The 65954-nt window shown below is 35.6% G+C and overlaps 1 protein-coding gene across 5 annotated transcripts; it reads left to right on the top strand.

The window, feature by feature from the left end:
- The first annotated feature begins 10680 nt into the window (after positions 1 to 10680).
- Positions 10681 to 60639, top strand: LOC129954105 (extended synaptotagmin-2). Of its 5 annotated transcripts, none has more exons than XM_056067784.1 (11): positions 10681 to 10852; positions 29844 to 30249; positions 34893 to 34934; positions 34999 to 35550; positions 42006 to 42176; positions 51828 to 51925; positions 58649 to 58697; positions 58765 to 58941; positions 59003 to 59458; positions 59527 to 60012; positions 60074 to 60639. In XM_056067784.1, exons 2-11 carry the CDS (start codon positions 29944 to 29946, stop codon positions 60158 to 60160), a joined length of 2424 nt encoding a protein of 807 aa, XP_055923759.1. In that variant the 5' UTR covers positions 10681 to 10852; positions 29844 to 29943; the 3' UTR covers positions 60161 to 60639. The 5 variants fall into 5 exon arrangements, with proteins under 5 accessions (XP_055923759.1, XP_055923757.1, XP_055923755.1 ...); XM_056067782.1 differs by lacking the exons at positions 10681 to 10852; positions 51828 to 51925 and adding exons at positions 17068 to 17540; positions 51335 to 51420; XM_056067780.1 differs by lacking the exon at positions 10681 to 10852 and adding an exon at positions 17068 to 17540.
- Positions 60640 to 65954: the final 5315 nt, after the last annotated feature.

The raw sequence follows: 65954 nt of genomic DNA on the forward strand, positions 1-65954 counted from the left end.
TCCCTCTGGTCAAGCAAATACAAATGGACACAAGTGTAAGATCTAAATTACAAATGTTACTCAACAATCAACAAGTTAATGGTAATATTTATTGCAAAGGTCTGGGTAATGTATCACCGTGCCATACTCTCTCGAATAATAAGTAAAAGCTTTCCTTTTTCACCTGCGCATTATAAAAGAGTAGTTTTTGTGTAAGTTGGATGCACTCAGCTCTCGACTGGAGTCCAGAGTTGCCATGTCTCAAACTGCCTCTTTAGACGACTTAATACAAATCGCAGGAAAATAAGTAGCCCAATACATAGATTTAGATTAGATAGATTTTTATTGATCGTCTTAAATAATTTACATTGTTCACAAAAAATAAATTGGAAACTTATTTTTTTATGAAATATATTTGTTCCAAGAACATTTCTCCTGATGTCTTTAAGTAAAAAAAAACGTGATTGAGCTGACTGTAAATTGCTCTGTGCAGAGACCCAGTTGCTTCATTAGGGCATTTTTCCCATGACATATCATCCACTTTTGCAATTAGGTGGTACAGTTATTCTTTCCATTGATTGAAATCAAAGTTATCTATGTTGACGTCCCTGTCACTCTCCCTAGCAAGTTTCATCCATTCTGCATACCATCCTGACCTCTCTCGAATAGTTTGAAGTGCCACTTCCATTTGCAACCGGTAGTTATCCATATTCATGATTTTGAACACATAATCAATCTGCATTCGAAGTGTTCGTACAAAGAGTAGCTGCAGTCCCGTTTCCGGTGGTAACCGGACGACCCTTTTAACGTAAAAGCGTTACAATATTCCACATCTTCATATTGCTTTGCCTCCCATACTTGAGCTGCAAGATTGATTCTGCTACTGCCTTAAAACTTTGTACTTACTGCTGTGTGTGATATATTTGTTTAAGAAACACCTAATCCAAGATGCGCTGATGGCGGCTTTTGCACTTGTAAGCTTATCTCTCAGATGCGTTTCCATATTAAAAGTTTTTGTCAAAATCACTCCTAAGTATTTGAACAAAATTGTAGTTCCATTTTTCATTAAGATAGTTTCTACCTCCTCCGTTCTTGAAAATCATGATCTTGGACTTCTCCATGTTTACTATAAGATTCCATATTTTACAGAACTCAAAAATCCGGTTTATCATAAGCTGAAGTGATTCTGGAGATGACGCGAGAACCACAATATCATCCGCAAACAAGAGTGATTTTTTTATTTCTCCCGCGTGTTCGATACCAGCAGGTAAGAAATCGACTAACTCTTCGATAAACAGAGCAAATAGGCTTGAACTCATCGTACAACCTTATCTAACGCCTGATTTAGTTCTGAACCAATCCGACCTTTTTGTACCAATTTAAACATCTGCATTAGTATCTACATACAGGCTTTGCAGGACTCTTCCAAATTTTAACGACATTCCCTTGCCACGAAAAACGCGTATAACTTCTTTCATCTTCTTATAAATGATTCCACAATGCTTTTCAGAACAAAGATTTGATCAATTGTTGAGTAACCGGATGTAAAGCCTGCCTGACATTCTTTCAACAGCTTATTTTCTTCAATCCATTTACTGAGCCGTGTTTGCAGAACAGCTGTAAATATTTTGTAAAACGAATTTAAAAATATATTCTTCGATATTTCGACATCTCATACCAGCTTCCTTTTTTGAGGATCGGAAAAATGATTGACTCCTTAAATTCTTGAGGGATCATACCTGTTCCCATAACCTCGTTATAAACTGCAGTAAGCTTGCTTATTAACTCAACGGTTCCATACTTAAAAATTCCGCTGGTATCCCATTGGAGACTGCCGCTTTTCCATCCTTCATTTTGTTCATTGCCGTATCTACTTCTTCCAAAATTAAAGTTGTTCCCTTCATGAATTGTGTTGAGCAAATTTTTAAAATGGTCTGCCAAAATTAAGGTGCTCAACTTGGGATGGATTTTAAAGTTTTACCATTCAAATTGTTCACCAACTTCCAAAAATTCTTCGAGTCCATACAGTTCGATGACCGTCTGGCTTCTGTTTCAAAGTATTTTTTTTTTTGAATAAACATATGGAGGTTATAAAAGTCTATCAGGTCAGGGGACAAAACGAAGATTTTTTTTTGTTAATACTTTTTTCTATTCTATCAATGTGACCGGAATAGTAGGGCGACCATACAACAAGAACCGGCATATGGATCACGGAACTATCGGGAAAATCTTTTCACGAAGCCAAGTGTTTTGTTAGCTGTCTTTATAATATACTTAAAGTAGTCAAACACTAAGTTCAAACGAGACTAAATTAACTCATAGTCATAATTACTCATAGTCATAATTTATTATATCACTATGCGTTTGCGTGTAAAACATATTGTCTTCCATTTGTCAATATTTAAAATCAACCGGTTTTTATTACACCATACTGAAAATGAATTTAGATCTTCTAGTAGCTCTTTGCAATCCTTTGTACATAATTCTATAGATTGTATAGATCAGCGGTAAATTATTATATAAAACAACGCAAATCATTAAAAAACAAAATTAAAAGCAATGGACGAAGGTGACTTCCTTGAGGTACACGAGAATTAACTTTAAATTGGTTTCAAACTTTAAATTGCATTCAAACAAAAAGTAGAGAATTGTAATAAATCAGTTATTGTAGATTTTTTTTCACAAACACATTTTCATTTTCACATATAACAGAAGAACAAATAATCGAAATTATGTCACAGAGAAGATATTTAAACAATTTAGGATTAGCAGATCCCTGGCCTATATCATCTAGAGTTTTTGTCATGGGAACTGCATCTTGCGAGGAATGCTTTCTCACATTAGCCGTTCGGACTTGGCTTAAAACTGAAGTCCCCTCCATCCCTGACAACAGTACTCCCACACAGGAATGGTTGATAGTTGTCAGTCACTAGGCCCTAGTTCTCAACGGGCTGTTGCACCACCCAAAAAAAGACAATTTCGACGATAGTTCGTAACTAATTTTGTAGAAACTTTTCTTTAAATTGGCATTTCCAAAAATATACCAATATGTCAAGCCTATCGGCATGGACATTTTACGAAAATGGGACCACGAAAAAAGTCACCAAAGAATAGATTTGGGCTACTAACAAATCTAATACCATCAAACGTTATGCTTAATTTCTACGAAAAAATAAAAAAGAAGTCTGGCAAGCCTCCTGGAGCTGAAGTCAATACAATTTTCATGCAAATAAAAAGTTCATTAGAACATGAACTAACTTGACATTGTCCTACAAAGAGCTTTAAATCAGTCACTCAACTTTTTGAAATTATTATAAATATAATAATAATAATAATAAATCTTATCATAAAGCACTCTTAGCACATTAAACTTTAAAACACTCACTAATAAACCTTTCCGTTTATAATTTATTTACGATTTTACGATACATTATCTATTAGTTCCGATCTGATTTACATTATGTAGTTGATAAGTGAAAAGACCTTTTGAAGGAAAACTCTTCTGTGGGCTTACTTTGCTTTCAATTGGTATTAATTAATCTTTCTATTATATTTGCGTTCTTAGAGGCGTTGAACTTGTCTTGCAAGTTAGTTCCAAGCTTATTTAATACTTATCACTTATCAGTATCAAATCCAAGATGACTGGAAAACTTATATGATAGAATTTCCACTCCTCGAGCGCAAGAACTCAATGCATTTTCAAGTTCAAAGATAAACAATTTGAGTTCACAGAATTATTTTTGATTGTTGTATTGAATATCTTTGTAGATTCAAAAACCAAAACGTATTTATTTTTATTAATATTTAATTAAGTTCCGAAAATGAGTAAGTTAGCAGTGAATGGCAATGGGTAGCATCAGTTTGACTAAATGGTGAATCCAGGGGAACACGACTCCCCAAACAAATATTTGTAATAATCCTAAATGGTATTTTAAAACTTTTTAAATTTGAAAAACTTTAGTAATGCTATACAGATGGTTCGTTTAAGGATCCAAACTCCTCTTATGCAGTAGTGAAATTAGAATCAAATGAAAATTCAAAAATAATCTGCCAAGGACTTCTTTCCGATTTTTCTGAAAGTTATATTTCAGAACGTACTGCAATTATGAAATGGTTATCTTTTGCCAAGGATCTACCTGGAAACTTTAGTATTGCCTAAATTTATTTTAAGACGACCTTTTGATTTTCTGCCTTTCTGTATTTTTGTTTTTGACGCGTTCTTCGCATTTAAAGAAATAGTAACTAAAACAGAACATATTGATTTTGAAAAAGCTATTTTTTAACAAAATTTCTGCATGCAAATGTCAAATGCACCTAAAACCGCTCTAAACTATTGTATGTTTTATATTGTATTTATTTATTATTAGCGCTTATTTATATTTTCTTACAAAATGTAAATTGCACAATTTTCATAGATATGGTTTTGGTACCTTACTGATGCCAATGATCTATTTTTTTTATAAATTGAAAGAACATGATCAAATATAACTGAAACGAAAAGCTAATGGTAAAAACCTTTATCAATGTTTATATTGTAAATATGGTAAAATTAAGGTGGGAATGAGAGTAGAGATGGTAGTTTTTCTAAACTATTTTTTTCCAAATAACATTGGCGAACAATGTTGAACAACCCATTGTTAAGGGTTATGTGTAGTAATTTACTAAGGAAGTGCAAAATTTTAAAACTTTGCTAACAAGTAAATTGCTAATTGCATTTTATTAAAAAATAAGCATTTAAACTTATCTAAAAAGTAACAGTTCGTGAGTATAAATAAAAACAAATACGCTTAAAAGAGCCTATTTATTGGAATTCCCAACTATTGACTGGATCAAGTTAAAGTAGAGATTCCGTGGTTTTACCTTTTGTAAAATGTTAAGAGATAGCAATATTTTAAAATCGTTTAAAATTAAACTGAACTGATACGAAAATCATAAAATGTTTTATTAATAGTTAAATAGGTCTTTTTTTTATTTCGATAAAAGTAAATATATAAATATCCAAAAGTACGAAACCGTTACTTTTTCCACAGCTAAAATAATTTTTCACATATTGTGTTGTTTTCTGTTAATTTGTTGAGCAATACTGTACTGCAAAGATGCAATTAGAGAAGCCGCCTCTGATGTGCTGGGTTTCAAAAAACCACCAACAAGAAACCCCTGGTTTGATGAGGAATGTCGGCAGGCAAATGAAGCCAAGCAACAGGCACGCAAATCGGAGCTGCATAAGAGGTGCGGTCGAAGATGTTGAGAGGCTTAAAAGCAGGAATGAAGCTTGAAAGTTTTATGAGCAATTGAAAATAAATTTACAGGTACATAAACCTAGAACCGAAGGGTGCAAAGACGAAAGTGGAAACATCATAGTGAACCGCAGTCAATGATGAGGATATGGAAGGACCAGTTCTGCAGAATGAATAACGGCGACAACGAACCGAATTCCGCGGACAGGCAGGAAGATCCATTCAACATAGACGACGAAAGCCAACAATCCCGTCCTCCCGACTTAGACGAAGTAAAGATTGCATTATCTAAGCTGAAGTCTAATAAAGCCGCTGGAGAAGATGGATTGAATGCCGAGCTCTTTAAAGCAGCTGGAGATAAGTTGGTTAGGAGCATGCACCAACTTATCTGTAAGATATGGTCGGAAGAATGCATGCCCGATGAATGGAACCTTAGTATTGTTTGCCCGATCCAGAAAAAAGGAGACCCTCTAAACTGCACCAACTAAAGAAAAATTACTCTACTTATTATCGCTTACAAAATCTTCTCTGTCGTAATATGTGAACTTCAAAAGCCCATTCGTCAACAACCTGATAGGTCCTTTTCAGTGTGGTTTTAGACCAGAAAAGTCCACAGTCGATCAAATGTTCACATTACGGCAGATCCTGGAAAAAACTAAGAACACCAAATCGACACCCACTATCTTTTCATCGATTTCAAGGCCATATATGACAGCATCTACAGAGACGAGCTGACATCCCTGCCAAACTGTCCGTTTGTTTAGGATGACCATGGAGAATTCACGCTGCTCCGTAAAGGTTGAAAGCAACTTAAGAGAACCTTTCGATGTCAAAAAAGGTTTTAGACAATGTGATGCGCTGTCATGTGATTTTTTTAACATCGTACTTGAAAGAATAGTGCAGAGCTCATACATCAACACTAGAGGGACTATCTTTCAAAAGCCTGTCAAATTACTAGCATATGCTGATGACATTGACATAATCGGAAGAACTCAGCGTGATGTCAATGGGGCTTTTGTGAGTATTGAGGCAGAGGCGGCAAAAATGGGTTTAACGGTTAATGAGACAAAACAAAGTACATGCTGTCGTCAAGAAAAGACATACAACACCGATGTCTTGGTCAAAACGTCACCATCGACTGACGTAACTTTGAGGTAGTCAAGGACTTCGTCTACCTAGGCACCGCTGTAAAAGAAAACAACACTAGCGCTGAAATCAAACGCAGAATAACTCTTGCTAACCGCTATTTCTTTGGACTCATAAAACAATTGAGTGGAAAAGTTCTCTCCCGAAGGACCAAAGTGACCCTTACTATCCCCGTCCTGCTATATGGTGCAGAAGCATTGACTATGACAACAAGGGGTTAAAGCACCTTGTGTCGTTTCGAGAGAAAAGTTCTTCGTGTGATCTATGGTCCCGTATGCATCGAAGGGGAGTGGAAGAGAAGATGGAACGACGAGCTTTACGGGCTGTACAGCGACTTAGCCAGAAGGGTAAAAGTCCAACGACTAACATGGCTGGGTCACGCAAAGAAGAAGAGTTTGTTTTATTTGAGAGCGCCAAATAAAACGACTTTATTATTTTTTCGTACAAAATTGTTTGTTATGTTCTTAAAGGTATGTTTTTAGAAAAAATTGTTGATTTTATTTGCAATGAACTGAACGGAAAAGTTGCTGCTAGGGTCAAAGAATTGCTTGAAAAATATGACTACACGTCTTTTACTTCTGATATTTGAACAGATCCCAGCTCAAGTGTTTCCTTGCTAAGCTTAACTTGCCACGAAGTAACAGAAAACTTTGAACGAACATCAATCGAATTAAAATGCGAAACGTTTGAGGATCGCCATAAAGGTGCCATTTTTAACACAATGCTTACCGAATGGAATATTTTGAAGGAAAAAGTGCACTGTATTATACTAGATGAGGGCTCCAATATGAAAAGAGGTATGCGACTAGCATCATTGACTGATTTAGATTGCACTGTTCACAAGATGCAAATTGTAATTCAAAATGGTTTGGTTTTAACCCATTTCAACCATTCAACTATTGCTCAAAAACAGCTAGACAAAATTCAGGACAGACTTAATCAACCACATGTTAAAGTACTCCAGAATTGTGTGACACGCTGGAATAGCACATTCTTCATGTTTGAGCGTTTTTCCAAGATAAAAGATGAATATTGAACCAATTTTGCCAGAAGAGTGGAAAATAATTAAAAGTTGCCTTGAACTACTCAAACATTTTGAAGAAATTACTCGTGAAATGAGCAGCTCTCAGGCACTTATATCATCTGTGATTCGATCGGACACTGATGCCATTCGGCTGGCAGCGATTTGTATGCGATTTCAACATACTTAGACCCTCGCTATCAGTATACATTTTTCAAACCCATCACCAAGGAAAGAATAAAACATGTAATTCTAAAGATGATAAATCATCCATTAAGCACCAGTTCTCCTACGTTGTCACCAAATGCAAACAACACAAAAAAGAAGAAAATGGATGAGACTTTACATTCAGAACCAGGAACGTCCGGTTTAAGTTACAAGGCTTGCTTCAGAAGCGATATGGCAATGATGCTAGATTCATCAACTGAAGAAATGGTGAAGGAGAATTTGGTAACGCTAGTCTCGAAGCACTTCTCCGAAGGGAGTAAGAATGTTACCAAAATAAAAAAAGACTAGAGTTGGATAACAATCCAATCCAATTACGTGGATGATTTGGTGCTATAGGTGTCAGGAAAGTACACCTCTGTGATTAGTGAAATCACGGAGTCAGCTTCGAAGAAAGTTAGCAACTGGGCCACGAGTTGTGGAATAGGAGTTAACCAAAGTAAAACTGAACTGTTGCTCTTTACCACCAAAACTAAAGTACCGCCCTTCATGCTACCTCGACTCAACGGTCAAATCCTATCATTGTCTTCCAGTGCAAAATATTTGGGAGTTATACTCGACCCTAAACTAAACTGGAAACTAAATATTGAAGTACGGGTTAAGAAGGCCTGTGTTGCCTTCTACGCCTGCAGCAAAACTTTCGGCAAAAAGTTTGGACTTCAGTCGAAGATGATTTTATGGACGTCCAATCTTAACATATGGTTCGATGGCCTGCTCTTAGCAAAGCCTATAATATTGATAAGCTGAAGATGTTCAGAGAACAGCTTGCGTGGGCACCACAGGGGACATGCGTACTTGCCCAACGGACATCTTAAACGTTATTTTGGATCTTCTACCAATCGACCTTTTTATTAAATACATAGTTTCCTGCAGCGCTATTAGGCTGAAGGAATCAAATAGCTGGTTGCCAAAACCTTATGGTCACAGCAACACTACGAAATTGATTCCCAGATATTATCTCGGTAGACACTGACTACTGCACTCCTACTTTGAATCTTAGTAAGGGTTTTAAGTTTATTTTCCCATCGAGAGAAGATTGGGAGGATGACATCGTGTCGATTGGTTTCGACACAACCATCTTTACTGACGGTTCTGGGATCTTTTCTGAGTCCCTAAATGTAGCCAAATCGTTTAGGCTTACTGACTTTGCTAGCGTTTTTCATACTGAACTGCTGGCAATAAGAGAGGCATGTAAGATACTTAAACAAAACCCAAACCTAAACCGAAATGCGGCTATATTTACAGACAGTCAGGCAGCTGTCAAAGCCATTAACTCGGCTATATCCTCTAAATTGGTCCAGCAATGTCGCGATGAGCTTGTGAGCCTGAATATTAACCTCGGTGTCACCCTGATCTGGGTTCCGGGCCATAGTGGTATCGTGGGAAATGAACGGGCTGACGAGCTAGCCAGGCAAGGATCGGCCCTTCAAAGCTCACTTGCGGAAATGGTTAACATTCCTCTTGGTGCTATGAAGGGTAAAATCTTTTCTATCTACCAAACTGAATCAAACCGAAGGTGGAGCAATTTACCCAACTGCATTATATCTAGGAAGATATGGCCCACAAAACCGGTACAAACGATCTTCTATGCAGGCCAAGGCAAGACATAGCCAGGATTGTTGCGGTTTGTACCGGACATTGGCCTATAGCAGTTCATGCAGTTGCCGTAGCTGTAGTGACCAAAGAAAAAGTGAAACCATAATCCATTTCCTCTGCAAATTCCAGAATGAAATGCTTTGGAAAAGCATTCTTTCAAGAACTCGATGAGCTATCTGAGACAAAGATTAGAGACCTAATCTTTTTTCTCAATGCGACAAAATGGCTCTAACATAATCGCTATGAAGCTTCTCTATCAATCTATCCCTTTCAATCAAAGGTCAAACGAGTATCAAAACGGCGCACTACAGCGCTAATTGGATCTCAGGCTAGGTTGCCTTGAGATCGCCATTTCTACCTACCTACCTTGAATAACAATCCACTTGATTGGTGGAAAGTCCATCAAACAAACTTTAAAAGGCTCTCCAAAGTTGCACTGAGGTATTAATCACCTCCACCACCCAGTGTTTCAAGCGAACAACTATTTAGTGGAGCTGGATTAATATACGATCCTCTAAGAAACAGATTGCAGTCTGAGAAGGCTGCAATCTTGCTTTTTATTAAATATAGCTCACCTTTTTTTAAATTTAATTATTAAACGCAAAGATAATCAATAAAATTTTCCTTTATTTACTGACTTAAAATTCTTTTTATTTAATAAATTCTAAAATCCGCATCCGCGGATGTAAGTCTCAAAAAAATCCGCATCCGGTTCCGGATGTCAAAATTTGTACATCAGCAACAACCCAGGTCTATAGTAAGTGGGCCCGCAAGCGCTTTTGACGTGTTTTAATAAGGGAACAATATTTTCTTCATAAAATCTCAAATATTTTCTTGCGTTTGAATTCGTCAAAATATCACGAATATATTTTGTTGAAAATGAAATCATTCCTATGTAATATAACACAATTTCTAACATTTCTCCATAAATGACACTCAAAACCGCTCTAAATTATTGTATTTTAACTCCTTAATCTTGGAATTCTCTTATATGTTGCAAGTCACCCCAATTAAATAGTTAGACCATACCTTGCTGGACAACAGTATGTATTCTTAAAAAAATCTAATAACTAAAATGTTCCACATAACCCCTACAAAAAAAGGAAGAGTTAAGATACACATTATTTTATTTTAATTTTATCAGTCTCCTTTACAGAGTTTCAAAGAACATTTTTAAGCTTTTCCTAAAACTCGTCTTTATGTAAAGTGTGTGATACCCCCCCGCCCTGATAAAAAGTTTGGATACGCTCCTGGTTTGAGTTATCAATTGAGCTGGTTATATTCCTTACCCTCTAGTTCTATTTTTGTATGTAATGAAGAAAATTCATACAACTTTTCCAGCTTTCTGCTGAGTTTTGGGTTTCACAACAGCTGGTTCGGTCTCTTGTACTCATTTTTTGGCTATACAGATACGAATATTAGGTCAACTAAAGCAGTCTCATTTTCACCGACGGTCTAGGTTGTGGGTTGTAAAAAGTGCGTCGCGTCGTCGGTCTTCGTCGGCCAAATAAATCAATTGAATAATTAAAAACTTTCCTATGTTATTTCCTATATAAATGTACATAGGTATATAAAAGATTGAAGTATTTCTTTGTATTTTACAATATCAACTTTCGAGAAAGGATTTATCTGTAAAATTACCTTGGAAGTAAGTTGTACTGGAGTACGTTCGTCTACCTACAAATTTTTGGTTTTGAAGAATGGATTTTTCTTCTTCTATTTATGTTTATCTAACATGAAATTCCTTGGCAATAAAAATGTCCAGCCTTCTTTTGTTTATCCAAATGTCTAGCATATCGAAAAATAAATCGAAAACTTAATAAAAATAGATTGAAAGCAATAAAAGCTATTCTGCTTCTTAATCATTTTCATCGCTATCGTTTTAACAAATATAACACAACAGCTCTGTCTTGTTCTTGGAATAAATTATGTTTATATACAAATGTATGTATGTAGGTATGTGCGAGTATGTTTATAAATTGTTTATATTTAATTTTGAAATAGTCTCATCCTCAAGGTCAGTGTGTTTTGTGTCGTGAGTTCGTGTTGATTTAGTGCGCCAAAAGGAAGTTTTGAAGTGTGAGCTTTTATAAGGTGTCATGGTGTTGCCTTTGAATAGTTCTATGCTTGATTTATGTTAGAAGTTTTTATTTTATTATATTTCGATATATGAAGAATGAAGATGTTATCCAATTAGTGTAATTGCACATGGGTAAGTTTCATTTAAATTTAATTTAAGTACTCGTACACAATGGTTTATTTGAATTTGTTAAACTGATTAAAAGTGGATACCTTGAGGCTATGTCATACTGAGCCATGGTGTGTTTATGAATTTGACACGAAAGACTAAAGCAGTATTCACATGAGCGCGATGAAAGAACGACGAATGAAGTACAAAATGTGAGTTTTTATACGTTTGAAGACATATTTCCAGAAAAAATTCTTAACAAAACGATAGCAATATAGTTTCTATTTAATTTTAATTCATACTTGTACTTTTCAATATCATATATTTAAGAAAACAAATTTATTCGTCGCGAAAAAAGTGTAGTTGATACGAACTGTCAAACTTTAGTCGCGTTCCACATTATCCAGACTTGCAACGAATAAAAAAAGAGGCTGAGATGCGACCCATACTGACAACTTCCCATCCCGTTTGTCGATTTGTCTTGCTTAAAAGTTCAATTTTTACCAAATGTGCGTACTATTTTTTGTAGACTTCATTTTTTATGAACAAACGGACTGTTGGATTTTTATATAAAAATTACTAAATATCCAAAACAATATTTTCTGTGAAATAAAATAAGTTTGAAGCCAATATTTTTAATTTTTGAAAAGCTATTTGAGTCGAAAGTAAATTTTTACCAAGTTTTAGTATTGTTTTTTTTTAGAGTTTTATTTTTTGTAAAAAAACAGTCAATTCGATTTTTCTCAAAATTTGTCCTAATGTTAAAAACAATATTTCTTATAAGTAAAAATTAGTTAAAAGCTATTATCTTAAATTTTTGAAAAGATATTTGAGTCGAAAACCAATTTTTACCAACTTTTATTAATTTTTTTTTTAGGTTTTTATTTTTTGTAAGAAAACTGTCAATTTGAATTTTTTTTAGATTTTTATTTTTTATAAAAAAACTGTCATTTAGATTTTTCTCAAAATCTTATCAGATGTCAAAAACATTATTCTTCGTTGCACAAAATTGTTTAAGAGATGAAATCATATTTCAGTCGTAAAATTTTGGAGGTGACAATTTTTTTTTCAGTTTTATTGATTTATAAAAAAAGCCGTTATATTGATTTTTTTCAAAAAATATACCTGTTTGGTATCACGTTACAATATATTATATGAAATTTAAATCAAGTCTCTAACGTTTTTGGTTCGTAAGATATTTATGGTTAACCAAAATGTTCAGCGTTTTTCAAACTGCTATGGTAAAAAAACCATCCACGAAATTTTCTTGAGAGCCCTTTCTGCATCTTTCTGCCTAATTATCTGTATAACAAAATTTGAAGTTGATATCTCTTCTGGTTCTTGAGCTATGGAGGACAAAAAAACGTCGCGAACGTACGGACGTACGAACGTAGTACGTACACACGCATGCACATACATCTTTCTAAAAATCTTTTATTTCGACTCTAGGGACCTTGAAACTTCGAGAAGTGTCAAAATTTTCAATTTGACAAATCTAACTTCCTATGGGAAGTTAATAATAAATATAAAATTAAAATTTAAAATTCGTTTTTATTTTCGTTTTTTTTATATAATCGCACCACAACCGGACACAGCCACACCATGTAATTAACATTTTACTAGCTCTCACGGAATGGCTACTTTAAATTTTAGCAATTTGCTAATATAACTTCGTGGCAATTAATCTTATAAGAGCAGTGGATGGAGTGGTTCAGTCAACAGTTGGGAATTCCATGAATAGGTCCGTTCAAGCGTATTTGCTTTGTTCCTTTTCAGGAGCTGTCACTTTTTAGACATGTTTGGATGCACGTTTTTTAATAATATAAGCAATTTCTTAGTAAGCAAAATGAAAAGAAAGGCTTGAAATGTTGGACTACCTTATAGCCTTTTCACCCCAAACCCAAAACCGAAAATCGTTTACACCGACCATTTACACGTTTACATTTGACATTTAAATTCGTTTAACACCATCTGTCAAATTTTGTATTGATGAACAAATTTGTGAGTAAAAAGTATTTTTCTTCTCAAATTATTTGTGAAAATGAATGCTAACCAATTCAAATTCAAAGTAACATTAGCTTGTCTCGAAGAAGAGTTTCAACTGAAGTTCTTGAGACGGGTTGAATGGGCTCACGACATGAACTAACAAGAACTACAAGCTCGCTTGGCTGCAGCTATCCTCTTTGTTAACTTCAACCGGTCCGAACCATTCACTAAGGAGAAGCTAATTGTCTAGAAAACATATCATACAATCAAGAACAAACAAAACTGATGGAATAAAAATTCATTTTATTTAAAACAAATTCTTCATCTTTCAGAACAAATTCAATCCAAAATACTGAACTTATGACTATTGCTTCTGCTGGCCAAATGTGCCTTTAGAATCGCCATATATTGTGGCCGTATGAGCAACTTATAAGAAGGATTGAAAAGATTCTGAACGATTTCGTGGAGGTCCTTATGGCTGGAGCAGAAAAGGTCAATGCCTAGTTCCAGATTCGTACCAAAATCTCACTCATCCAGAGCGATCACTGAAGCTGTTAAGATGGGCTGCAATTTCTCCGTGACTATCTCTTTGGTTTCTTCCTTTGAGGACGCGCTTGGCTTGTTCAAAAGACTGAGGATCTTATTGATGTTGGCATCGCTGTCCAACAAGGGGCGATAGACCACTGGTGTGGTTTTATTTACTGGAACAACGATTCCCACATTGTGGAATGTTTTGGCGCAAATTTTCCTAGCCCGCTGCGTCAAAGCCTCCACCAGAGATTTTCTTTCATACTTATTCTCCTCCACAAATGAACTTATCGCCTTTTTCTTACTTCCCAAATCCTTGTGATTGAACGGAGTTACCGGAAAGTTCTAACGAGTTCGAAGACGCATCCCTTGGAAACGTTATTACGAATCATGAGCAAGTATTTCTCGTCCTTGGGGTCGCGAGTACCCATGGTGAATTCCGGATCCTCGCTTAACAAAGAGCGTTTGAAACTCTGGAGGATCATAAAAGAACCGGCAGTGCCCCAAGTAGTCACGGGGCCTTTTATATTTTTGGCAAAATTTTCCGAAATTTTTTCTGTTGCCACGCAGCTCCCCCAAAGTTTCCTTTCTTTGTTTTTTTTCTCTTACATTTTCTGTAAATAAAAAACAAAAAGCAATAATTCTTATTTTGTAAGAAAATTTTATAAATAATATTTCATACCACGACCAAATTTATTTCAAAATAAATATTCGTTTTGACAGCATCCATCAGCTGTTTTGTATCCATTAATTTGAGCGCTGAATGTTTCGAAAGGTTTGTTTGTTTAGTTCAACTATGACTTACTACTGGTTTTCGAGAAGTTTTATATAGAACTTTTGGTTTACGAAAACTTGTGGTTTACTAAGAAGGTTTTTAACAAACTTGAGTTTTCGATGTAGGTTTTCGGCGAAAACCGGGTTTTAAACTTGGTGTGAAAAGCCTATTATGTTCAACTTTTGGGCATCGGTCGATTGTCGTTTATTTGCATGGACCTGCGACTTCAAGAAATCTCACAGGAAAAAGACCTTGGTGGCCAATTCACATCACCCCTGCTAGAGATGACCTTACGCTCAAATCGTTCATGCTCTGTCAATCGTAGCGTTTGCTGTGTGGTACGTAGCACCAATAACATCGTTATGTAGCATTTGCTGTTGACGGTGATCGCCTCACTTACGTCCTTTTCAAGAAAATACGAACCAATTACGCCGCCGGCCCAAAATCCATTACAAACGCTAAATTTTTGATGATGCATTATCACCTGGTGAACCTCGCGTGGGTTGGTATCGTCCCATAAACGCAATTTTGCTTATTAACACAGCCATTAATCCAAAAAGAAGGGTCGACTATGAAGAGCCACCACGTCTACCGTAAAATAGGCGCTATGCGCGCAACGTTTGCGTTATCAAACACTCATTTTGATAATAAAGTTTAATCATTTGAAGGTGCTGTTCAATCGTGTAACTTGCCATTATGATTTGGCATTAACAACTGAATAATACTTTTGGAAATGAGTATACAATCTGCGCAAGTGGATGAACCGAAAAAGATTTATAATACCAAACCCATTTTATTATTAAATACAAATATAACTTTATTAATATAGAAAAGGAAACGTAGTGAAAGCTTATAATACTGAAATGAACTTCGTGTGATATGACGCGTCGAAATCAGAATAATGAAAATGAAATATTAACGACAGTATCTGTCAGATGTCAAAATGAGCTTAGGCTTGTTCAGCTTGCTGTCGTTGATTATGTCAGAGTGACAAGGAATGGTAAAGTAGAACTCCAATACTCCCCCTCATTACGTGACTGTAGACTGCAGACCAAGGATCTCAAGGCACTTCCAATGCTTAGGTCCAGCTAAGTTCTTATTTAAAACTCCAGCTCTCATGTCCTCAGTCCTCAAGTAATGAAGATGAATGTTGTTGTTAGGTAATGCTTCCCGCACAAAGTGATGCCGAACATAAATATGTTTGGTACGGAAATGAAACACTGGATTTAAAGCGAGTTTCTGAGCTCCTATGTTGTCACAGAGGATCGGCACATCCTTCACAAGGGACTCTAATTAATCCCTGCAAATAAATACCTTCTTTAACAGACTCTGCGAGACTTCTGTATTCCGCTTCGGTGGAAGATAGTGCAACGGTCCTCTGTTGACGTGACTCCCAATTAATAGCTCCACCGGCGAGGATGAAAGCATACCCAGGGCACGAGCGTCTATCCTTCGGGCAATTGCCCCAATCTGCATCCACCATACCTGTCAATGCGGTTTCCGACGGTGCGTGCATACATCAAACCTTTCTTCTTGGTTTGACAGATGTCACCAAAAAAAAAATGGCCGCCAAGGGTGCCAAAACCTAATCGTGCCGATTGAAAAACCCTCTACATTCGAAACTTCACAATCAATGACGGCTACCGGGACGTATACTTGTCTATGTAATATCATTTATACAAACATTTCCTACAATATAATTTGTTCTTGATTGAGGGTGTTCAGATTGACATCATTTTATTATTAATTGTATTTGAAAAGCGTTCGAAATCTCCATTGCGGCAACTCATACAATTTCTCATTCAAAAGAAACCAATATTGTTTAAACAAAATGCCAGTTTGCCATAAAGCAGCTCTTCGATACAACAAGACGTGTATGTAAAATAAAATTTGTATTATCAAAACTTCTATAAAAGTTCTCTTGCACGTTTCCATAAAAACGTAAAGCTTTTTGAGTGAAACAAGTTTAAATATATGTACAACGAAACAAGAAACAAATTCACTGCCACTCTGATTTACATTAAATCTCACTCATATGCCAGCTGTGCCTTGAGCTTACATAAATATTTAAACCGGCAGGCATAATATTTATATTTTATGATGCTCTGACATAGGTAAAATCTTAAAGATCGACTACCTGAGGGAACAACATTGATACATCACAAGAATGTTCAACAAGAATTCGTATAATGTTCTAGGCTAGGAGGGGGGCCTTTGCTCTCATACCTTTTGCGCGTCTTCGTCTTCGTCATCGTCATAGTCAAGCTCTCCTCGTCCTCATAATTATATCTGTTTTGGTTGGATTACTATTTTATATGATATTATGCTGACTTGAATTCATTGAAGCAACTCAAATAAATGAGTCTTTCAGTTTCTTCAGTTTCAGTAAGCTTTCAACTCGCATCGACGTTAGTCAGACTTCTTGGTCTTGTTCATCTCGAATAACTTTTTGTTTTTGTAGTTTGTTTCGATTCTTAACGCCGCCACTGCCGGTATAACTTATTACGTAGCTGGGCTGCGGGTAACCTTCACTTTCCGCTATATACGGTATAACTATCACATACCTCAGTAGCTCAGTATTTTTATATTTAATTGTTTTGTTCTCAACTACAAAATGTGTTAATTTTGTTTTATAAAAATATTTTTTGAAAATTGTGTGTTTTCATTTTCATCAAATGCATGCGGGGAAATTCTTGAAAACAAAATCGTGAAAATTAAAATTTAAAGTGCTAAACGAAATTATTTATACATACTTACCCTATTCAATAATTATAAATAGAAGAGTGAAATCAGTGAATAATTTAGTTTTGTTTTGATCGTAATTAAATTTGCAAACCAGCTAAAAAGACTTAAAATGAGGTAAGGCTTGGAGTTTAAATTTAAATATATTTTAATGTTCAGCAAATTACTTATTTGGACAAGATAATTCTTTATTTTTTCATAAGTTCATATGTAAATACAGTATTGTGCAAAAAATTTGCAACTAGAACCTCCAACATTTTTCTTTAAAAAAAATTGTGAAGCAAATAAAACAGCGAAATTCTTTCTTTAGTTTTCTAAACCCTTAATAATTGTTGGAAACAAAATAAAACTCTTCACTTAAACAAAAAAATAAATAACTAAATACATCATAGTTGGTAAAATTGGTGTGCAAAACGTTTGCAACTTAGACCCCACAACTAAATTTCGAACTATTTTCTTACTTCAAGAATTCAATTGCATTTATTTTGTATGAAGGTTGTATCTTCTGGAAGCTATACAGCCCTATTCTGCTATTCACGTGGATCGTATATTCTATTCACCCGTTCGATTCCTTTTCACACTGCCTTTCAATTCTGCTATTCATCGGGTGAACTACATTCTCCCAAACCAATTTGACATTAAAATAAACAGCTGTTAATGTAAAAATCTTGGGAATGTTGGATAAATTGTTTTGATTCATAAACAAATTAAGTTTAATCAATCCACCTAAACAGAATATTTTGTGTAGTTTTTGGAAATGGGCAGTATTTGACTTTTTATACCAATAATAGAGGAATAAGAGAATCCTCAAACAGAGAGCTTCGGAGAAATGTTAAAAAGTGTCTTCCTTCACATAAAAATGCTAATATTCTTTTATTTATAAAACAAATTTTCTAAATTAAGCAATAAATTACTTTTCACTTACATTTTTCTTACAAAAATTAAAAAACCAGACATTTTATAGCGGATTTGAATTGTATAGAATGAATGCTTTCACGTGAATAGAAGAATACCGCGCATTATTACCGACGTTACCGACATACACAAATTCACTTGGATTGAATAGCAGAATAATGAGAAGTGAAAATTCAAGTAAAATTCCCCCCGATGAAAAGCAGAATAGGCCTGATAGGGTTATTAATAACCCTTTTTGGAATATCATTCCAATGCTTCTGAATTCTAGCGAATAGGTCACTTTAGTGCTTGAGAATGTTGCTACCAATTCTTCTATTCACAGTTTCCCACAGGTTCTTGGGTCTAGGTCTGGGGATTGGGCTGGACATGGTAAAACCTACATCTTTTTTTCTGCAATGCACTTTGTGGCCAACTTTGACTTGTGTTTGGGTTTTGGGATCATTGTCGTGTTGGAACGTCAATTTCCCAATGGGCATAAAGCAGCCTTCATTATGCCCTCCACTTGCCGAATTGGCCCGGATCCTTGGTCAAAGAAGCAGCCCAAGACTAAAATTGAACCAGCTCTATGTTTGACTGGCCCTTTAGGGTATTTTGAACTTAGCCTCTCACCTCTTGGCCTCTGACATGTTGCTTTTCCACCCCATCCGTGCATATTGGTGAGAAAATAAGACCGTTTCCTATTTTTGGGGACTCCAATTGAGATGAGTTTTTGGAAAAAACAAACGAGCTTTCACTTTTTTTTTATATAAATGGCTCTTTTACTATTTGAAAACAACGTAATCCGGCTTGCAATTTGCGGTCAATGGGTAACCTGGATGATTGCGTGGCTTTTCTTCGGAAGAAATTTGTTATTTTTCAATCATCTTTTGCTGTGGTGCTTCGAGGCCTTCCTTCTCTATGATGGTATAACACCTTTCCACTTTTGATGATTCTACAAATAGTTGATTTTTGAATGGAATTGTTCCTTGAAATTTCTTGCTCCTTTTTTGAAAGCACTAAAATTTCTGGATTTCATTTTTTATAATATTACTCCCCATTTTTAAAAAGTAATATTTTTTCTCTCAATTTTAGAATTTATCTTAACCTCCCGACCACAACAGGGGTGCTATAACACCCCAGGCATTTTTTTTAATTGTAATTTTGATTTTGCTTCATTCTTTTTTCTACCGTTTTTCGTAAAAATGTTTGTTTTTTTATGAATTAAGTTTTTATATGTTTTCAACAAAGTATTATTAATTGCATTGTTTGAATAAAAAATTTATGTTTTACTTTAAAGTATTTTGTTATATATATTTTCTTGGCTGGGGTGTTATGTCACCCCTGCTGTGGAGTATGTATATTTTAAAAGTGTTGTCGTCGGAAGGTTAAAAAACCGTTTTATCGATCAAAGTCTCAGCTAAAACTAAATAAAAAAATCAAGCCGCGCACGTATAAACTTACTAACCTCAAAATAAATCGGATTAACCATTATTAAAATGAGACGAAAAGAGAATTGGCCACTAGTTGCAAATGTTTTATACAGCTGACATCATTCTTGGTTTTAAAAAAGCAGTGCATTTGTAGAATTTGCCTGTGGATCAGTGTTTTAAGATTATAAACAATAAGGTGAGACATAAAAAGTCTAATATACACGAATTTTTGATTTTTTAATTGGCGGTGATAGTTGCAAAAGTTTTGCACAGTACTGTATATAAGTGGGTTGAAGTTTGAAGATTTTCTTTTTAAATAAATAAAGTAGGTAGGTACAAACAGTTAATCTCAGAATTGAGCGTACACCAACAAAAAAAAAACTGTTTTGATATTTTAAATTATAAAAATATTATGTTTTTGGAATTTTATTTTCAATTTTCTTTTATTTAATATTTTATGTTAAACAAACAATAAAAACAAGTAACAGAAAATTCATCAAATAGCTGCCACAAAATTAAGCGTAGTACACTTGGAATTCAAAGCATACAAAAATGTTAATGAGTGGTCAAATTAAAATTTGAATGTTTTGTAGGGACACTTTTAGCCATAATCACGGGGGTTTGTTTGTTGGGTTGCAATTCTGCAACCTTCGCTTTATCGTTTCCCACGAATGATCGATGGGATTGAGGTCCGATGACTGATGTGGGGTCTTGTGCTGGTTTCTGGCATTATACAGCAACCATTCTTTTACAAAAAATATGTGTGTTTTGGATCGTTATCTTGTTGGAAGTAAAAGGTTGCTGATAGATTCAGTTTTTCTGCAGACTGACTCATATTTCTGTTAAGAACGTCCAAAAATGTCCCCTTGTCCATGATTGTGGTAATAAATTCAAAATTCCCTGTCCCATTTGCCACCATTGACCCCCATAATATAACATTTCCTCTCTCATGCTTAACAGTGGCAAGCAAATTCTCTGCCTTGAACTGAGTATTGGGCTTTCTCTAAACAATTTACTTTCCGTCATACTCAAATAAGTTAATTTTGGTATCGTCCGAGAACAAAACATAGTTCCAGAAACTTTGGGATTTGTTGAGGTGTTTTTTAGCGAACTGAAGACGTTTTAGCTTATTAATTTTGGAAATAAGAGGTTTTTTCCGAGCAACTCTGTTGTTAAACCATTCTTCCGAAAAACGCTACGAACAGTTTCGGTTAAAACTGGTCTTTCAATAAGTATCGCCATTGCGGCCTCTAAGTTTGGTACACTCGTTTTGAGGTTTACCACGAATTTTCTTAAAATTATTCGTTTGTCTGGCTGAGAAAAGATTTTTGTCGTCCTCTCCCAGGTTTATTTAGGGTCGTACTTTAACACCGATATGATATGAAATATCGAGATAATGAAGTTTTTTTTAATATTCCCTTTTGTTTATTGTTTAAGTTATGTCTTTTTATATATTCGTAAGAAAAAAAATAATAAAAAATAGAAATTAAAAAGAATTTTCCAAAAACACTGCATCTTAAATATGAAAAGTAACAAATAACTAACATTCAATTAGGTGTACGCTCAATTTTGGGAGAAACTGTACATATGTTGATATGTTCATTTCAATACCAAATTTGAAATTACTTGAAAACCTTCCAAGCACTTTAATATAGTCTGAGAGTTGGAGTTGCATCTTTAATTTTCGAAATGATTTTGTTTTATTTTATATAATAAAAGCAAATACATATTATCACTTTTTTCCCGAAAAATTAAGGGTAATTTCTATGTACACACAAGAAGACAGGGTTATCCAATTTTCATGTTATTAACTTCCTATAGGAAGTTATTGTAATGGGTCCGATTGAAAATGTTGACATGTTTCGTCGCCCATAGCTCAAGAACCAGAAAAAATATGGACTACAAATAAATTTTGTTATACTGATAATAAGACAGAAAGATGCAGAAAAGGTCTCTCAAGAAAATTAGGTGGGTGGTTTTTTTACCATAGCAGTTTAAAAAAAGGTAAACATTGTGTTCACCCTAAATATCTCACGAACCAATGAAGCTAGAGAAATGAATTAAATTGAATATTATATATTGTAACGTGATACCAAACCAACATGTTTTTGCAAAAAAAATCCAATTAACATGTTTTTATAAATTAAAAAAAAATTTAAAAAAATTGTCGAAAATTTTACGAATAAAAAATGATTTCATCTCCAAAACAATTTTGTGCAACGAAAAATAACGCTCAATATCTTTTCAAAACTTTGAGATATTAGCTTTAAACTACTAAAATCTCCAAAAAATAGTACGCAAATTTGGTAAAAATTGATGTTCGGTTCTTGATATCTCTCAAATTAATTTCATTCATCTAATTTGTAAAAATTTAAGAAACGCTACTAAAATTGATAAAAATTTGTTTTCGACTAAAAATCGTTTTAACAAAACTAGATTTCAAAAATAAACTAAGAATAAAATCCAATTTCATCAGCCGCTGCACATCAGGTAAGTTCTTGGTGTCTCAACAAGTCGATTTTGGCTTTTGAAACACTGCTAAGGAGTGTAGATCTACCCATTGGTCTTCACTTAAAACACTAACATTGTTAATTTAAACTATCCAGTACTTGAAAACGATTATAAATAACGATTAAATTGTGACCCAAAACAAAACAGTTTTAAATATAAACCATATTTAAATTAGTTCTACTGATAACCAAATTTCTTTTAATTTTAAGAGAAGATTTAAAGGAAAATATTTCTAAAAGCAATTGTTATAATTATGTTTGGAAAAATATTTTATTTTATCTCGTATTTTTGATATATATTGTATTGTAACATTAGGGAATTTGTTGAATTGGAAATTTTGACATTTATCGACGTTTTTAGGTCCCTAGAATCTAAATAAAATATTTTTAGACAGATGTCTGTGTGTGCGTGTGTACGTAACGTGCACATTCGAACGTTGGAGAAGCTTTTTTCGTCGTACATATCTCAAGAATCAGTAGAGATATCGAGAGCAAGAAAAAATTACTTTACTTACTTTACGTTTACTTTAGTTGGCGCTACAGCGCATTGTGCTCGTGGGCCTCAAGTAAAAACTTTCGCCAGCTTACTCGATATCTAGCTTGCTGCCTCCAGTTTCGAATACCAAGTTGACGTGCATCGACCTCAACCTCAACTGGGATGATTAAAGTTTTGTACAGTGTCTCTTTGGTACTTCGCGATAGGGCCTTATTCCTCAACTGCGCTGATATGATTCGCAGAATTAACAGCAGTGCCAGTCATAAGCTGATGTAAAATCGATGATAAGATATTGTGTTTCGATGGTATGTTCTTGGATTTGGCGTAGAGTGAAAATTTGGACGATGGTAGATTTTCCAGGTCTCAAGCCACACTGGTAAGGGCCAATCAGCTCGTCAGTAAATGGCTTCAGGTGCTCACATTATACGCTGGACAAGATCGTGTCTGCGGTGTTTAAAAGGCTAATGCCTCTGTAGTTGGTGCAGAGAAGACGGTCACCTTTTTTATGGATCGGGCAGATGGTGCTTGAGTTTTACTCGTCGGGCATGCTTTCTTTCAACCAAATTTTAGTAACTAGCTGGTGTATGCTCCTTACCAGATCTGCTTCAGCCTGCAGACCTTCATCACCTGCCGCTTTGTTCGACTTTAGCCTGGTGATGGCCAGTTTGCTCTCACTCTGGTCGGATGGGTGGAACTCTAGATCTTCAACCAAATGGATTTGACGTGGCTGCTCGCTGGCGGAATCGTTGACTTCATCACCATTAAGCAGCTAGTTGAAATGATCTCTCCATATTTTTAGCATTGACTGCGTTTTGACAACGGTATTCCCCTCCTTATCATTGCAGGCTCCATTGCGGCTAGTGAATCCCGTTGTTTTCTTTTTGACTTTTCTATAAGAGCTTCGCCCTGTTTCCTGTTAAAACATTCCTGGATGTCCTCGACTTCAAGCTGCTGATGGGCTTTTTTCTTTCTTCAGAGCAAGCAGTTCTTATACCTTCTCTTGTCGAATTAGAGCTGGAGGGAAGATGGTGTCCTCCTTTCCTGCCACAATCTGTATGACTCCGTTTTGGCTTTGTTTGCCTGAGCACTTTCAGAGTCAAACCAGTGGTTCCTTGGTGGCGGCTGCGGGAAACCTAGCACCTCTTTGGCAGCATTCCTGATGGATTGTTTGCAAAGCTGCCAGTGGGTCTCTGGGCACATTTCGTCCGTTGTAGTGTTTCTCGCAAGCTCTAGGGATACTCGGTCGGCAAAGGCATTGGCGGTATCCTCCTGCTGCAGTCTTCCAACGTTGAATCTTCTCGTCGTCGAGGTTGTTGTTCGCCTAAGAGCTTCCATGGATATCCGAACGTGCAGTTCAGCACCAACTAGTTAGTCGTCGGAGTCTATGTTGACTGATCTGTACGTACGAACACCAAGTATTCTACAGCAGTATCTTCCCAAGAAAAATATTTTCTTCAAATTACTTATCTCACACAAAATATTTATATGAACATTTTGTTAAAGCTTTAAGCAAGCCAAGTCGACAGATGGGATGGGAAGTTATCTCCGTGGGTCGCCTTCCAGCCTCTTTTTCAATGTTAGTACCAGAATTGAAATATAATTTTGTAAAAATTGACAAGAAATTATTATAAAAAGTTTGTTATCAGTACACAAATGCAGTAAATATTTATTTATGTATGGGACTCAATCGTAATTGTAAACATTCCTAAACAGACTATTCCTAAAACCACAAACTGTTAAAAGTAAAAAGATTTTATAACGTTTAATTCAGATTTTGTAGGTTAAATTATTCTTCAATGCGTAAATATTTTATTAATAGTTATGTTCTTGTGATTAGTCATTCCCTCTGGAAAGAAAACATATCTATAAATACCACTCCAAAGTTGTAGATGCGTTGCAAAATGTCTTGAAGTAAATTAAATGCTTCTTTTTCTTGAGAAAAAAAAGAAAACAAAAACAAACAATCGTGACATCATCTTGTGTTGATTAGGTCGGTTACTATTAACATTTCTTGTTCTCCAGCTTTATCGATACTTTGAGTATAAATTTCTTTAGGTATGCGAATAAAAGTAAATTTGTATAGAGTAACAAACAATCAATAAGTAATTTTATCAATTTAGGGGTTTATCATCTTGTGAATTCAGATCACGTAGAAATGCTGCATTACTCTATGACAGAAAAATGTTCTAAAGATAGAATATCTTGGGCACTGACACATTTATGAATTCTATGAAAAATCGAAAATAGTTCCATTTGGGAACCAAACATTTGTGTGTTCATTCCAATGCTGCCGCACCCATTTACCTTATGCCGTCATCACTACATGAAGCTGTAGGACTTATCTAAATAACAGAATGAATAAGGTGAAAATCTAGCATCACCGCGTCGTTGCAATCGTGAAATAGTTTTACCTTGGATAAATAAATAGAAGTTGTTAGTTAAGTATTCATTAGCGTAAATAAATGAAAATCTTCAACGAAAAAGTTGTAAAGATTATTTTTAAAATAAATTGTGGATCAACATGAGAGTCATCTTGGCCCTTTTGTCTTGTTTAAAGTCCATACACACATTTGTAAAGGGCACAAGTCGGCCTTCAGCACGTTGGGCTTAATTTAAAGTCTCTTCTCATTATTAAAAATTAAGTACTATTTAAACTTTTTCATAAACTTTAAACAAACCGAAGACGGTTACAAACGAAAGGTGCAAATGGTCCTTGCACAAGACGTATCGAGTCAAGAATTTAAGATGAATATTTCGTTTGCCATTGAGTGAAAAATCAAGTTAATTTGACGTTAATCTTTCTGCTCCATTTAAATATATTAAAAACTTGTGAAGGGTGAAAAATGCTTTAACTTTTCATTTCAACAATTGAAAAACATACATGCATGGTGGATGAATAACATTATTTTCAAATACTGTGTTCATTTAGCCTTTGTAAATAAAGACTCATGTAAACAATATACCTAAACAGGGAACATAGCAACCATTAAAAAAATTTGTAATGCTTTGGAGAACTGAGGGATTTAAATACAACTTTGAATTTTGCTTTAAAAGCCCTCAAGGACCTGGACGAAATATTTTATTTTCCACATTATGACAAGTCAAGCCCAGATTTTTAGAATAACATTCATTTAACTGAGGGATTTGTAAGAGTTGTTTTTTCTTCTTCTGCTTAGTATGTACATTCCTACTTCAGTTTGGAAAAATAATCTTTTGGATTTATTTGTCTCATGGTACTTATGGTCACGTTATTTTTAGTCGTAAATAATTTCCCAAGGGATTCCATGAATCATGTATTTGGATAACAATTTTCTTTGATACATTTTGTAATTAAGAGTCATACGAGAGTATTATAAAAAAGAAAAAAAGGCCCACACTGATAACTTCCCATCCCGTCTGTCGATTTGTCTTGCTTAAAAGTTTGTAGGTTTTCGTGTTGGGGTAAAAAAGTTGTCAGTTGAGTAATTTTAAAATTACCAACATTATTTTTCATTTAAATAAATAGTTTAGTTTGAAAATCTAGTTTTGTTAAAGATATTTTTAGTCGAAAACAAATTTTTACCAATTTTAGCAGCATTTCTTAAATGTTTACAAATTGAAAAGATATTTGTGTCGAAAATCAATTTTTACTGACTTTTATTATTTTTTTTTGTATAAAATTTTTTTTTTAGAATGTTAAAAACAATTTTTCTTATGAGATAAAATTAGTTGGAAGCCATAATCTTAAATTTTTGAAAAGATATTTGAGTCGAAATACGATTTTTACCAAGTTTTATTAAATTTTATTTTTTGTACAAAATACTCTCAATTCGATGTTTCGCAAAATTTAATTGAATATTGCCAACAATATCTTTTAAAAGATAAAAGTAATTTAAAGCCAATATTTCAAAGTTTTGAAAAGATATTTCATTCGAAAATCTATTTTTACCAAGTTTTGGTATTATTTTTTTTAGATTTGTATTTAAAAAAAAACTGTCAAATAAATTCTTCTCAAACATTTACTGAATTTTGACAATAAAGCTAATATCTTAAAGTTTCGAAAAGATATTTAAGCCGAAAATCAATTTTTACCAACTTTTATTATGTTTTGTAAAAAAAATGTCAATTTGATTTTTCTCAAAATTTGACCGAATGTTTATTTATTTATAATTCGTTAAATACTATAGTTCAAAATTCTTAATATATACTTAAAATCTAAAAAACTTAAACTAGACTGTTGAAAAATATTAACTTGCAATTTATACTTTTTATATTATTATTTGGTGAATTAATACAAGAGTAAAGGTTAAATTTATTATAAGATGTCAATTAGTTGATTTAAGGGGCTATGTACACCATAGTTTGATTTTCTAAAATTAGTATTCAATGGTTTCTAGAGTCTTATACTTGAACGACTAAAACTAAAGTTTAAACTACCAAGAACTGATGGTAATGAAATTTGTCCGTTTATTTATTTGACAAATCAGACCCATTACAATAACTTCCTATGGAAAGTTTAAAAGTTGTTCCTTGAATTTTTCTTAAAAATCAACTAAAATTTAGCAATAATATTTTTAAAATTTGTATCTTACCTGAACAACAAAATTAAGCACAGAATAAAATCACTTTCAACACATTAATTTATCCCTGAGGGATCGAAGATCGAACATCATTTTTTACCAATTTTGTATAATATTTTTTGTAGATTTTAATTTGTATAAAAAAATGAACTAGTTGTTGGATGTTTAATCAAATATTTAAAAAAAAAAACAAGTCGAGTCGAAAATAAATTTTTACCATTACCAACTTTTGTTTGTTTTTGTTTAGTTATAAACGCACACACAGAAATCTTTCTAAAAATCTTTGATTTAGATTCTATAGACCTTGGAACTTTGAATCCAACAGTTTGGACTGATTACAGTAACTACCTATGGGAAATTAAAAAAGCAACTCCTATTTCCTTTACACAAAAATTTAATTAAATATTATTTGCGCCAATTAAATTTTAAACTTTACTACAAAATAATTTTCTGTAGTTCTTACTACCAATTCGTTGACAAAATTCCTGTCTCTAAAAATGAGCTTATTGAAAAATTGAAAAAATTGGAACTCGGTTGAGTTCTAACTCATTTCTTCATGAAGTTCTCGAGCGTTAGAACCCTAAAATACCTTAAAATTCAAAACGTGCAATATGTCCTAGGGTAGCCATTTTGTTTGTTTAAAGAATTCAATTTGTCTGTCATTTTAAGAAGCCATAAAATGCATTGAGTTATACTTTCTGTTGAAAAACGATGAAGAAGTTTTAAAGAAAATTTAATTCCGCGGTAAATTCTGTGTTACGCTCATTAATGATTTCCCAACAACGGACGCGACACCTTTAATTTAGTCATGATAACTTTAATTCTAAGGAAGGCATAAGGGCAAATACCCTGTTTCAATTTCTGTAATCTGTAGGTCCTTGACTTCTAAACGTACATAGATTATACATATGTAAATCAATAATGATATAGGTTAAGTCACAGCGAGCACTTCGAAAATGTATTAAAACCAAATAAGAAAAACATTTTTAAAGCAAACAACACAAAATAATATTGAAAAAAAACTTTTAAACGACATTGGTTCACAGAAAATAAAAATAAAAATGAAAATTAATTAAGCTACAATTTATTTAAAAAACTGAAATCAATGACTAAATTGCTTACCGCTAAATCAAAACTGACATACATTCAATATTAGTACTCGATAGAATGCCAGAAATATATGTCAAAAAATCCTACCGAGTGTTTTGAAAGTAGTTAAATATTCGTTAGAACTTTGTTTTTCTAAACCGAGAACTAAGTCCTTAAAACTCATTAATAAATTATCAGTTGAGTTCTAAATATTTTTTAATCTTAATTTTGATCACCAATTTCACAACATTCAACCATCCAGCCGTGTTATTTGGAAAAACGCTTTTCATGACAACAATTACTCTTGGAGATTTTGTCAATTCCTCGTAGAAGGCTGAGATTGAACCCAAGACCTCTGGTTTGATAGTCCTATGCACCAACCATCACGCGCCCACGAGTACTACTTTTTGCCGATGCGTCGCTCCTGAATTCCATCAGGATAGGGCATCTAGAAATGAAGTGCAGCACGTCACCTTTTTCTCTTATGTTGCATAACCCATAAAGATTAGAGAGGTCAGTCCTATTTTAAACAAAATTGAGTAAAACTATCTCTGCTCTTGGTTTGAAAACTGTTGTAATCAAAGCTGTTTGATAGGTGGGACTGAAATAATAATTGTTGCACAGGTTTGAGTTGATGAGTCTTTAACTTGAGTCTCTGGATTTTACATTTTATTCCAATCACTTTTTTGTTTCAACTGCGTTTGAAACATTTGTGTTTTCAGAACTTTAAATAGTTTTTTTTTCTTTTTAAATTGAATAAAACCAAATAGAAGATATAATATGATTGATTTATTTTTGTATTTAAATACCGAAAGATTCATTTCATTTTGAATTCTTGTATCCTTACCGAGCAGCTAATTTTGAAATGTCAAAACCAGTGTGCACTTACTTTGTAGCCGAAATTCGTATACTACGTCAGAGGGGAAATATCAACTACTTTTGTAGTTAGAGTTAGCCAATCAGAATCCCTTGACTACGTAGCCACTAGCTTTGTGAATGCGACCATTGACATAACATTGCAATGACGCCAAGTTAGTCCGTGCAATTCATCAAGAAAATAATGGCGGATGTAAAACGTGGAAATTTTCATTAAACAGGAAAACGTTAAGTCTATTAACATTCTTTCTACCATCACACAGTGTTGTTTCCACGAAATGTTTCATTATTTTATCAAAATTCATTTGATTTGACAGTTAAGTTATTAAGGTTGTGTTTACACTGAAAATTCGAAGTTGTCATTAACCAAAAATCATTTGATTTGATTTGTTTTTGCATCCTTAAAACTAAATATTTTTTAAGTTAATATGATGGAAAAGTAAAACACTAATATCATTTCAATGAGTAATGGATTTTTTCTATAAATAAAAACAATTTTATTGATTTTTATATTATTTAAATTATACCTACATTAATATTATCTTGCTTTTTTTTTTCTATTACAGTAGTTCATTGGACGAAAATAAATCTGCTTCAACTGAGAAATTAAATCAGCCACTTGATACTGATTCAACAGGCGGCGAAAAAGACAAAGACGATATCAATATGGTTGCGGCTAGTAAAGAGCTCAATCCTGAAACGGAGGCAATTAAAAAAGCTGCCAACACAGCCGAAGAGGGAATTTTTTCCCTTATCTATTCAGTAGCTAAAAAAATGGCTGTAGTCGGTGTCATCTATTTAGTTGGTTATATGGGCTGGTCAGTGGCATGGCTTCTAGCGCCGGTTATTTATTCTGGAGTTCGAGATCAAATAAGTAAGGAAAATCAAAAGAAAAGAAATATAGCTAAATCATCAGCAATGGCATCGGAAAAAGATGTAATTCTTGCGAGGATCGATGAACTACCAGCTTGGGTAAGTTTCCAAAATTTTAAACATTTCTTTTCGTTTTGTTATCTAGTAAATTGCTTGCTGGATTTTATTATGAAAACGACCATCCAAAAGAGCATAAAAACTGTAGGTCTCTTCCAGCCCTGACATCACTCGCAAACACGAATGGTTGAGAGAGTTGTAAGTCACTAGGGCCTAGTTCTGAACGGACTGTTGCGCCACCTAATTTATTTATTTTTAGCTATAAATACTATAAATGATAATCTACATTGCATAAAATGTAAAACTATGTTCTTTAACAACTTATAATAATTATGGAGAAATTCTTTAGGCACTCCCTTTATCAGTCAAGATGTCCCTTTAAATTTCTACAGTTGTTAGAAGAAAATTACTCACAGCATGACACAATGATATCATGTATTTACCTAGTGAGACATTAAACAATGTCACAGTAGAATTAGTAAGGATGTACAATTTTAGACCAATATTTTGTCAAGAAAACAAAAACTATCAAATATAAAGAATTTTGTTTGCATTTTAGTTCGAATCCGGTCTTATCGCTCATTGTAATAATTAGATGTGTCATGATCATGACTGACGGATATGAGTAATTCATAGTGCGACAAAAAGTTATTTGTTTGTTTAGTGAGACATTTTTAAATGACAATCATTAGCTAATGTCATGTTCTCAGCAAGAACATAACATTCAAATTAAGACGCGATGTCAAATGTCAGAAAAATAAACTTGAAATTTTGTGTATATGGAGAGAAATTTATTATACCTAGTTATTTTAATTTTCGTTCTCATTTATTATCATTTCAAAATTAAAGTAAACCAATGTTTAATTTGCTGACATTTCTAAAAACTGGCCACATCTTCTACTAGAAGATTCGTTATTAGAGTGACACCGCAAGGTGGTGTTCTATTCCCTCTTTTCTTGAGCCTGATGGTAAATGAAATCTTAACTGGAATGAATGCGCAGGGCTTCAGAGTGATGGCATATGCGGATGATAAAAGAGTTCTTACAAAATGCCTTAGACAAACTAATTTCTTGTGTTGATCGGTGTGGACACACAAAACCGATTTAGTCCTGTTTTATAGAAAACACAAAACTCTCTCTATATTAAAGGTATCCAATAGAATTTCTCAGACAAGTCTTAGTATCTGGGTCTTTTTTTTTACAGGAAAATAAATTTAAAACGCAATACAAGAAAGATTGAAAAAAGCTACTGTAGCTCACTTTTCTTGCAAAACCCCGAATTACGCATTGCTTATACACTTCGGTAATCAGACCGATTTTAATGTAGGATGTGTTAGTAAACAAAGTACAACGTTCAGCGGATGGCTTTGCAAGACCCTCTAGTCTACCTTACACCCTTGATAAACTTAAGAGACAAATTGCTGCTAGTCGCGTCGAAGCTTCATCGCATTGGATTTCCGTAAATCTTAAGTATTAATAATCAATTCCAAAGCACTTAGATTACACTACCCTCGAACTGCAATTCGACACAAACTTCCAGATTTCTACACCTTCCAGATCTTTCTGGGAGGATGTGTCATTTATTGGAGACGAGTTAGTCCACTTTTACAGAGATGGATCAAAAACAAGCAATCTGATTTTAGGACAAAAGCAAGGCTGCACAACTTCTATCATTAACAAATTAATGACATCAGACTAGGTTTCGATGAAGACCGAATTCAAGACTGTAGACCATGTAATTTATGCCTCAAACTATCATTATTGTTTAGGTTATCATCCTCAGCAGTTAATTTGCTGTCCAACTATCTTCAAGATAGAAAGCGAGCTTTTGCAGTTGGAAATACAATTTCGAAATTCTTACCAATCACTAGAGGAATTCTTCAGGGTTCGATATTAGGTCCCCTACTTTTTTCCCTTCATATATATAAACACGAATCTCTTTCTCTTCTTTTCAATTGTATGCGGATGACCTGCAGTTGTATACAAAAGCTGTCCTTTGGCAAGGATTAATGATTAATACGGAGCTAAAGGAAATATCTCGCTATGCAATGGGCAAGGCCCTATTCTTAAATCCAAGCGCATTATCATAAGCAAAAACACCTTGAATTTAGATTATGTTTTCAGTTTGTATTTAAGGTTAGGTTAAAGTGGGTGTCAAAGATTTAAACGGACACACTTAGGCCAGTTTAATGGCCCATTGTGATACCACATGAATCTTTAGGCTCCCTCCTAAGCTCAATGGAACCAGTTTGAGTCCGTTACGAAACGTGAGAGGCTGATTATACTGATCTGATTTAGATCGTTTAGATCGTTAAAGAAGAATTCTCCTAGGTAATTCTTGCGTTTTTGAGCCAGAGCAGGGCATGTACAGAGAATATGAAGAACTATTTCCTCCTCTTCCTCGCCCATACAGCTTCTGCAAAAGTCGTTTGAGAATATGCCTAGTCGCGTGGCGTGCTTTCCTTTTAGACAGTGTCCGATTGTGACACCTATTATCGAGTTTATATGCGATCTGCTTAGAGAGAGCAAGCACCTTGAACGTTTAAAATCAAGTGAAGGCCAGGGATTTTTCGTGAACTGACACGTCGTGATGTTGTTCCACCTGGTGCCTCACAGCGTCTTGCATTAGCAACAGTTGACAAGTAGCGATTGGTATGCCAGTGTTTGCCAAACGTGGTAGGATGGGCTGTACTGTACCGTTCCTGGCGAGTTCATCTGCCTTACAGTAACCTGGAATGTCTCTATGGCCCGGCACCCAACAAAGGTGAATATTAAACTGTTGCGCCATCTTCATTAGAGATGATCGACAGTTATGGACTGTTATAGAGTTTGTAGAGACATAGTTCAGAGATTTGATAGCGGCCTGGCTATCAGAGAAAATACGGATATCAGATGTTGATATCACGTTTTTTTGAGCCAGGACACGACTTCCTTTACAGCCAAAAGTTCTGCCTGGAACACGCTACAATGATTGGGAAGGCGGAATGAGAGACTTAATTTTTTAATTCCTCCAAGAATGTCCTATCCTCCCAAAAAGATATGGGCGGTATAGAAATCGGAAAACTTCTGTCCAATTGCAGTTGGGGGATGGTGTAGTCTGTGTGTGGAATTGATTTACGGAGTGGCCAATGTTGTTGTTAGTCCACTGCGACATAACTTTGAGGCGAATAGCAGAGCTTGCAGCTATTGCTAAATATGTCAAGAGCTGTTAGGTGGAGTAAGGTATCCAGTGCCGCATTATTTTTTCTTAAGACCTTGGAAAGAATGATTAATATCCATTTAAGTGCAAGTATTGATACAAGACTTCTGTTTTCGTCTTTGTAAAGCTAAATCGGTGGAAGCAGCGCTACACCCTTAGTACGCATCGTCGAATATTCCCTCCATCATAAAGAGTTCACTATGGTTGCTTTCCTTGACATCGAAGGTGCCTTTAACAACGTAGACACATCTGCAATGACATCTGCACTAACATCTCCTCCGACAGACTAATACTTTTGGCTGATCGGTGTGGACTGGGTGTTAACCCACACAAAACTGTTTTGGTCTTATTTTCGGGGAGATACAAAATTCCATTTGTCAACCCTGCCTATATCAAAGGAATCCAATTAAAATTCTCAGACGAGGCTAAATACCTGGGTCTTGTCCTAGGTCGTAGATCTTTAGGATTAACTTGCGATCATTTTCCTGCTTTGGGTATAAAAACAACTTTAACTTCTTTCTATGCTGAGGGTACATGGACCAGGTAAAGACAGCTTATAAAAATTACCTCAAGGATTGGTGCAATTTCGTCAGAAGGCTGGTATTATTCCATTTGGTTCTGCAGATTTAAAAGGTTTGAAGCTGTTGAGAGCCGATTGTAGCTAGTCCCTAGAGGCTTTGATAGAGTTCCAGTGAGAAGTTTAGGTCTTGCGGCTCACCATTGTGGTTCTCATTTTCTTCAGTTTCAAGCAATTTCCATCCGTCTGTTCATAGCTAAGGTGAGGTCATTGACTTTTTTGTTAAGTTCTTTAGCATTAGAGGAAGAACTAGATAGTCCAGGTTTTAGTAAACTTTGTAATGAGTTCCTGTATGAAGCCCAGTAAGTTTTTCGATCATTTCAATGGACTCGGGTTTTCATCCACATTGATATTGAACTGGATATATCTATGATCAGCGTGAACGAGTGTTCTCTGGGTACTTTCCAGTCCAAGATCATATGGTGTATAGTATCTGAGACAAGAGTTATGTCTAGGACTTCTTGTCGAGTTTTAGTGCTGAAGGTTGGTTCATTTCCAACATTACTTACTAAGAGGTTAGTACCAAGAATATAATCAAAAAAAGAATCACCTCTGTCGTTGATATTCGTACTTCCCCATACCGTGTCATGAGCGTTAAAATCGCTCCCAATAACAACTCGAATATTCCGTACGATTCTATTGCCAACAATTTTGGTATATTATTTAATTATGCATTGTCCTCGGACATGCACTTCAATTCTAGTGTTTGTTAACATCTGCGGTATACTTCCTTCCATTCTTTTTTCCCAACATCGGAACGACAGTTTTTTTGTTAAAACCATCCGATTGTGGAACTCTTTTCTAAGGCACTTAAGGAGAGTAGGTGGCATTCCACTGTTTCGTAGAGATTTCCGTACTTATTTAATGAATCAATTTTTCAACGAATAATTTTTGTTTATTTTTCTTTCAGGTTTACTTCCCCGATATTGAACGTTGTGAATGGGTGAATAAAGTACGTAAACTTCAAATCTATTTTATAAAATAAGTATTTTTACATACATGTTTTTATTTTTTAGATCCTAAAACAAATATGGCCAAATGCAAATTATTTTGCCCGCACTCTAGTCAAAGAAACAATCGAACCAAACGTTGCTCTAGCCTTATCCAACTATAAGCTCAATGGATTTCGTTTCGACAGAATTATCCTCGGAACAATACCACCTCGTATTGGTGGTGTTAAAATCTACGATAAAAACGTCGATCGTAATGAGATCATAATGGACCTGGATATTATGTATGCCAGCGATTGTGATATTAATTTCTATTTGAAAGGTGTTAAAGGTGGAATTAAGGATTTCCAAATTCATGGTTGTATTCGTGTTGTTATGAAGCCCTTAATCCGATCAATGCCACTGGTTGGAGGATTGCAAATATTCTTCCTTAATAATCCTAATGTTGATTTTAATTTGGTTGGGGCTATTGATTTTCTGGATATGCCAGGATTGAGTGATTTATTGCGAAAAATAATTGTTGAACAAATTGGAGCGATTATGGTGTTGCCAAATAAGCTGCCAATTACATTGAGTAATGATGTTCCGGCTGTTAGTCTGAAAATGCCTGAACCTGAGGTAAATATAACTTTTTTTTTTAAACAAGATAAATTATTATTTTCATTACTTACTTGAAAGCAGTTATTTAAACACAGAATGAATGAAATCGAAACATAACTCGATTGAATTATTTTTTCACATCACTATTGACATAGTATGAGACTTAATAATAATTAATAATTTTCACTTCCTCTAAAATTTGCGTATGAAGTTTCAGCATTAAACTAAACAAATGGCGGCAAATCATGCTTTTATTGCGATACACCCTTTATAGAAAAATACTTCGTTTTTACAAAATTCTGCCAATGTTTTAGAAAGCACCTACAACGAACCAAAGCAATTTGCACTGATAATCGACAAGTTCAGAAACCGTAATGGCTGAATCACAAACACGCTTCAGCTTCGGCTTCACCTGACGTTTACGAGTTCAGCCATAAGACAATGGAGCTTCGACCTTACGTTTCGTTTGACAATCGTAACTTAATGTTACGTAATGTGGCTCCAAACAAAACCTCTAGTTCAAATTGCTGAACATTTGCTTTGTCTGACAGCTTAACAGCTGTAAAAATATATTTGCTTTTGCAAGGATTCTCATTGGTTATTAAAGGCTGTGTAAGCTACTTCCGCGATAAATATAATTTTTTTCAATTTCAAAACTCTTTTTTTTATTTTGAGAAAAAATAATAGCTGCTAATAACAAACGTGCCATTTTAGTAATATCATATTGGTAGTGTCATTTAAAGCAACCTCGAAGCAGGCCCACAGTAACGCAGACGAGGTCGAATCTGAAGCTTGTTTGTGTTTCAAGCATAAAATATGAGTACTTCACTATATTCATTCTAATCGTTTTGTTGTGACTGACCTTTTATGCTAAAATTGAAATGCCTGTAGATATATCTGGTCTTGTGTTCACTGAAGTATATAAAAGAAACTCAATTAGTGTTTAATATTTGCCAATTTTTGAATCCTTAGAAATATTTTAACAATTTGTATCTACTTTTAAAAAAATCCCTTTCAATCTGAAGGATACAATTTTCTTCAATTTATAATTACCTACCTTGCCCTTGTTAATTAGGAGACCCAAAAAATATTTTTGTACTTCTTCAAATAAAAGCAGGGGTCAACTTTGCTTTGAAGAAAATCTGCTTTCACCAGCACAGAAGCACATTGCTTCATTAAATGCCCCAGCTGTCTGTTTTATTCTATAGATTCTTTTCTTCAATAAGCTAACAAAGTTATCTTTTCTTTCAACTTCAAAACCTGGTGGCTATCGCGTTTTCTTCAGGTCACCCCCAAGAAATGCTGTTTTTGCAAACAAGTATAAAACCACAAATCTTTCTTCTGCAAAAGTAGACAGGTTTTCAATGTAATTAGCCGCTGTAACTGCTTCACCCCAAACCATAAGCTGCAAACCCGCATCAATTAAGACACATTGAGCCATCTCAATAAATGATCAATCTTGACGTTACATAGAAAAACCTAAATGAATGAATTGCACACCAAAATGTTTATACACAGCTCTTGCCGTGACGGTGATTCCGCCTTAACTGTCCCACGCCATGTGCTTCTCGGTCGTCCAGCTCTTCTTCCTTCTTGTGGGAGCGGATTCCATTGGATTGCTTGCCCTGCAATGCAGTCGTTACCTTTTCGAAGCGTATGTCCAATCCATTGCTACTTATGTACGTCTTCGTATTAAAGATTCTATAGGTTCCTGACCTGCCCTTCTATTAAGGACCTCATTGGGGTATAAGGTTTGGCCAGAAAATTTTTCACGAAGGTTTGCAGCTTTCTTGTTAAGGCTGAAGTAACCTTCCAAGTTCTGCACCCACAAAGAAGCACAAATTCGTCATTTGTGCGAAACAGTCGTAGCTTTGTTCTTAAGCTGATAGAGTTATCCTCCGAATTTTTGACAACTTCGGTATGCCCCTTTTACTTTGCCGATACGCCAGATGACGTCTTATGCGGTTCCACCTTCAACGGAAACTATACTTCCAAGGTATTGAAAGCTCTCCACTTTTTCCAGCGGTTGCGAGAAAATATTTATTTGAGAGGATGGTCGGGTTCCGAGGCTGATCATTTTTGTTCAGCCTCACAACTTATGTTTCTCTCTTCACATTTGTTGTCATTTGGATCCATGATCCTATAAGAGAGTAAGCAAACATCATCCGCGTAATCCAAGTGCTTTAAATAGGATGTCCATTGGATCCCTCAGCTACCTGACAGAGCTAAGCGCAGTGCAGAGCTTATCACCAACAAAAACAATATTGGCGACAGAATACAGCCTTGTCTGACTCCGCTTCGGATTTAAAAATCATCTAACAACCTACCATCGTGCAGAACGTGACATTTGGATCCATCATAATAGTAATTTCTGGGATGCCTCTCCTCCGCAAAGCTAACCAGATATACTCCTTGTTAACGCTATCAAAGGCCTTCACGAAGTCATTGAACAGCAGGTGTAGTGATGATCGATATTCGACGCACTGTTCAATAATGATTCGCAGGGTGTTAATATGATTAATAGAGGAGGATCCAGCTCGGAATCCTGCTTGTTTGGCATCGAGTGTGGTCTCAAGGTGTTCTTTGGTGCGTTCCAGTATGACTTTTGCTACTATTTTGGCAACAGCTTGTAGAACGCAAATTCCTCTCCAGTTTTCGCACTCTGTAAGATCTCTTTTTTTTTGGGAGCTTGACGATAATTCCCTTCTTCCAATCATGGGGGAAGCTTTCGGTGGTCCAAGCTTCTTTTATGAGCGAATGAAACAGTTTGCTTGATGACGTTGGCGCTGCTTGTAAAAGCTCGGCTTGAATTCCATCAAGTCCTTCCGCTTTGTTGTTCTTAAGTCTTTACTAGGAGTTGCGGTTTGGATTCGGGGATTAGTTTCTTCAGGCGCTTTAGAAGGTATCGGCTGCACGTTGTTTGCAAACACTCGGTTTAAATCCGAGGAAAAGTGTTCTTTCCACCTTCTGACTTGCTCATCCACCGAACTTATCCAAATACCGTCTACTTCTCTCACCAGGTGTTGCTTTGAGCTGCGTGTACCGGTCAGTTCTTTAGTTATTCTTTAAACGGTCCTGCTGTCGCACCTGTTTACAGCATATTCTGCTTCTTGCGCCAATGCGTTGTTTTAATTAAGCTTGTAGCGGTGCACACTGTGGTGAACGTTTCTCTTTTTCATGCAATACGAGGATTCCATCTCGTTTCCTTCCTCCTCTTATGCAGCAGTTATTCGAGCCCTAAACTGTTTGCGTTCGTTGATCCTTGCCCAAGGTTATTCTGAAAGCCAAGTGTTGTTGCTTTCTTCTTTCCTACCAACTATTCTGTCAACACCTGAAATGAAAACATTTTTCACAGCATTCCAATGGTGTTCGATGTCGTCATGTACTGTGCTACTGATTGTTCTCATTTCGTGTGACAGCTGGTCCCTAAATTGTTGACGTGTCGTGGGATCCTTTAGTCTGACGATGTTGAATTAGGGGGTTCCTGTTGTTACGTAATCTTAGGGTAGCTATCATTAAGTTGTGGTCAAAACATAACTGTTTAAAAAAAAATCACAGGCAAGCCACAAGGCCCTAACTATTTTTTTAATATTGTAAAGACTTGTAAAGACACTGGATCTGCCCATTGTTGATCAGTTGGTGTGATATTACACTCAGACGTTTTTAGAAAAACGCAAATAAGTGCAAAAGAGAAAGTAGGTAAAATAGAAATACTTTGAAAAGTTTCAACCCGCAGTGTTCAGGGTTCAGGATTGTCTTGGATGGTTTTTGACGTTTCTTTTTCTTGCCTTTCTTTGTTTCTTGGCGTTGCTTTATTATTCTTTCTCTAGTGTTTCCGAGTAAACAAGAAATATACCACCGGACAATTTCAAGTGGAGGAAAGACCTTATAACCGAATTAATTTAAATGAAGGAATGGTTGAGAGAGTCTAGCTTGGTAGCTTAGGCTTTGCATTTCAAACTACCCGTTCACCCGTTGAAACAAAGTGGCAGCCAACTTATTACCTGGCTATAATGCGTCTCTCAAAATTTAATTTTTATGACTTAAGGAAATGTCTTCGTCTACTCTACTTAATGATTTGTTTTGTCCGGTTTTTTGTAATGGACAATATTTAAGATCTAGTGTCTTGCCGACTAAAGAAGTTATTATACGATGTTACTTGTGGGAAAGTCGCAACAAACACAATCAATTTAAAAATTTGGCTACTGACCCTTGTTAAGAGATCCCCGAAAAATTATTAAAGCTCTGGCAGTCAGCTTCGATCCCTATACTATCGAACACCGTTTAGTTATAAGGAACATAAAGCAGTACCACTTTAGCCTTATAAATCAAGAAAAGCTTTTGATTCATATCAGAAGCGCATTCAAGTTTTTTTAATGCAAAATCTTTATTCGATATAGCTGCTTGTAAGTGTGATGATTTTTTAGCATGTAAATGTGAAAAACAGCTTAAAGTTCCAATATTGGAGAGACCTTTTTTGATAGACCAACGAACCAGGCGTAAAATGGGCATTGGGAGTATAGATGTTAAAACTTTAATTAAGAACACGAAGAAATTGACCCGAAAAAGAAATTATGAGAGCAGAAACCAAACAAATCTCCATGAACCTGAATCTCATACGCCGATAAATTCCCAGTTTACTGAAAACGAGTTTACTTCTGAAGAGGAATCAGAATATCAAATTCAAGAAGAGATTTCATCAGAAATGGAGCCGTCAACATCTTTGGCACGACCAAAGAAACTTTTGAAGTCATCGATGCCTATTGTCGCTCATGCTGTTGATAGATACGGTATTTCAGACAGGGCTGCAGCAGCAATCGTTTCTGCAACACTTCAAGACGTTGGTCTTATTACGAAGGAAAACACCGACAATGTAGTAGACCGAAACAATATAAGACGAGTCCGTGAGAAGGAAAGAGCTATTCTAGCCAAGAAGCCTCTGTTAATAAAAGAATTGTTTGGAGTGTACTTTGATGGGTGAAAGGACAAAACACTTTTCATGACCGATTCTTCCAGACGAAAAATGCTTTCCGAGGAGCATATAAGACTGGTCAAAGAGCCAAACTCAGAATTTATGAGACACATTTCCTTATCAAAAGGAAAAACATTTACCGTAAGTCATGAAATAAAAGACATCTTAAATGATAAGGGTGCGGACTTGAACAAACTAGTTGTAGTTGGATGTGATGAAACCTCTGTCAATACAGTATTTAAAGGAGGTGTATTAAGATGCTTGGAACAACAATCACAGAGGCCATTGCAATGGTTCAGCTGTCAACTCCACTCGAATGAACTACCATTGCGACACTTATTTGAGCACCTTGACGGGTGCTCGAGTTTTTGTCTTTGGTAGTCTTTAAATCAATAAGCTGTACCTTACCAGATATATCAAATGCCAAAGATCTTAGCACCGATCAATCGTAGCTCTTTGATATTTGTGCCTCTATTAATTCTGGTCATTGCAACGAACGTCTTTCCAAAAACAACCCTAGAAAAATCGTTCATTCCAGATGGCTTACCAAGGCAAATAGAAATCTGAGGTTGTGTGTTTCGACAGATTCTCCTCCTGAAAATATGTTACACCGATATGTGTGCTTCGATGTGGTTTTCCATTAAAAAAAATAAAAGTTGCATCTATGGATCAAAACACTTGCATAAAACTATACTTCTGTATATATGCCGGAATACTAGAAAGCTGTGATAGATCCAGTAATTCAAAGGAATGGCTTTTTTGGTCATCCTGAAAACATTCCTCTTACAATGTTGGCAGACGAAAGGAAATCAATAAACGTGTTAGCCTTGTGAAGGATTTTGGAATGCAGAGATGCTTTATATATTTTGGTTCAAGAATATTTAAAGTTCCGGAATTTAACTTCAATTCTAAGGGCTACATTGACATGATTGCTTGGAAGGAGTTGAACGTTACCGAGCCACCACTACTGAAAAATATTAAAACTGACATCATAAAAGAATGTATAAAAATACCAGAAAGAAATTATTCAATGATGTTGCCTATTCTGAAGGAGTTTCCCTGTCACACTCAAACTATGAGAAGATGTGTCAAAATTGTTACAGAGGCCTCAGCTGCAGTATCCGGTGGAACCAGAAGAGATGAATAGTGCCTGTTTTTAATTCAATAAAAAGATTATAAAATTGCTTAATCCTTATTTTAAATACTTTGTTTATGATCAAAATATTCAAACACGATTTTGAAAGAAAATATTTAAATAAGAATGTTGTTTTTTTGTTCTTTAAAGCGTATTTAAACATGAATATAAAATGAAATAAATGTTTTCCTTTATTTCTTCACATACAATTCAAAAGCCAATCGAAAGCGTCAAGTTCTCTTGCGTTTGTCCAAAGTATTAGACTTTATAAAAATTTATTTATTTATTTAAGACATTTAGACGATTTTATTGATTTGTAAAATTCTTCTTCGTCAAAATTTACAACCTTATTTATTTTCTTTATAGGGAATTTTAAGAATTCACGTTGTTGAAGCCAAGGATTTGATGAAAAAGGACATAAGCGTTTTAGGCAAAGGTAAATCTGATCCGTATGCCATCATTAATGTTGGAGCACAAGAATTCAAAACACAAACAATTGACAATACTGTCAATCCCAAATGGGATTATTGGTGTGAGGTAAGATTTATTATTCCTTATAATATATGGAAACATCAATTATTTATAATTTACATCAAAATATAACTACACAATGATCAAAAAGTAAAAATAAACAAACAGCTGATGCAAATAATAATAATTTGAGGTGCAAATTAATTTTAAATTTCTGCAAGTTCAAAGATTGTTTCCAAATACTCATATGTATTTTCCATAAATACCATCAATCAATAAAAAGATGGTACTTGCTTGAGCAAGTTGAGTTCTTCTTATTTTTTATTTTTTTTTTTAATTCAATGCATGCGTCTTTTAGAAGATCATAGATAACTTATTTTAATAACTATAATAAATGTTTGTCACATACATATTTAAAAATAAATAAGAAATCCCAGTGCCATATAAAATAAAAAAATAAACACAAACCCACATAAAATGAAAAATATTAAAAATACATAAATCAAAAAATAACACTAGTTTCTGATGAAGCACCTTAACACAATTTAAAGAACAAATAAATTATTAAACTCTAAACTCTTGCTTGAATATTTCTGAATGCTTGTAAGTTTAAGGTATATGAGATTGAACTTATTATAGATATTTTATCTTATCAATTTATCTTATTAAAGCTAGGATTATAATCGTAACCCTAATAACAATAAAACAAGATAAGGACCATTACTATAAATGATGATAAATGATAAGGTTACATGTTCTTCCTTTTAAAAATCAATCTATGAATTTAATAAATAGGTCTTGTTCTTTATTGATATACAATTTCATAGTTTTTTTTTATATTTACTAAAACAAAATGCGCAACATTTTAAACAATCCACTGTTACGGTCTTAACATTTAGCAATTTACAAACGACTCCAGAAAACTTTCATTTCGTTTTGCTAACATGTTTGTTCAATCCCTTTTATAAAAAATAGATATCTGAAAATGTCGAAACAGTAACGAAACATTTTAGGTGGCATAGACAGTGATTGAACCCAAGACCTCTGGCATGATAGCCCTACGCCCTAATCATCATGCTTGCTGGCAAAAAAGCAATAAAATTGAAAGTTGATCTGAGTTGGTCGAAACTTCGACCTTCGATTCTTTGCAGCTCTAAATTTCTTGAAATAACAGCATTTTGCTTTACGAATACATATATTGCCAATACTCAAGATATACCTGTGGTGCCAGTGGATACAAACTTTCATTTCTTTTAATTGAATTTGTTTCTCAAAACGGAAGTGTCATGTCTGGATTTCTTGTTTGAATACAAAAGTTAAGATGGAGTATCTTGATTTTAAAGCACGAAACGTTTTTATTTTACCGGTCATATTTTGTGCCATTTTAAAGTATGTTTTGTTAGACATGTGGTTTTCAAAAATAAATAAAACGTGATTTATTATTATAGCCAAGAATTTAGCTTGGTTAAAAAAAGGAAGTCTTCCCATTTTGTTAAGAAATGATTTTGTGCCGCCACGGCTGGTTTTTGTGAACCATTTTTGCAGCAATTGAGACCGTATGTCGTATATTAAGTATGTTCTAAATAAGCCTGTTGTAATGAGTGGAAAATATTGACCCTGGTAAAGCATTCCACATTGGTATAGTGCGACTACTATAAAAGCACCTCTGTACTTCTAAATTGGGATTAAGAGTAAGCTGATGTACATTCCTAGAAGTTCGGTTATTACAGTATAATGATAAACATGCAAACTTACGACAGTGTTGAAGAGTAGCAAATGTCTAAATAATATAACGCGCTTCTTGGAATGTCCATCAGTTTACCCTTGAGTCCAACTTCGGACTACGTAAGTGTGGTATACCTTGCCACGCTCTATCTTTCCTTATCTTTACAATGTTAAGGAATTCAAAATCAATGTACATTGGCACTTCCAATCCAACCCTTCTTCTTCTTCTTTAAGGTGGTGCCACACTCCTGTGTGAACTAGGGCCTCACCCAACAAACTTCTCCATCTAGACCGGTCCCTACCTAGATGTCTCCATTTTCGCTTTCCAAGTTGGTTGAGGTCACTTTACACTTGTGCGCGCCACCTGATCCGCGGTCTTTCTCTGCTGCGCTGTCCTGTGGTTCGCTGTATAGCCTCTACAGCTTGTCGTTCTATCTTCGTCTCCACTCCCCTTCGATACATACGGGACCGTAGAGCACACGAAGAACTTTTCTCTCGAAACGACTCACGGTGCTTTTATCCGCTTTTGTCATAGTCCATGCTTCTGCACAGGCACAGCAGGAAAGGGATGGTAAGGGTCTTATATAGCAACAATTAGGTTCCTCGAGAGAGGACTTTTCCATTCAATTGCTTTCTTAGCCCAGAAAAACAGCTGTTAGCAAGAGTTATTCTTCGTTTGATTTCAGCGCTGGTGTTGTTTTCTGCATTTACAGCGGAGCCTAGGTAGACGAAGTCCTTGACTACATCAAAGTTACGTCTGTCGATGGTGACGTTTTGACTAAGACGTTGGTGTTGTAGGTCCTTTCTTGACGACAGCATGTACTTTATTTTGCCCTCATTAACCGTTAAACCCATTTTTGCAGCCTCTGCCTCAATACTCACAAAAGCCCTATTGACATCACGCTGAGTTCTTCCGATTATTTGAATGTCATCAGCATATGCTAGTAATTGGACAGACTTTTGAAAGATAGTGCCTCTAGTGCTGACGTGTGAGCTCTGCACTATTCTTTAAAATACGATGTTAAAAAAAATCGTATGGCAGTGCATCACCTTGTCTTAATCCTTTTCTGACATCGAAAGGTTCTGTTAAGTTGTTTCCTTTGTGAAGCAGCTTGCATTCTCCATGGTTATCCTGCACAAACGGACGAGTTTGGCAGAATTGCCAAAGAAAAGATGGTGGATGTCGATTTGGTATTCTTGGGTTTTTTTCCAGGATCTACCGTAATTTGAATATTTGATCCACTGTAGAATTTCCTGGTCTAAAACCACACTGATATCAGGTTGTTCAAGATGGGCTTTAGACGGTCATATATTACGGCAGAGAACATTTTATAGGCGATGTTAAGTAGACTTATTCCCCTTTAGTTAGTGTAGTTTAGAAGTCCTCCTTTTTTCTGGATCGGGCAAACAATACTGAGGTTCCATTCATCGGGCATGTTTTCTTCCAACCATATCTTACAGTTAAGTTGGTGCATGCTCCTAACCAATTCATCTTCAGCTGCTTTAAAGAGCTCGGCATTCAAGCCATCTGCTCCAGCGGCTTTATTAGACTGCAGCTTAGGTATGGCAATCTTTACTTCGTCTAAGTCGGGAGGACGGGATTGTTGGCTTTCGTCGTCTATGTTGGATGGATCATCGTCGCCGTTATACAGTCTGCGGAAGTGGTCCTTCCATATACTCAGCATTGACTGCGGTTCCTCTTTCGTTTTTGCAGCCTTCGGTTTTAGGTTTATGTACCTGTGAATTTCGTTTCACCTGTTCATAAAACTTTCGAACTTCATTCCTGCTTTTAAACCTCTCAACATCTTCAACCGCACGCTTCTCATGCCCTCTCTTTTTCCTTCTGAGAAGTCGGTGGTCCTCTAGCCTCTTCTGTTCATTGAGCTCATGAGCAGGTCTCGTCCTTATATGCAGCGCCGCTTTGCGTGTCTGTTGTTTGGCTACATTTGCCTACCGACATTCCTCATCAAACCAGGGGTTCCTTGTTGGTGGTTTCTTGAAACCCAGCACATCAGAGGCGGCTTCTCTGATTGCATCTTGGCAATGTTGCCACTGGTTTTCGATACATTGTGTTGGCGGCAGAGAACTTCGAGAGAGGTTGCTTTTAACTCGTTCGAAAAAGAATTTGGCGATCTCTTGTGATTGTAGCTGTTCGACGTTGTACCTTCTCCCAGCATCTTCCTGTTTTGCCTTGGGCTTGGAAACCCGAAGTGCTACCTTCGGTACAACGAGGTAGTGGTCGGAGTCGATGTTAGCTCCTCGAAAAGTTCATACATCCATGATGCTGGAAGCGTGTCTAATGTCGATCGCAATATGGTCAATTTGGTTGAGGGAAGATTGATCTGGAGAACTCCAAGTTCTTTTGTGGATGTTTAGGTGTGGAAACCGCGTACTTTCTACCATGACGTTTCGTCCCGCAGCAAAATCTATGAGCCTGAATCCGTTTTGAGAAGTGTTGTCGTGCAGGCTGTTTTTCCCGATTATTCCACCAAAGATGTCTTCGCTAATTCTTCGGCCGCACGTGGTCTGTTAAGGGAGCTAACTTTCCACTTGGATATCCGAAGTTCGTTGTCTTTAATTCGTTTGTGAGGTTGTCAACAGTAAATCCGTATCCGAGGCTTGTTGGTACTTCGCAACTATGATGTTTGTACGTGCCCGGGAAGTCATACCGACGGTACAACCCCCAACCTGGAGGCCAGATCCTTAGTATAACTCCAAGGATGGGGAGCCGGATAAAACCGCTCCGAATAAGTCGTAGAATCCCTATAAGGTGTTCACTAAGTAGTTCAACCTTACTGGAACTGTAGACGCCACCGTTGATTCCATCTCGGGAATTCCTCCGCTGCCGTCTGGATAAGGAGAGGTGACTTAGTGGAAACACCTTTCCCCCCTCTCTCGTTTGCTGCCCCCAACTACTTTCCACTGGGGTTGGAACCCAATCTCCAGTTGAGGTACTAGTCACCCGATGTTCAACACGGGGAGGTGAGAGCAGGAGTTGATAGACAGAGGTGGGTGAGAAAAACCAGTGGACGCTTGTGTCCTCTTAAATGCACATATTTACCATTTGAACATCCAATCCAACCCTTCCCACTTTTAATAATGCTCACACTGTGTCTTTGTTCGCTAATATATATATATATATCGATCGCCTAGAACTAAAAACTGATCAGTATCCTCGATGCAAGTATCATTCATGGGGAGTGGTTTTTAGAAGCAATAAATTCTACACTGTTGTGATTCCCCATTGGATAATGCTGTCAAGATCGGAAATTAATGTTCATACTCTGCCTTGCATTGGTAGTCCACATCTGAAAAACAAAGACGAATTTGGAAAGCTGAGGGTGTTGTCATCAGGGAAGCAAATAAATGGGCTAGAAGCTTCAGACCAATGATCATTTATAAAATAAAGAAGACTGTCGTAGACAATCAGAGCCTTGGGGCACACAACTGTTTATTTTGTGGCTATCAGTTTTGAACACGTGCAATACGACTTTAATATTATTTCTATAAATCAAAGTGGAAGAACGCCCTTAAGTTCAGAGCAAAACAGATCTTAACTTCATCCATAAACATAAACATGCCTAAATGCAGCAAAAAAAACTGTCTCACTTTTGATACCACAGTTTGCTCTCTTCTCATTGGAAATGTCGCCATTTTAGTTTTTATTTTCTGTTTTCTCCATCTATCCTTAATTTAAATTTCATTTTGAAACTGAACTTCTAAGAGTTAGTCGAGGAGTGCAAACTGCGGCAAGTTTCTTTGGACAAATAATTTGTATTCAACTAAAATGAACTCTGTTATTTTTAGAAATAAAATATTACATACAACTTCTTCGTATAACGATATGACATTCGTTTTATTAAGCTCCTCGTCTGAAAAAGGACAGATTTGATCTTCTGTTTGGTGAAATAAAACATGAGATCACTTGTGGACCTATTTTAGTCGTCGTCGGCTTTTTGCTACCACAGCTTCTGCACATTATGGTTGTTTTTGATGAACAAAAAGTTATAGACTATTAGACGAGTCAATCTAACTAAAAAAACAGCCTAACCTAGAACTAATTGCAATACAATTTGTGTGAATGAGGTCTTATTGTAAACATCCGTAGAACACGATGCCGAAAAGTCTACCTCTGTACACTGCGCAGATTTCCAAATATGACGTTTTTTTCAAAATGGCGTCCCATTATTCTACTTTATAGTGTATACCTCCTTACATGCCCATATGGGGTATCATTTTATATGGTTTTAAGTACGGGGAATTCAAAAATTACATCAAAAATTGGTTTCGATGAAAATTTTTCAAAAATACACTGAACAAAATTATTATATATTTTTTGTGTTTTATATATTTTTTAAACTGAATTCATAAAGCATCTAAAACAAAAAAAACATAAAAAAGTCATAAGCCAAACAAATAATAATACCTACTATTAACGAACAACGAACAGGTAATTGGAACTTACATCTGGCGATGGTTAGGGAGATGCTAAATTTGTTTGCAGCATGTGGCCATAATTCATATGCAAGTTCTGCTCGACTGTACTATGAGAGAATGGTTGAGCTTGAACTTGAAGCTCCCAATGTTCACACGGCATTTATGAATGGTCTTCATGTTGTCCGAAGGAGTAATAGGTTTTGGGGTGGCCTTGCAACTGATCTGATAATCGAACAAGTTCTAATGAAAAACATAAAAGGATTTGGCGGAATGACACATGGGACAGGCATGACAGAACAGCAGCAACTTGTTTGGGTTATGTCGCGTCCCATTTGCGTCCATTTAAATGAATGCACGCAACATAAAACAATGACAAGTTCAAGAATTGAATGCGATAAAGACAATACCCAAAAAGTTCCGGCTTATTTAGAACAACTCAACGTTTTTGAAAAAGACAAATCTACGAAATATTGTCACAGGAGTTAATTATAGCAATGATTTTAATCCTGAACGTGCCAAAGAAATCGGAAAACTAATACTTGATGAGATGACAGACAAAAAAGCCTCCGAGTTCACTTTCAGAAAAAGCAAACAAGTGAAGCCAATAAAATCAGGTCAATCTGTACAATTAAAAGACGAAACATTTGTGATTGAACCTGAACTTTTGTTTCAGCGCCTGTTGCTTTGTGCACAAACTAAAGGCGTCAACTTACAGGAGGTGTCTTGGTATGAACTTTGCTCATACATAGCTAGTTTTTTTGATAAGCACGGTCTTATGAGGGAATCCGGGAAGTCACAGCTTGCTAATTATATCAACGAGCAAGTATCAGAAGTTTCTAGCATTCCCAGAGATATAAATTATATCATTGATGGTGGTTGGCTACTACATCGCCTTCCTTAAAGTCAGAATCAGACCTTTCATGAAATTCTTTGTGCTTATGAGAGATATGTGCTAGCAAAGTATAGGAAGGCAATTATGGTATTTGATGGATATGGTGATACATTCTCCACAAAACAGGGGCCCACCTAAAAAGACACCGAGGTATTGCCATCCAGAAGGAAATATTTTTGAGTAATAATGAAAACAAAGAAGCCTTCATTGTTCTACTATCGGAAAAGTTACAGGAAGCTGGATGTAAAAAAAAAAACAATCTCATAGTGACGCAGACGTCATGATCGTTATGGAGGCTATAGAGTCGTGCAAAAATCATCCTACAGCCATTGTTGGTGAGGACACTGATCTTCTTATACTACTCCTTCATCATTTAAAAAAAAAAACTTGTATGATATTTTCCTTTGCGCAGAACCTAAGAAATCTTTAAAAAAAATAGCAAATACTTTAGGCGATGACGTCTGTTCTAACATCTTATTTGCTCATTCTGTATTGGGATGTGATACTACCTCTAAACCATTTGGAATAGGCAAAAGTGATTCCATAAAATTGCTTAAAAAATCAAGCAGTTTCAAAAAAAAGTGCTGCAGTATTCCAAACATCACAGAAATCAATAGAAGAAATTGAAATTGCTGGTCTTAATGCCATTATAACGTTGTTTGGAGGAAAAACAGGGCACAACACACTACATGATATGAGATTGTCAGGGATTAAGCTGATGCAATTCCATTGAAGTGGACATGAATGATGATTAAAAGTATGTATTATTATTTGTTTGGCTTATGACTTTTTTATGTTTTTTGTTTTAGATGCTTTATGAATTCAGTTTTAAAAAAATATATAAAATTACAAAAAAAATATAAAACCAATCAAAATAAAACAAAAAAATAAAAAAAAAATATTAAAAATTAATTTTGTTCAGTGTATTTTTGAAAAATTTTCATCGGAACCAATTTTTGATGATGAATTCAGTTTAAAAAATATATAAAAACACAAAAAAAATATAATAATTTTGTTCAGTGTATTTTTGAAAAATTTTCATCGAAACCAATTTTTGATGTAATTATTGAATTCCCCGTACTTAAAAACATATAAAATGATACCCCATATGGGCATATAAGGAGGTATACACTATAAAGTAGAATAATGGGACGCTATTTTAAAAAAAAACGCCACATTTGGAAATCCGCGCCGTGTACAGAGGTAGACTTTTCGGCATCGTGTTTTACGGAAAATTTACAATAAGACCTCATTCACACAAATTGTATTGCAATTAGTTCTAGGTTCATCCTTAATTGGACTCGTCTATATGCCAAACATTCAGTTTTTGTGGACGTTAAGGTATGTAGGACTACATGCCTGAGGTCTGTGTTAAATCCAAATTCAAGAAATTAAGCTCTCGCCTTAAACGTTTATCCAAAAGCTGTGTACTTTTGAAACATTTATAATCTCTTTATTCAGAAAATAAAAAATAAAAACATTAGGGTGTTAAAAATAAAAACAAATCTGATTTCTTAGAACAACTTGATTATCATGAGGTCTACAAACATTTTGAAGTGCCATAATATTTCACTTAATAATACATTTTCATAGCAGCAAAGAGGAATTTGGGTTTTCAAAAGTTCGATAGTGCAAAAATTCCTAACTGCTCATTTGAGACCGATCCACATTTCACAATTTAACAACTTAAGGTTGCTTCTGAGGGCTCAAATTCTTGAAGTATTGTTTCATAAAATGATTTGAAACTAAATTTTGTTTGACAGAATGTTTAAAAATGCACTTTAGCGGAGTTAAGTCCGAAAGCTATCTGATTCGAATTTATGATCAAGGCGTAGAAAATTCTGTTCAGCTGACTAGCTTTTAAGACTAAATATGACATGTTTTTAATTCAAAGAGGAAAACTGAAACAATATGTCAAACAATTCTTAAAGATTTGAAAGAGCCCAAGGCTGAATGACATCAAAGCTTATTACTAAAGTAGCACATTAACAATTTAAAAATATGCAATACTCAAATATTAAAACCGAACTTTGAAAAAACCTAACTGAAAACTAATAGTTCAATCTCAATTACCAAAAACTTTTGTTTCATTTAATTTTTTTGTTTGTATAAACTTATTTTATTTTTCTTGCCCTTCATAAACTTCAAAAATTAATCCATCCAAACATAGGCGAAAGTGTTTGCCGAATCTGGACAGTTTTTAGAAATCTCACTTCATGATTTTGATGATGCGAGTAATGATGAAAAACTAGGAAGGTAAGTTTTAACACGAACTCAAAAACATTCTTTCTCTCTCTCTTTCTTTTTTTTAATTTTTTTAGTTTTGTAAAAATTTTATCTTCCTTTTTATTTTATTTCAAATCTTAAAAAATGTCTCTGATTGTAAAAAACAATATAATAAACATACCTACCTATAATTCTCGTATAACTTGAGTCCCATTACTTCCACTAGAGTTAGTAGTTAATAAAAATGGTAGGTAATAAAATGCAGTTAATTTTTGAAAAGGCTTTTTATCAATATCCTTGGATTGCATCAGTTAAGCATGATTTTTTGTAAGCTAAATAGTCTAAAAGTATAAATTATCGTATATTTAATCGCAACCGCACTGCTTTATAACTTTAATTTTAATTTGATTGCACATTTTTATTTTATTTAAATTTAGACTGTGGTTAATTCTCATGTGTTCCAATATGTATTTTTCAACTTATGGGACTGCGATCAAGGATTACCCGGTGTTAATGCCGATGACGTTTTGGGCAGGTTGTAATATTCTTGTGTGGATTATTTGAATTCTTTTCCTTTGAGCATTTTTCTACTCTTGGCCCATTTTGTGTTGTTCTTTATTTCCAAAGCACGGCATGATATTATCCCTTGTACAAAACGCTAAGTTTTTGAAATGTTGTTTTATTTAAGCTTTGCAATATAAACAATTATTGTTACAAAAATTATATAAATCAGTGTTTTGAAATAAAAAAAAATTAAAAAATTGTAAATAATTTTTGCTTTATTTTCATAACAATACCGCTGCGTTTTAACAAAAATAAATAAATGCTTATAAAAGGCTGTTGTGGAAGTTACTCAACATAGTATACTTGTGTTAAAACTCTTCGACTGGGATCGCACCGGGGATGACGAATCACTCGGCAGGTTGGCTTTTAGTTGTTGAAGACAAAACAATGTAGTTTTTATGTTTTATTTGGTAGTTGATAGTAGAATTGTAAATTTTAGAATTGTAGAACTGTATTATAATTTGTTTGACTATTAGATTCATATATGTTGTATTTAATTGTTTATTTCTTGGTTATTATGAAATATGAAATTTGTAACTAGGTAAAAAAACGTAGTTACACTATTATAGAACTTTTTATTTTGATTATAATCTCCTTAATTTAGAATTTATGACAGCCCATAATTAAAAAATGCAAATCCTTGTCACCCTCAGGCTCTCTCCGTACTTTCGGATTTTCAGGAGTACCTCCTTCATTGGCTTAGTAATTAAATTACCTTTCGAATCGATCAATACAAGTAGCATTAGATGGTTTCAAGTGTTAAAACCACAAAATAAATGCTGGTGTGCCCCAGGGCTCTGTTCTATCTCCAACACTCTTTATTATTTTTATTAATGATCTCCCGTCTGCAACTTTTAATCCTACACATTGTTTCGCTGACGATAGCTCTCTTATCTTTTTATACTTGCTTTTGACTCAAATCCGTCTTCTTTGGATGTGGAACTTACTTACTTACTTAAGGTGGCGCTACAGTCCGGGCGGACATGGTGCTCAACCAACATGCGTCTCCAGCCAGCTCGGTCCCTAGCTAGCTGTGTCCAGTTTCACACGCCAAGTTGGTTGAGGTCCTCTCCCACTTGGGTGCTCCACCTGAGTCTCGGTCTTCCTCTACTGCGCCGTCCCTCGGAATTGGATTCTAAGACCTTCCGGGCTGGAGCGTTGATCTCCATTCGCTCTATGTGAAACAGCCATCTAAGCCGTTGGACTTTAATTCTTTCAGTGTCGCTGTACATCCCGTACAGTTCGTCGTTATATCTTCTCCTCCATTCTCCATCTATGCATACGGACCAAAAATCAGCCGAACAATTTTTCCTTCAAAGCATCATAAGACATTTTCATCTTTTTTTGACAGGGTCCAGGCCTCAGCGCCATAAATAAGAACCGGGATGATGAGTGTCTTATAGATGGTGATTTTAGATGCTCGAGAGAGGACTTTAATTCTGAACTGCCTTCTAAGTCCAAAGAAGCAGCAATTTGCAAGAGTTATTCTTCCTTTCATTTCAGCGCTGGTGTCGTTGTCTTTATTTATTTGTTGCGGTGCCTAAGCAGACAAAGTCCTTAACTACCTCGAAGTTATAGCTGTCCATGGTGACGTTTTGTGAAAGACGTCGTTGTTCAATGTCCTTTTTTGATGACAGCATCTACTTGGTCTTGCCTTCATTGACCACTAAACACATCTTCTTCGCTTCCGTCGCAATGCTCAAAAACGCTCAACTGACATCACGCTTTGATCTTCTAATTATGTTAATATCATCTGTGTATCCGAGTAATTGGATGGACCTTTGGAAGTCTGTGCCTCTAGTGTAGACGGTTGAGTTTTGCACAATTCTTTCCAGAACGATGTTGAAGAAGCCGCATGGCAGTGCATCGAACTGTCTAAAATCTTTTTTGGCCTCAAATGCATCGGTGAGATCTTTCCTGACCTTGATAGAGCAGCGTGCATTCTCCATCGTTATTCTGCACAAACGGATAAGTTTGACAGGGATGCCAAATCTAAACATTGCACTGTAGAGCTCTTTCCTATGGATGCTGTCGTACGCGGCTTTAAAATCGATAAAGAGATGGTGGGTATCGATTTTAAGCTCCTGTGTTTTTTCCATATACCATATTTTGCAGATGAGTTGGTGCATGCTCGCTACCAAGTCGTCGCCTGCTGCTTTAAATAGTATAGCAGCGATGCCGTCAGCTCCAGCAGCTTTGTTTGACTTAAGTTTAGATATAGCTATCTTCACTTCGTCTAGGTTGGGTAGGCGGAATTGTTGATCTGCGTCACCTATGTTGAGTGGTTCTATCTCCCTTACAGCGGAATCAGTTTCGTCATCGTGGTTATATAATTTGTAGAAGTGGTCTTTCCATATTCTCAACATAGACAGCTGTTATACTACGATGTTCCCCTGATCGTCTTTACAGGCTTCGGTTCGTGGCTGGTATCCTTGGGAGTTTTTGTTTTAACTTTTGGTAAAATTTACGAACCTCATTCCTGTTGTGACATCCCTCTACCTCCTCGATCGCGCGTTTCTCGCCAAACAGCCAGTTGCATTCCTCATATTAAACAGTATAAACTTAATACTTGAACTTATCAATATAACTTCGAGCCCAACTTCATTCGTTCTTACAAATAGTACTTTCTTTAGCCTTACTATGAGCATGTGGAATGCTTTACAGTACTATTTTTTCCCAGTCATTGCAATATTCAGGAATTAAAAATCAATGTGCACCAATGACATCTCCTTTTAAACCCTCTCTCCTTTTTCGAATGCTCACACTGTGTCTCTGCATAATAAAGGTAGTCAAAAATACCGATGACGGTTATGGCTTCTCGTCTTAGTCAGAATCCTTCCAAACTTCACAAAATGCGAGATTTTCTTCTCCATGGTCAGCGTTGTAATGTCTGACTATCTTGGGAGTTGTATGTTTACAACTGTTCCTCACATATACTATTTATATTTCTAAAATTCTCAGCGTTTAAGAAACCTCATGTTTGAGGACAACTGAGAAACTTCACAGGTTTATGGAAGGTCGGTAGAGATAGAACTCATAAGCAGCCTTTGAAGCGCGACTCAATTAATATTTAACGCTGGAAAGTGCCGTTTTAGTACCATAAACTCGTTGGAGCTATGCATGTATTAAAAAATTAAAAGTTAACTTTAGGGTGGATTTATATTGACAAAACAAGCAATACTAGAGCCATTTCGTCGTGCAGAAAGGGAATCAAGTCTAGGAAAGTTCAACAAGATCTTTAAAGAATGCCCTTCCGATACGTAACATTCTAGAAGCGGCTTGATAAACACTGACACTATCAGGTAACAGAAGAAAGATTTAAGGATTTAGAGAAGGTTCCCAATCCAACTCCACACTCCATCTTTGACCCGTCATTAAAGATAGGAGTATCGAAACTTTCGTAACGATAACATTCTCCCAATTCTGGCAGGAAAGACGACTTTAAAATGCTAACAGTGCAAGGGTGCAGAAGTTGGCGTCTCTTCCAAAAATATCCGCTACAAGCAGTCCGTTAGTGTTGCCATGCCCATAAGGGCTTTGGAAAACAAACAGTTTGACTCTTTAAGGTTTAGCGTGCTTCAAGCTTCTAAATATTTAATGTGAAGGTCTAAAATCCTTATAATGCAGGGGACAAGAAGTCGGTGTCTTTTCCAAAAATATCCGCTGGAAGCAGTTTTTTAGTGTTGTCATGCCCATATGGAAGGTTTGGAAAACAAACAGTTTGACTCTTTTAGGCTTAGCGTACTGCACGATACTAAATATTTAATGTGAAGGTCTACTGGTAGGAGGTGCAGAATAATATTTAAGTCTAAATTATCTATTGGGCAGGATCGAAAGACCCCTGTAGTTCTGACACTAGCTATTCTTTGGACCTTCCTTAGTTTCTTAATATTGTATTTCTTGCTAAGCGGAGGCCACCACAGAATCCATTCATGAGACGAAAAAGGACGTACAACAGCTCTGTACTTTTACAAAATCATTTTCGATTCAAGACCCCACTTTCACCATGAGTTTGTCTTCAAACGTAAAAGGCAATGCAGGCCTTTTTAAACGCTTCTTCAATGTTTACTTTCCAATTTAGTTTGTCATCTAAAATGACTCCTAGATATTTCGCGCTAGAGGATAGTGACAGTATTTGACCGATCAGTCGTTGTAGCGTATTTTAATTTTGGTCTTAAAGAGCATCAGTTCAGTTTAGTTCTGATTAATACCTAGGCCATTTCTCGTGGCACAGCTGCTAAATTTTTTCAGAGCAATCTTCGTTATTTCCCTAATCAAAGTGAAGAACTCTCGCGACACCAGTAAATCGAGATCATCAGCATAAGTTACCGTTTATTCATGACTAAAATCCATTAGAGAGAGTTCCTCTACTTACATGTTTAGAAGATATTGTGTCACCTACACGGGTACTACACGTCTTCGTATTATAGATTCTATATAGGTTCCTGACCTGTCATTCTATGAAGGAGCTCATTTGAAATACGGCTTGGCCAGAAAATCCTTGGGATCTTACGAAGACATATATTTACGAAGGTTTGTAACTTTCTTGTTATAGCTGAAGTAACCTTCCAAGTGCTGCACCCATGAAGAAGCACAGCTTCGACATTTCTGCGAAACAGCCGTAGCGTTGTTCTTAAGCTAATAGAGTTATTCCTCCAAATGACAACCGAACGCCGCTTTTGCTTTGCCGATGCTGCAGATGACATCTTGTTCGGTTCCACCTTCAATGGAAACGATACTTCCAAGCTATTGAAAGCTCTCCACTTTTTCCACCTGACAGAGCTGAGCGCAGTACATCGCTTATCACCAACAAAAACAATATTGGCTACATAAATACAGCCCTGTCTGACTCCGCTTCGAATTTCAAAATCATCTGACAACCTACCATCGTGCAGAACGTGACACTTGGATCCTTCATATGTTGCTTTAATAATAACAATTAGTTTTTCTGCGATGCCTCTCCTCCGCAAAGCTAACCAGATATACTCCTTGTTAATGTTATCAAAGGCCTTCTCGAAGGCGACGAACAGCAGGTGTAGTGATGATCGATATTCAATAATTATCCGCAGGGTGTTAATATTATGATCAATAGATGAGGATCCAGCGCAGAATCCTGCTTGTTAGGCATCGAGTGTGGATTCAAGGTGTTATCTGATGCGTTCCAGTATAACTTTTGCTACTATTTTGGCAACGGCTGGTACAACGCAAATTCCTCTCCAGTTGTCGCACTTTGTAAGATCTCCTTTTTTGAGCTTGACGATAATGCGCTTCTTCCACTCATGTGGGAAGCTTTCGGTGGTTCACGATTTTTTATGAGCGGATGAAGCAATTATCCGAGGGATAATGGTGTTCAGTTATGAAGAATACTTATATCCGTAACCTATCCTGAAGAATCAGGAAAATTCGCCTTTGCAATTTTTGATAACTTATGTTTTTTGGGATACACAACTCACTGCCCAGGGGCTATCACGTGGATACTAAGTTTTAGGCAATCATATAAAAAATAAGTCTAGCGGTGTAAATCGGACTATCTAGAACGATGCCAAAAAGTCAAACTCTATAAAAAAGTGTTACAGGATTGAAAACTACACGTCTAAAAAAGTGACACTCGTTACGTTTCTAAAATCGCATTATGACCAATTTCTTTTGATTTTATTTAAAATCCATTTTTTAACTTTTAAACATATTTTGATGATCTCAGCCTTAAAAAACAATCCATTTCCAAAATTCAGTCTCCTAGTGAATATTGCTGTCCGTGAAAACGAGGAAACGAATATCATTTTTTAGCTTTTTTGGGAAATTTAAAATTTTATTAAGAGAAAAGCTATAGAGCTTCTGACAGTTCACTAAATTGATCTAGTAGCGTGATTTGCGAAATTTTCTGTCGAATCTAAAAGAATCTCAACTTGAGTTAGATATATGTATGTATATTTAAGAGATCTTATAATTTCCTGTTGAATGATTGTGATATCTGGAGGCAGTTTGCAACCTCAACATTTTACGACCTTTACCTCATCTATAAGGGAGAAGGCTTTTTTGCTGCATATGCAAATTTCTCAAATTAGATCGATCTCATTTTTGTTAGACTTGTTTTAGAAATATTGTTTACACAATTACACATACCAATGCAAGAGCAAAAGTTCAAAATAGTAACATTTGAGTCTGCGGTAAGGCATTTCGCATTCTACCTAGGATACCAAGATTAGGTTGGCTAATGGTTAAATAGTTCTAGTTCATTCAGTAAGTTATTGACTAAAATTGTTAAAAAATATGTGTTCCTTTAGTTGTTTTTTCTTTTTTTGCTTAAATCATTATGAAGCTTGCACTTTTCTCAAAAGATTTTCGTTGGCTTGGCTTGACGAGCTTTAAAAAAGAAGCAATGAATTTCTTCCTTATCAGAGCTCCATCATAAACACAAACGTAGACGCTGGCTTTTGTAGGCTGTTTATAAGCAACACTTTTGATGAAAATGGATAACTGTGTGATTTAAAATATCTTTATATGCGCTGCTTCGAGAAGCTTGGAATTTTGAGCTTACATTTATAAATTTTGCTTCAGCAACTTTACAAAAGAGACATTTTTATTGTTTACGTTTTTTTTAGTTTTGTTTTATTTGTTTTTATTTTGTTTTAAATTTTATATAAATACAAAGATATTAACAAATCATTTCGTTTAAATTTTAAAAAATTCTCAGGGCATCTGTTGACATCTCTCAAGTTGTGAAAAAAGGTCTACTTGATACGGTAATTTATACAAAACTATTCAATTTTCTTCTATTTTTGCATCTACATGTTTTGTTTTATCTGATAGTGGTTGACACTGGAAGAAGCCAAGCATGGACTTCTACATGTCCGTTTATCGTGGTACAAACTTACATCCGATCCACAAGATCTGCAAGCTGCCCTTTTGGAAACACAACTCCTTCGAGTCACATCAATGAGCACAGCTCTACTAATTGTGTTTGCAGATTCAGCTAAGAATTTGCCGGTAAAATAGTTTTGACTTCAACAAATCATCTTTTTTGGTTCAAATCATAATTTTTGTTTAGCATGCAAGGACAGCATCGAATCCAGATCCTTATTTGGTTGTAAGTGTTGGAAAACAAACCGAACAAACTCCGGTCCAGTTGCGCAATGATTCGCCCGTTTGGGAGCAAGGATTTACATTTTTAGTTGGAAACCCTGATAACGATAATCTTCAGATGAAAATTTTCGATCAGAAAACAGGAAATGAAATTGGACGATTCTCTTATATCTTGAGTACTTTGTTAACAATGCCTGATATGCAAATTGTCTCACAACCATTCCAATTACACAAATCCGGCCTCGAGTCAAAGATTATAATAACCTTGGCTCTGAGAGTTCTGAAACGAGCTGATTCTACAGAAGATAACGTTTCGATTGATGCGTTTTCCATGTCAGAAGCTATTCCCTCTTTGTCTCGATCAAGTTCTGTAAGAACAGCTAGTCAAGTTGAAGGAGTCACTATTCCTAGCAAGGCAAAGGTTCAATTGAAAACGATAGAAACATTTTTAATTAAAAGTTTAAATGTTGTAATTATGATCTTTTACAGGAAATAGTTTCGTCTTCAATGGAAAGCTCAATTGTGGAAGAAGATAATCTGGTTAAATCAGCCGCTTCTTCCATTGCAGCCATAACTCCACCCAGAAGTCCTAGAATCAATCCAGATTCAGTTTTGACTCATCGTTTTCCCGACACTACAACTTCAGCCGGAGAGCACAATTTGGGACGCATTCAGCTGTCGATTCACTACAGTATCACACGTCAAAAGCTGTCGGTCACAATTCATAAGATAATGCATATTCCTCTTACTGATCCCTCGAACATCCCTGATCCATACGTTAAGTTATATCTACTGCCAGGACGTGCAAAGGAGTCCAAGAGGAAGACTGTCACAATTAAGGACAATTGCAATCCTGTTTACGAAGCTACCTTTGAGTATGTGATCTCATCGGCTGAAATTATGCAAACCGATCTTGAGGTGACTGTTTGCACTCAAAAAGGCTTCTTGTATGGTGGAAGCCCAGTTATTGGAATGGTTAGTTAAACAATTTTTATTATATTATTTTTTAAATAAAAATTGTTCTTTTGTTTTTTAGTTGAAAATATCGCTGGCTGAGCCGGATATATCTGCCCAAGGACTTTCGTCGTGGTTTGATCTTCAACCAGAAACAAAACATGAATAAATTTAATGTTCTTTTATAAAACATACCCAAACAAGCTTGTGAGCTCGTCCCAATACAATTGAATATTGTCTTAATCTCAAGTCAAAGACATAAATGGGCGTTTAGTTTTCTCAAAATCTTTTATTTAAAAATTGAGATTTAAATTTTTTCAACGCAACAGTAACAAATAGATTTGTATATTTCTCCTAATTTTATTAATATATTAAATTATAAATGTAGTAATCTCAGGACTTCTTACCACAACATACATTTTTGAATCTCTATGTAAGAATAAGATAACATTTGTAAGATTTTGAATATTCTTATTAAGTCCAATAATTTACCATGTCCCAATATTAATTCTACAATTTGTTTTAAATGAAAATAGATTGCTTTTTTATATTTATTAAATGTGTATTTCATTTTTATAATTAGTGCCTTTCTATGATAAAAAAGCATAGTTAGATTATAAATAATAATAAATGGAAATAACTAATCAATTATGTATCATGTAATAAAAAGAGCTTATATAAAATTAGATTTAAAAAAAGCTTTAATTGTGTTTAAATGTAAATTAGCAGGTTTTAAATTTAAATTTAATGACCGCTAAACGTAATGTTTTAAATAAACTTAAATTTCTCTTTGTAATTTGCCGATTGTTTTTATTTAATTTAAATGGAATTATGGTTTAATTTTTTTAAAGATGATAAGGAACCACAACCTTTCTGGATTTTCCGGAAAAATCAAATATTTTATATTGTCTTCGTATATTTATAAATACCTATGTCAACAAATTGGCAGAAAACGCTGAGGAAGCTGCAAGAAGAGGTTACGCGAGGATGTTGTACAAAATCACTAAGGATCTTGTAGGCCAACAAAAAATTGTCAACCATCCTGTTCGTAAGACGAACGGTAATCTTTTAGTGTCAATGGAAGATCAATTGCGGAGATGGAAGGAGCACTTCTGTACATTGCTGATGAACAGAATTCAAATGCAAACGCTAATGCAAATCATTAACTGCCGGACATACGTACATAGATCTACCAGAAGCATTAATATTGACCCCCGACATGCACGGAAATAAGAACAGTGATACTTATTTCCGTGAACAACAAAGCAGCTGAGCTGGATGACATACCTGCCGAATTCCTCAAAGCTGACCCCGACTTGGCTGCCGGTATTTTGTTACCACTTGCTAAGTCTGTTTGGGAAAATGAAACTTTTTCCAGGAAATGGAAGGACGGGTAATCGTCAAGCTACCAAAAAAAGGCGATCTTAAGAACTGCAATAACTGGCACAAAATCACCATTATGTCCATATATCCAAAGTTAATGACAACCATCATTCTCGAGAGGATAAAATCTAAGATCGAGTCTACGCTCAAGAGGCATCAAGAAGGATTTCGCAGTGGTCGATCATGTGTCGATCACATAAGCACCTTGCGAATTATTCTTGAACAATCATCGGAGTACTAATCGCCGCTTTACTTCATGTTCGTCGATTTTGAAAAGGTCTTCGATAGCGTTACTCGTGATGTTATCTGGAGATCGCTTGGTGCTAGAGGCATTCCTGATAAAATTGTTGCTATAATAAAAGAGTCTCACAACAACGCAAGGTGTTTCGTTTTGCACAATGGACAGCTTTCCGACGCATTTGAAGTGTGACAGGGAGTGAGACAGGGTGATGTATTGATGATGTTATGACTGCTCCGGTGGGTGAACACGAGAGACTGGGTATCCAATGGCGCCTGAAGGAAACATTAAGCCATTTGGACTATGCTGAAGACATGCTTAATGGCAAACAGAAATGGAGACCTCAGAAAATGTGCAACTCTCTTCAACAAAATGAGAAGGATTAATGCCAGTAAGACTAAGTCAATGCACACCAGCCGAAACCAACTACAACAGGTTATTGTGAAACAAGTGGCAGTAGAAGAGGTCATCCAGTTCAAGGTAAGCTATTTGGCACTCGATGGTGGAACGGACCTGGATGTCACCAATAGAATAAATAAAGCTCGTATTTCAGAAAAATAACGCTCCGTACCAAATTAAAGTTGTTTGAATCCAACGCAAAATCCTTGCTGCTATATGCCTGCGAAACGTGGAAGTGCTCTGCTGACATCTCGAGAAGGTTGCAAACTTGTGTCAACCGCTGTCTACGTTACATCCTGAACATCCGGTGGTCACAAACCATATCTAACGATGAACTGAGGCTCAGGACTGGGCAAACAAAAGTGGATATTGACATCGCAAAAAGTGGCGCTAGACAAGATAGCAAAGCAGTGCTTTAAATGAAATCCTCAAGGTAAAATGGGGCCTGGAAGGCCAAGAAAAACATGGAGATCATCATGTCATGAAGGAAGCTCGGCCCATAACTTGGAGACGTGGTTCCAGCTGAGATATCATGCTAGGAATAGAGAGAGATGTAAGAAACTGGTTGGCGCTCTATGCTCCAGGAGGAGTTAAAGTACTGCTACTAGTAGCCGGAAACGAAGAAGAAGAGAAATATAGAGAAAAAGGTTTTTGAAGTAGATATTTCTGTTAAATTAATGTTTGACCTTTGGAATCCCTTTCTGGTACTTTTAGCAATCGGAAGGTAATGGGAAGGTTAAAGCAACATTAGGGACATTTTTATGAATGTAAACTGCATTCTTTGGAAGCAAATTTTGACCAAGGCACCTAGTTAGCTTTCTTAGTGTCATGAATTTAAAATTTTTCTGTACCGTACTTCAAAAACCCTAACCTACAAGTTCATCACGATTTGTTTTTTGAATTGTAAGGACAAATTACTTACTTAATTTCCAATTGGTTAAGGGAAACCCTTTGCACAAAATATTTAATGGAAAATAAATAAAGTATAGAGCAATGAAGTTTAGCTTTTAGTTAAATTAAAAAACCTGATTAACTGATATTTTGACTTAATAGTAAGGGATATTTTTCCTGACTTATTGTATAGTCAACTTTTCAATAAAATTGCCTTAATTAGAAGGAAATTGTTTGTCGGCTGGCCAATCAGATACTAAAAACTCGCCCAACATTATTGAAAAAAGGTTTGAACACTTCTAGTTTTAAAATTTGACATCTGTCAAACTCAGCTGTCTATTGAAGTGACATTATTTTAGTTTATTTTGTGTTAATGGATTGCGCCGTCCCTCGGGATTGGATTCGAAGACCTTTCGGGCCTAGCCATCTAAGTCGTTGGACTTTAATTCTGTCAACAAGGTTAGTGTCGCTGTACATCCCGTACAGTTCGTCGTTATATTATCTCCTCCTCAATTCTTCATCTATACATACAGGACCAAAAATCAACCGAAGATTTTTTCTCTCGAAGCATCCAGGCCTCAGCGCCATAAATAAGAAACAGGATGATGAGTGTCTTATAGATGGTGATTTTAGATCCTCGAGAGAGGACTTTACTACTCAATTGCCTTCTAAGTCCAAAGAAGCAGCGATCTGGAAGAGTTATTCTTTGTTTGATTTCAGCGCTGGTGTCGTTGTTTGGCTTATAGCGGTGCTAAGGTTGACAAAGTAATCAACTACATCAAAGTTATAGCTGTCCATGTCGTTTTGTGGAAGACGTCATTGTTCAATATCCTTTTACGATGACAACATATACTTGGTCTTGCCCTCAGTCGCAATGCTCAAAAACGCACCACTAACATTACGCTTTGAACTTCCAATTATGTCAATATCATCTGCGTATCCGAGTAGTAGGATGGACCTTTGGAAGATTGTGCCCCTAATGTTCACGGCTTAGTTTTGCACAATTCTTTCCAAAACGATGTTAAAGAAGTCGCGTGACAGTGCATCGTACTGTCTAAAACCTTTTTTGGCATCAAATGCATCGGTAAGATCTTTTCTGACCTTGATAGAGCAGCGTGCATTCTTCATCGTCATTCTGCACAAACGGATAAGTTTGACAGGGATGCCAAAACTAGATTGTGGGTATCGGTTTTTTCCAAGATCTGCCGTAGTGTGAATATTTGGGCATGCTTTCTTTCGATCATGTTTTGCAGATGAGTTGGTGCATGCTCCCTACTAAGTCATCGCATGCTGCTTTAAATAGTTCGGCAGCGATGCCGTCAGATCTTTCACTTCGTCAAGGCCGGGTAGGCGGAATTGTTGATCTGCGTCGCCGAGGTTGAGTGGTTCTATCTCCCTTACAGCGGAATTCGGTTCGTCATCGCCGTTATATAATTTGGAGAAGTGGTCTTTCCATATTCTCAACATAGACATTCCTCTATCTCCTCGATCACGAGCTTCTCATGCTTTCTTTTTTTCCATCTAAGAACCCGGTGTTCCTCTCTCCTCTCCTGCTCGTAAAGCTCTCGAAGTAGGGCCAGGACATTTTAAATGCCAACCTTTTTTTCCAGCGAGCTCTCTTAAAAATTGTAGCCTTTTCCCATCATCGCCTCCTTAATTTTAAGGAACACCGTCCTGCGCCTAATTTTTGAGTTTCTGAGACACTGAATCTGTTATAATATTGTTAAATATATTTTTTAGCTATGGATTATGGATTGAAGTAATTTAAGATTACTCAAAATAACTCAAATTCCTCCGTATTTTTTTACTGGATCTGAAACAATATTGTTGACTGAATTGTTTTGTTTATTGCACTTAAAAAACATTACCTGTTAAGATTTGATTGCAAATTTCTTCAGCTGCGACTATTTCGTAGTTTATTTCTAAGTACTGAACTATAAATTTCATTTTTAATGTTTAAATCTTTTGTTTTTTTTTTTTTTTTTAACAGCTGATTGTGAAACGTCAAAATCAGTGCCAACTAACTTTTTCGCCGACATTTGTACAGTACGTCGGAGGGGAAATTTGAACTACTTTTGTAGTTATATTTAACCAATCGGAATCCCTTGACTACGTAGGCATTAGCTTTGTGTATGTGACCTAAAGGCAAATCGCTGGAAACGGCGTTACATACATTTGTACGCATCGAATACTCCCTCCATCACTACGGTCGCTTTCCTTGACATCGAAGGTTTTTAAAAGCGCATCAACACATCTGAAATCAAATCTGAACTGAATGTAGAGGGTTCGCTTTGAGGGTTAATTTATTTATTGCTGACTAGCAGAATAATTAACTAAAAACCCTTGGCACACTTACTAAGGGATGTCGGGTGATGACCGAAAAAAAAGTCCCCAAGAATCCGACGTGAGCTCTATAGCGGCAGTTCAGAGAAACATGGAGTTTGTTTCAGCTTTTCACGTTTATCTCGAAAACTATTTTTCGAATCAAAAAATGTTGTTCTACAAAACTTAAGCTCATTGAATTTTATAAAAAAAAGCTTTGGTGAATAATTTCGTATCTCTTATAGTTTATAAAATAACTCTAGCGGCAGTGAAGAGAAACATACGTTTTTTTTCGGTTTTCCGGGTTTATTTAGAAAACAATTTGTCGTATCAAATTTTTTTTTACAAAATTAAAGCTTATTAAATTTCCAAAAGAAAATAAATAACTCCATCCACATCGAAGGAAAAATAGTATTTTTTTCATGTTTGTCTTGGAAACGGTTTCTCGTATGATTAGGTTTATTTTCAAAAAAAGCAAGGGTAACCATTAAACACTATAGTACAACTTTTTGGGAATAATGTTTTTGAATGTAGGAATAAAATATTTTTAAAATGAAGGATTCTTCGGCCACAATACTTTGTGTAGCAAGAACCCAACATCCACAATAATGTCAAAGCCAAGGAAATAAATATTTGTTGTGGATACTTTAAATATGTTGTATAGCTCTGACTTCTTTGTTTTTCGCATCCCATTTTCATCAAACAATGATAATGGAAAGGGAGCCAACTC

The sequence above is a fragment of the Eupeodes corollae genome, chromosome 1 (assembly GCF_945859685.1).
Source record: "Eupeodes corollae chromosome 1, idEupCoro1.1, whole genome shotgun sequence".
Lineage (NCBI taxonomy): Eukaryota > Metazoa > Arthropoda > Insecta > Diptera > Syrphidae > Eupeodes > Eupeodes corollae.

Excerpts from the sequence above, each read along its gene's own strand:
- LOC129954105 (XM_056067780.1), top strand. Across the intron at positions 30,250-34,892 it reads TCGATGAACTACCAGCTTGG|GTTTACTTCCCCGATATTGA; the intron begins GTAAGTTTCCAA and ends TTTTTCTTTCAG. Across the intron at positions 58,698-58,764 it reads AAAAAGGTCTACTTGATACG|TGGTTGACACTGGAAGAAGC; the intron begins GTAATTTATACA and ends TTTATCTGATAG.